This window comes from Mustela putorius, unplaced genomic scaffold (assembly GCF_011764305.1).
Source record: "Mustela putorius furo isolate JIRA1106 unplaced genomic scaffold, ASM1176430v1.1 tig00000813_pilon_pilon_pilon, whole genome shotgun sequence".
NCBI classification, from domain to species: domain Eukaryota; kingdom Metazoa; phylum Chordata; class Mammalia; order Carnivora; family Mustelidae; genus Mustela; species Mustela putorius.
In genome coordinates this window covers 3,457,256-3,529,344 of record NW_025421485.1, presented here as the reverse complement: position 1 = coordinate 3,529,344, position 72,089 = coordinate 3,457,256, and the positions used below count along the sequence as shown (strand labels likewise).

The 72,089-nt window shown below is 41.5% G+C and overlaps 1 long non-coding RNA gene across 1 annotated transcript; it reads left to right on the top strand.

The window, feature by feature from the left end:
- Positions 1 to 53,997: 53,997 nt before the first annotated feature.
- LOC106005180 lies at positions 53,998 to 58,836 on the top strand. Its single transcript, XR_001178364.2, has 3 exons — positions 53,998 to 54,337; positions 54,452 to 54,645; positions 58,068 to 58,836. It is a non-coding gene; the product is annotated as an uncharacterized LOC106005180 (long non-coding RNA).
- Positions 58,837 to 72,089: the final 13,253 nt, after the last annotated feature.

Below are 72,089 nucleotides of genomic sequence, written 5' to 3'. Positions count from 1 at the left end.
GCTTTGTGTGTACCAATGCCGTTATTTAGGAATGGTACTTACAGATGGGCACCAAGAGATGTGCAGATGAATATGCATTGTAATGTGGTTTTCTTTTTTTTATAATTTTTTATTTTTTATTAACATATAATGTATTATTAGCCCCAGGGGTACAATGTTGTTTTCAAAAGTAAACAGCAAATAAGCAGAACCTGAAATAAAATAAGGTGTTGATTAAAATGGGACTGTTTACGGCTCCTGGTGGCTGGTTGAGTTGAGCTTCTGACTCGTGATTTTGGTGCAGTTCATGATCTCAGGGTCATGGGATCCATCCCCGTGACCAGCTCTAAGCTCAGCAGAGAATTTGTTTGAGATCCCTCCCTCTGCAACCCCCTCTCGTGCAACCCCCTCTGCAACTCTCTCTCTCTCTCTTTCTCTTTCTCTGAGGACATAAATCTTTACTCAGAAAACTATAAAGTACTCATGAAAGAAATTGAGGAAGACACAAAGAAATGGAAAAATGTTCCATGCTCCTGGATTGGAAGAATAAATATTGTGAAAATGTCTATGCTACCTAAAGACATAAATCTTTAAAAAAATATATGGCACATCCTGAAATACTATGGAATCTTTTTTTTCTTTTTTTAAAGAACTTCTAACGTGATAATACCAGAAGATCCCCCAAAATGGCAGAATACTGTGCATTATAGGAACATGTATAACTTTCAATGGTGGTAAGCTTTGAGGAGAGGAAATGGTGGGTATGGAAAGGCATTTACTCTTCATTTGGAACTTTCGGTACTAGAAATATAAATTCATATATATACACATATATATGATTTCTGAAATATGTCAATATGTGTCATGATAATACAGCTTAGAGGAGATGTTAGGAGCCATTTTTTTCCTTAACTTCCCCATATTAAAATGCGCATCTACAATGAAAGCAAAAGAGTTGCAAATGTGGGGAAGAAAAGATCTGAAAGGCGTAGTCTGGTTTGTAAACAGACAGTGGCTTCCTGCCTCTTTCCTTGGGTGCATGAGGACCCCCCCCCACCGCCGGGAGCTACATCAAAATATAGATTTCAGGACTTGCTTGTGGAGATTCTGACTGAGTTCAGCTAATGGCAAAAGTTTGATGCCCAGCTCTCTGTGAGAAGCACTAGCCACGTCAAAGGTCGTGGGCTCTGGTGGCTCACCAAGTAAGTCCCAGAGCTGGCATTAAGGTGACTAGGTGCCGGGTGTTAGCACATGGGCTCACCTCATTTGTACCAGCTCGGTGTATTTGAGGACTTTGCGGACTTTGAAGGCACCATGAAATGGGTTTGAACCTGACCCTAAACGGCACTCACTGACTCATGCTGAATAATGCTCAGAAATTCCCTAACCTCTCTGAGCTGTTAGACTTACCTCACGGGGCTAGCAGGAGAGTGGGAACCACTACAGGTTAAACACTGGAGCAGGGGATGCAGGAGTGCTCGCTGTGTGGTGGCTCTGGTTAGGTACAGAGCCAGACACAATGCCGTCTTTCTACTACCATGAATACTGGCATGTGACAGGGAGGTGGTAACATTAGCTGTGCGACTTTCAGACTTACCAAGCAGAAGAACATTGGGGGAAAAAAGGTCATTTCGGAGCAAAACAGGGACTCTTGTGCAGGTCTGTTCTTTTAGGTTGGCTTTTAGAAAGCTCCTGGGCTCATCGTTTAGGGTACATTTAAATTACATTCATCTCAAACATGGTGTGATTTCACCCTGAGTTCCAAAGGAAAACGCGGCCTCCAGCAGGGGGAATTAGTAATCAATCACGGCAAAAGTCTTATTGAACGTGATGTAGCTCACCTCCGGCCCAGATATGAGGTTCCAGGAAGCACTCTGGCACACGTTAGAGATCCTGTTTTTAAATACTCTAAGGGATACGTCATGACACAGAATCGGGGGTGGGAGAGCTCGAAGACCTCTCAGGGGTACCTACTTATTACTTCATTCATGAATTTATGCACCCTGAGAGCATAGCTCCAGCTGCCCATGATTCAGCATCCACCACGAGCCGGGTACCGCCACGCTAGTCACCCCATGTGGACAATCTCCAGTCCTTCAGCCACCAGTCACAGAGGGATCCTCACCCTGGTTTACATGTGAAGAACTGCAATTTAGTGACTCATGTAGCCTGCCTGAGGTGACCTCATGCACAAGGGAGGAGCTGCGCTGGAAGCCAGGAGTGTCGGGATGCAAAACCCATAAGGTCTCGCTAGATCCCCATAAGGGCCCCACGTGCTGGAGCGCTGGGCTCTGTATTGACACCTGCCCAATGGCACTGTGATGTGGTGACCGTTCCTGCTGCTTGAGAAGGATGAATGGCAGCTCTGGAGAGGCTCACCTCTGGCTTTCCCCTGGAGGGCTGTGTGACTTGAGTCAGCCCCTCTGTGGAGCTACTGTGTTTCCAGGGCTTCACCCAGCCGCTCTGCAGTGGAAGCCAAGAGATTATTGGCAGTCTGGGGGGAGGGGGAGGGGCTTGTGGTCTTCCTGGCCCCTTTACGCTCCTGTCTCCTTCCTCTAAGTAAAGCGAAGCATTTCTTTACTGTGTCACATTGCAGCTCCTTCCACAGCACGTTGTATTAGATGAGAGATCCATCCTTTTATTTCCTTTAAACGCTTCCCCTCAAAAAAGCATGCACATCAGGAATTTCTGAATCTGTGATAGAGTTAATAGAGCGTTTTGTGCCCCCTGCCCCCATGACTAGAATGACTCAGCTTCCCGCCCACTGTCCTCAGCTCCTGGTTCCTGGACTACATCTGAACTGACACTGCCCAGATTCCTATACACTCTGCACCAGCGCCATGGAGGTCCCCAGACGTGAGCCTTCAGGGACACCCCGCTTTCCTTGTAGCAATCACTGTCCCAAGGGCGGGCCAGAGAATGCAGAGGCTGAAAGGGGCACCACCTGCTCTCAGGGGCCTTTGGACTCTGAGCCAATGCACCCATGCTTCACGGGAACAGGCAGAGATCTACTGGAGGGCACTCACAGAGCAGAGTGTCCTCATCTGCTTTGCCAAGTTCACTCCCGTGGCTGCTGGAGGTTGGGAGGAGAGTGTCTACTAACTATGCTGAAACGACATTATAACCACATTACCGGTCCCTTCCTCTCCCTGCAAACAAGTGCACAGTGCCTTGCCGCTCTTGGGCACATGGACAAGGTCTTCAGGTACTGCACGGACCATCCACGACATGATAAATCCAGTTGCAAAGCTGGATCCAGGCTCAAGTTCAAGGTAGAAGGGAGATGTCTACAGTGAGCTTTTCCAAGCAGGCGACCATCAGCTCTCAGGAAGGGGTCTCATATTGTATTTGGAAATTGAGGTTCTGGTTGGCATTTCTCTGGTTTTTGTGTGACGTCTTAACCCTCCCGTCAGTAGCTCCCACTGGCTCCCACCACCACCCACCTTTCTCTTTGGGTCCTGTGCCCTCAGGGAGAGGAGAGCAGTCTGTCTCACGTAGGTCTCTGCTGGCCAAACAGCAGGCTCCTGTCTCCAGGTTTAATGAGGAAAGCCCAAGTCAGGAAGGCTGGGGCCAAGGTTTTATGGAGGCTCTGGGCCAAATGGCTTAGCCAGGAATTCAACCAGCTCTGCCCTCTATCCCTTGGGAGCTGCAAAATGCAAACAGCCCTGGTAAAACGGAGAACAATTTCCCAAGCAGGAGACGGGAGCTTTTAACAAGCTCTAGTGTGCCTGCCCTGGTCCTCTGTGGTCCTCCAGGCTGGCTAATTAGATTGCCGGCTGCAAAGAGCCCTTTGATGGCCCGGAGACAGCAAAAGGGTGGAGGCTCAGAGGGCAGCAGCTGGAATGGAGTTGACAGTAATAAGTAAGACATCTGATGGGCTTTCCAGCTTTGGGGAAGGTTTCTCTTCCTCTCTCTTCTCCCTTCCTCTAGGCCATGCCTCAAATCCCACTAATGACACAGTTCTGGATTTTTCAGAAGAGGAAGGAATGGTCAAGTGAAGCATGCAGATTTTGCTGGAGGAAGAAGGGATAGAGTCTTAATTATGGTTTTCATTTATTCATTCATGCATTTTTTTATTGACCTAGTTAGAGTCTGTGCAAATATTTGGGATGTAGAGAGGACTTTGTTTAACATTTAAGAAAGAGAAGAAATTCAAATACATAAAGAATTACCAAAGTCTTGGGAAAGTAACCAAAAGGAAGCTGCTGGTAAAGGCAAGTCGTAATGAGGGCACCAGGGGAGCCACATTGGAAGAGGGGACATTTGACTGGGTTTCATAAAAGAGATCACCATTTTTTTCCCCATTAAAACCCAAACCAAAGTAATAAGGCATGTGAGAATTAGTTAACTGGAGAAGATAGGTTATTTCAGAAAACTGGAATGATACGGGCAAAGGTTAGATGCTGGACACAAGACCGCATATGAGTCATCCCAAATGATGGAGATGTGAACACTGGCCTGACGGTCATCTGAAGCCCACACAAGAACCTGTGTCCCTGTCCTCATTGCTGTCCAGGGAGCACCAGAGGAAGGGCCTCTCTACCCTCAGCTCTGGCAGCCTCTGAAGCCTGGGGCTACTTGGAATGCTTTTCAAAGAGGGGCTCTATGCTAGCCTAAATGATTATGCCCTCAAATCCAACTTTTGAAAAACTCAGCCTCAACATGGCTGTCTTGGGAGACGGGGTCTCTATGGAGGTGCGTCAGGTTGAAGGAGGTCATGAGGGTGGGGTCCTGATCTGCAGGGACTCCTGGTAAGTATCCACACCAGAGAACTGGCTGTCACTCTTTCCTTGCGTGTGCACCAAGGAAGGTCTGCTGGAGGACCTGGCTTGAAAACAGCGGTGTGTAGGCCAGAAAGAGGCTCCTCACCAGAGGGAAATGGAATCTTTATCTTGGACTTCCAGCCTCAAGAATGGCCAGAAAATATATCTTTGTGTGTTTGGATTTGTGTATGTGTGGTGCTTTTTGTTGGTTTGTTTGTTTCTTTGATTTTTTTTTTTTTTTTTTTTTTACATTTCTGTTGTTTAAGTTCCTGGGGCTGTGTTATTTTGTAAAGGCAGCCCAAGAAGACAAATGCACAGTCCCAGGAGCTGCTGAGGCTGTCCTTGGTTGTGTCCTGTGTCGGATCTGCCAGACTCACACTGCTGTACTCTCTTACCCAGAATGCCCTGCCTTTCCTTTAGGACCGTGCAGCCCCACCCCCCACCATGAGTTAGCTGGTGAAAGAGAATTCCTTTCCTTTGAAAAGTCAGGCTTGCTTAGGTAACACAACTTGCCCAGTGGATGAGAGCAGAACACAGTGCAAGCTCTGTGTCTGAGCAGACACTTTCAGAGATGTTGGATGCCTCCTGCATTCCTGCTCTCCATCCGTCCGCCCTGAGAATAGCGTTCTGAACAGAGGGTCTGCTTCTTCAGTCCAGAATCTAGAAGAAAGGAGATGCATGGAACCAAGCCAGAGCCGCTGAGGCTGCTAATATAAATTAGGAAAGAAACCTAAACCCTTGCTGTTGTCGAGGCCGTTTGCTTTTAGAGTTTACGAGAGAGGACACGGGTCCATGGGTGCATCTCATACAATCAGCCCTGAACTGATTGTCAGTCTAATGACACACACTGTACAGCCTCACATGACTTTCCTTGTCTTCTCTGTCAGTCTTCCTCTACACCTCCTTCTTCTCCCCTTTATCACTAGAATGGTTCTTTCGTACCTTTCAATATTCCGCTCAGGCATCCGTTCCTCGGTTTCTCTTCCCAGGACCCTATAGGCTGAGTCACCACTGATGTCCCTAATCTCTTGTGCTTGGCTCCCTCACTGCATTCACCAAAGGAACTGAAATAATCTGTCTCTGCACCTGTCTCCCCAGTTAGACTTTAGACAGCAGGGATCTTATCTAATTTGTTGCTCTCCACAACATTTGGGTAAAGGCTGGCACATAAGAGTAGCTTAAAAAATGAGGCATGTCCATCAATTGCACTATTGGGTATTTACCCTAAAGATACAAACGTAGTGATCCAAAGGGGCACGTGCACCCAAATATTTATAGTCGCAATGTCCACAATAGCCAAACTATGGAAAGAACCTAGATGTCCATCAACAGATGAATGGATCAAGAAGATGTGGTATATATACACAATGGAATACTATGCAGCCATCAAAAGAAATGAAATCTTGCCATTTGCGACAACATGGATGGAACTAGAGCGTATCATGCTTAGCGAAATAAGTCAAGCAGAGAAAGACAACTATCATATGATCTCCCTGATATGAGGAAGTGGTGATGCAACATGGGGGCTTAAGTGGGTAGGAGAAGAATCAATGAAACAAGATGGGATTGGGAGGGAGACAAACCATAAGTGACTCTTAATCTCACAAAACAAACTGAGGGTTGCTGGGGGGAGGGGGTTTGGGAGAAGGGGGTGGGATTATGGACATTGGGGAGGGTATGTGCTTTGGTGAGTGCTGTGAAGTGTGTAAACCTGGTGATTCACAGACCTGTACCCCTGGGGATAAAAATATATGTTTATAAAAAATAAAAAATTAATTAAAAAAATGAGGCATGTCCATGCTATAGACATTTTAGCCCCTAGAATCTCTGCTCTAGTAGATCCAGTCAGTTTAGAGACTTTTTGAGCTCAAGGACTCCGTTCTACAAAGGATAGAGTAAAGCTGGTCACAACCAACATTTTCAGAGTGAGATTAGGGAGCTTGTCCATAAGAATAAAGGAGAAAAACATAATCTCAATGTTACAGCTGTAGTTTAAAGTCATAAACAAGTTTTGATCAACGAGAAGATGAATGCATCCTCAGGTGCCCAGATACTGCCACATCTATGGCTCAACAGGGCTGATCCGGCCGTGCTTTCCATGCGCTCACACCATGGCAAAGAGGAGTAAGGGAGGGGGAGCAGAAGCAACTTGGCAAACATGTGGTTCCTGCAGGGTACAGACCTCTCAGTCTCATTGGGAGTGCCAGCGTGCACACACACACAGATGCACATATGCACATGCATACCGCACACCCACACATACAGATATATGCATCCACACATGTGCACACATGTATACACCACACACGTACATGTGTGTGCACACCTGTCAACAAATTAAAAGATGGGCGTTGACCAGGGGAAGATGAAATAATTTAAAATTACTGTATTAAAACCGGCCGAGGTAGAGAGAGTATCGTGCCCAGTACACAGTATATTCTCAGTAAATATTGTTTTATGTTTGGATCTCATTTTAATTCATCATAATAAGGCCAGCAACATGAGGCTGTTTTAAAATAAATGATAATTGGATAAAATTTATATTTAAAAATAATTGTGTGTTTTTTCTGTACTGATTGCTGTGCTAGATAGTGAGGAAATGGAAGTAGGAAAACATGGTTACTGCCTTCAAGTGCCTCTGAGTCTGGTGAGAGAGACAATTCCTAAAATAAAAAATTCAAACATTTGTTAGAATTGCTGTCACTGATGTTTCTGAAGGAAACAATGGAGGTAACAAGAGGGAGTCATTGATTTTAACTTGATGGGTCAGGGCAGTTTGGGAAGAGATAATAAATGATACAAGCTTAAAAGAGGGGTTAGTACTCAGTGGAGAGCATTTACACACGCACACGCGCACACACACACACACACACTGATTTGTGACATAATATGCATGGACTGCATTTTTAATGAATAAAAGTATCTCTAAATAAAATGAATTTCTCTGGGGATGTGGAGAAACAATACCAGAGAGAATATCTGATATGTAACACTGGATCTAATGTAATTGATTCATTAAAAAGACAATATTCATTGACAGTTTCTGATTTCACACTCCTTATCCAATTAAACTTTCTCCTAAACACGGGTATCCATGGACAAGAGGAGCTTCTGTGTAACCCCACGGAACAATAATTTTCCATATTTCTGCTAGCTTAATGATTCCACACAGGATATATTGTAGCTTAATGGAAAGAAAAATGGACTCGGTATTAGAAATACTTGGGTTTGTATCATCTATATCTATGAAATTGTGTTTCATCCATCAAATACCTGAGACTTGGTTTCCCCTCTGTGAGATGGAAAGAAAGCTAATATAAATATAATATTAAAAATCACAACAAAATTGCCAGTCACGCAATGGGCAGTCAATGAGATAGTGTAACTCCGACTTCCCACATTAATTAAGCTTGCTAGGAGTCAAATAACTTTTACTATTTCTAGAAATCAAATCTAAAAATTATCTGAAAGTTATGAAGATTTACCATTCTTTAAGAACATTCAAAACAATTTTTCTAGGCTTTAACAGTAAATAAATAATAAAGTTTGGAGTACTGTATCTCCTTTGGGGTCTTAAAGCTTGGGGCTTTTAAGCTAGGAAACTTTGGATGAATCTTGATTCTAGAATTTAATAGCTGTGTATTCTTGAGAAAGTCATTTTCCTACTCTAGGGCTACTGGGCCATATACTATAATAGGTAATGATAGATGATCAATAAATTTATGAAAATAAATTAGTGATTAGATACATACAGCAGTTACATCAGTGTTATTATTGTATTTATAATCAGGGTTTTTTCATCTTTTAGTAAAATGAGCCCCAAATGAAAAACCTCGACCTTCATACAACCAGTACTAAACTTTGACCCAGAAGGGTCCTGGTCCAGGGCTCCACACTTTATAGTCTTTTCTCTGGCGTCTAAGCAGAATCATCCCCAAGGGGCAAGAAATCATTCTCCTACCTTCTACCCATTTTCTAAGGGCCTAGGATTCTGCAGTTCTCTGCCCATTTTGCTAAGACTTCCCTTCACAGACTAGCATAAGTCTCCTTCCTGGGTCCATGTGGCCACAGGCTGATGGTGCCACTGGCGGTCAAATTCTGGATGTAAGGGATGGTCAAGACTGCCCGAGCAGAGTGCACACAGGCTAGAGGATTCATGGGCGGGATGAAGCGAAGTGGGCCGGGGCACTGATGGTTCTCCATGGCCTTCTAGGATGAGATTTTATCAAGGCAAGGAGTTGGAAGTTCAAACAAACATTATTTTTTTGAACAAACGTTTTGTTTGGTTTATAACTTTTAAATACATGAGTTAGGATATATGGGTCCTCATTTATAGATATTTTCAAAGCCTAGCCAATATTAGAGGAGTTACTTTTTCCAGGAAAATTTAAATGTCCACTGTGTGCTTTTCAAGCAAGAGGCCCTTAGCACTTACATTTTATGCTCCCCACCCCCCCCCCCACCCACCCCCCCCGCCCAGCCCCCAAGTGGAGAGGGGCGGGGTAGAGGAATGGAGAGTTAAAGGGAAAGTCCATGGAGCTTCAAGAAAATTCTTGGAATAACGAAACAGACAGGTGGAAACGTTCCCCTGATATTTTTAAACTGCTTAAATTTCCCCAAGAATTGCTAAATGTCAATATGGGACAGGTTGCGATGTCCTTTTGAGTTCATCTTTGTAACTCCTTCACTGCATATAGAAAAAGAAGGGATTTAAGAACATTTGCAAGTGAAATAAGTCCTCTCTTGTGCTATGTATCCTCGGAGAAGTGTATTTTTAAAAAAGCCAAAGAATTGTACAAAATACCCCTAATTTGATAGCAGATTTAACTTCCAGGATCCAAACATGACATTGTTGCTCTCCTGCTTTAAATCGTTTCAATGTTTTCTATGTCAAAAAAAAAAAAAAAATATATATATATATATATATATATATATGTATCAAGTCAAAATTATTCTATGTTCATATAAGGCTTCCTAACTTGGTTTAATTCTGATCATTTGTTTTCATACAGAGCTTTCATGGGGCCAGATTCTCCTCCCCTCTAAGTCCTGCTGTGTTCCTCTTACTTTCTTATGTTTGCACTTAGCAATTAGTGTTTCCAGGACTCGGTCCTGACCTAGGGTTTTTGACTCCCAGTAAGGCTGCATATAGAGGACTTGTGAACTTGGAAAAGAATACCTTCTTGTCTATTGTCACTCACATCCATGGATATTTACCATTTTCTCCCCTTGTGAAGTTAGCAACATACCACAGCAATAGTATTATTAATATATTACTGATGGTTTTGTACGAGTGATGGAACTCATGGTTTTGTCACTAGTAGCATCGATTTTTTTTTATATCACCTTTCATCTATGGTAGATAACTTGATATACCTGTCTATCCTAACCACTACTTTGAAAATATGATAATTATTAGGCCACTGCTAGGGTATTATGTTTAATAAGATCTATTAATACATTGACAAAAAGGGAATATATTATAATTTTTTGAATATTTTAGAATTTTATTTTAATAAAACATTTTAAAACCATATAATTGGTTTCCTTTGTAAGTCTAGACATGTGCTTTTATACATTTAAATATCGTATCATATTTTAAAGCTTAAAAGTTATTACTCTACAAAGGACTTTACAGGTTTCACTAGACTATTGAAGAAGTTCATGTCATAAAAGTTTTAAGAAAGCCTGAGGTAGGAGACTTCTTAGCAAACTCCTACTCATCCTTTGAAGGATGTTTGTATCCCATTCAAATGTTAGCCTTTCTCTGACACTTCTCCTGCTTTACTTGGCATATAAAGTCACTCTATTATGATCCACACCATCATGGAGTTACCTCTATAACAGACTTTTACACTGAATTGAATCATCAATTTCCCTATCACTCCAGCTGGATTGGTAGGTTTTTCCTCTTAACATTTTCAGTGACTAACACAGTTCCTCATATGGTGGATGTGCTCAACTTAATATTTGATGACTCCTTGGTAGGAATCTATGGGCAATGTTTGACCAGTTTGCGGGGAGGATGTCTGAATCCATTAACTTCCTGGGATCAGAGGCGAGGACCAGGTGATTTCAATTACAACAGCACATACACAGTATATGCCATATCCAAACTATGGAAAGAGCCTAGATGTCCAACAACTGATGAATGGATAAAGAAGATGTGTTATGTATGTGTATATATGGAATACTATGCAGCCATCAAAACCCCTAAATCTTGCCATTTGCAATGACATGGATGCAACTAGAGGATATCATGCTAAGTGAGGTAAGTCAATCAGAGAAAGTTAGCACATGATCTCACGGATAGGAGGAATTTGAGAAGCAAGACAGAGAATCATAGGGGAAGGGAGGGAACAGTGAAACAAGATGAAACCAGGGAGGGAGACAAGCCATAAAAGACTCTTAATTGGAGGAAACAAACTGAGAGTTGCTGGAATATAGGGGGTGGGAGGGATGAGGTGGTTGGGTAATGGACACTGGGGAGTGTATGTGCTATGGTAAGCATTGTGAATTGTGTAAGACTGATGAATCACAGACCTATTCCCCTGAAACAAATAATACATTATATGTTAATAAAAAATAAATAAATCTGAAAGTGAGATGCCAATGCCCTAGCATGCCTTCTCTCAGTGGACCACCTTTACCTCCTGTCTCCTCCAGAAACTGGCCTTTGGTTCCAGGAACAACCACAGCAACCCTGGGCTGCATTGCTTGCCTTTTTAGCACCACACTCTGGAAGGCTGTTCTTCTCATCTCTGCATGACCGGCTCCTTCTCAACATGGAGATCTCAGGACAAATACCACACAGTCAGCGAGACCACCCCAGGTCACGCTAGCACACTGGCGCTCCACCACTATTTTCCTTGTGCAGAACTGCCTCTGAGTTGTGGTTTGAGCTTTACGATGGCTCCGCACTGGGAGGGTGCTGAAACCTGACCCACGAATTCCTCCAGCGTGCTGGAGGAACCGCACCTCTGTATTAGCCAAAGGTGCTATGGAGTAGACAAGCTTCTCATCACAGAGGGAGTGGTACTTCTTTTTTCGACTTTGCACCCAGAGAGGGCATTCCTTCTGATTCATACCTTTGTATTATCAGATATTTCTAATTTGGTTTGATTATTTATTTGTGGGCTCTTATTTATTTATTTATTTATTAATCAACTACTTCCACCCACTAGCATGTAGATTTCATGAAGATAATGACCTGACTGGGTCTGTGTGGTTCATTTCTGGGATTCCCCAATTGTAGAATATTGCAGAACACATACTGGTGGCTCAGCAGATATTTACTAGATTACTTAATAGGAAACCCATTCTATTCATAATTTAAAACATTAAAACATTACATACTGTGAATTTCTAAGAAATGTCCATCACTTCTTATGTCCCAATGTATATTCTTAGATGGACCTAATCTCTGTTCACTCAAATGTCTGGCATGTCTTGAACAACAATCCTTTATTGTTTAGGTTTGCTCTGACTTTGGTGTTCTTTCTGCCCCCTAGGTATGCTTGAAAACAATCTAATCTCCCTAAATAAACCTTGCATTTTCCAAATAAGCTTCCTAGATTTTGCCCTTAGAAATCTCCCACCCTCTCTCATACTCATGTATGGGAGATTGGGAAATTTCTAACAAAGAAACATAACCTATAATAGGCTCTTGACCAGGGCCAATTACCCTCTCTTACATCAGAGAATCCTAGAGCTAGCACTCTGTTTTGTTTTGTTTTTATTCAGTTATTTATTTTGCGTTTCTTGTTTCTGTCACAGTATTTATTTTTTTAGAGTATTTTGATCATACATCTTTCTTCCCTCCCCAACTGTACAGTCAGTTTATAGAGGAAAGGGTTGTGTGTTTTACATCTTTGTATTATCCACAAGACATGGGTTAGAAAAATACTGGTTAAATTTTTTTTTAAGATTTTATTTATTTATTTATTTAGAGAGAGAAAGTGCGTGAGTCAGTGGAGGGGCAGAGGGAGAGGGGGAGAGCTTCTCAAGCAGACACCCTGCTGAATACTGAGCCAGACGCAGGGCTCCATCCCACAGCCCTGAGATCAGGACCTGAGCTGAAATCAAGAGTCAGACCCTTAACTGACTGAGTCACCCAGGTTCACCGTTGACTTCAAAATAGCCTTCAAAACTCCCTTCACTATGGCTGCTTCAAATTAACAAATTCTATTTCTGTCTCATTTTTAAGTTTAATTTCACAAAAATCAGATGAATCAAACTGTATCAAGCTCCTTTCAAAATTAAATTTCAAAATTAGGTTCTCAAGGCCAGTATTGAAAGGCAGACTGAGAGTGATCATTAGGCCAAATCCCAAATAATAAAGGAAGGATAGGAAGGCTGAGGGGTGGGCATGTCACATTCATAAGCACACCCCGAACACACACATGAACTTTGAGTCCTTTGTTTTTTCCCCGCTAACTTTAGTATGTACTACGCAGGACTGCTTGAGGATATTTTTATCTCAAGGCTATTTCTGCAGATGTCAAAGAAACCTTGCAAGTTTAGCTCAGTGCCCTGGTTGCTGAAGATAAGTTATCAAACAGTTCAAAGGCAGTTAGGTCCCCTAATATGTGCTTTTGCCTGTGGTAAATGTATTTGCCTTCACTGCTCAATCTGAAACCACTTATCAGTGCCACAGCAGCCATAGAGCTGTGGGACAATGGCTGATTAAGGATGGTTTTACAAAAGGTCATGTTCTGTCATACAGCCCTTAACTACTTACAAATACCTTCTCCTGTCCCAAAGAGCTCTTTGTCAGGACTACCTAAAGCTGCATGACTTTAGATGAGCAAAATAGCTCCATATTCTGCTGCACTCACCAAGCCTGAGGATGTTATTTAAAAAAAAAAAAAAAAAAAAAAAAAGATCAAATAGAAACGGTGCTGCCTCTGAGCATGGTGTTTATTTCAAATGTGCAGTTCCACTGACTGTCCTGCTATATTTAAGGAAGGATGTCTAGCAATTATAATAACTTGACTCAAGAATCAAATATTTAGGGCAGCAAAACCAGGTCTATTTCAGGCTTTACAGCTGACGTACATTCTTAGGATATACAGGATAAACACAGTATTTCATTTCAGGTTCCTAAAAAGGGAAATGACCATGGGCATAATGAAAAGGCTTTGTTTCTACACACTGCACCCATTTGCAGCTAGCTGGAGTTTGGGCAGCTGAACCAGGCCATTAATAAAAATCTGACACAGCCTGTGACTGAGGACATTGAAAAGGTGGGCATAGTTGAGTCTTTCACAGAGGCATAAAGACATGTACATCCACAGTTATTAATACATTAGTTGAGTCTGTAATTATTACCGCAATGGCTCTTATCAAAAACAGCAAGAGGTAGGCAAGAAAGCGGTAATTACAGGATGAGCATCAGGAGATGGCTCTTCTTGTTGTTTTCAAAAAGCTTTCCATCAGCATAATGACTGAAGAATAAGGGACCCATTCTGAAGTACATTAACCAGATGATGTGATTACTAAGTCACTTATTTAATTAGCTCTGTTCCCCAAAGATTAGTGCAATCCAGACTCCCACCCTTCTGTCCTGTCTACCCTAGGTGGAAACCATCCTTCCTTACCAACCAACAGCTACTCATGCTCCTATAACCAGCATGGCTGTGTCATTTCTTCAGTGATACTTTCCATAACTTCCTCAAAGGAAAATCTATCTTCCGGTCCATTTGTCCATTTGTCTGTCCATCCATCCATCCATCCATCCATTCACCTATGCATCAACTTAATTTCCTATGTCTTTCCACAGTGGGTTTGAATTGGCTGACAACAAAATGTTAAATACAGTTATTATTATTATTTTTTAATCCAGGGAAGGAAAAATGAAATGAAAGAGAGAGACAGAGAAAGAATGTGAGCACTGAAGTATATCCAATATACGAAATGTATGCTGCATGGTCCTGAGGGGCTTTGGTGTTTTGTTCTTTTGTTGCCAAAACAAGGAAAACATACATACATATCCCTTATAGAAATAATTGTGTCCTTAAGGCAAAAGCCAGCCACTTGCTAAGGGAATGCACACCTACTTTGTTTTCCAAGATCAAAATGCTTCTCACCCTTGGCCTTCATAGATGGGACACATGGGAGGCTGTAGATGTTATCCTGCACAACATCCGCCACTCCCTTAAACACTGGCATGTTTCCTATAGCTGTTGTTTTTAATAACCCTTGTGCAGCCAGGGGCATAACAGCCATATGAAAGCAAGTAAAGGGAAATTAATGAAATGCCAAAATAATGGGGTCCCTTAGCACCTTTGGTTATTGCAGTTGTAGTTTTAGCAACTATTGCAATATTTTACAGCTTCTTGTTTTGCTATCTGTCCTTCCATAAAAGTCAATTCCTTGGGACAAAGAAGAGTCATCTGTTCACTTGTGAATCTGCAGAGATTAGCACGATGCCTAGAACAAGTAATATTTCTGAATGAATTAATTCATATGTTGTAAATGCAGGTTGTTTTTATTTTTACTTTTGTTTTTCAGAAAACACCTTCTCTGAGAATAAAAAGTTGATATCTTGGTTTAAAGTAATCCGCAGAGAAGCACTGAAGAAGCATCCTTGTCTTTGCTGTATATATTCACAGCACATGCTCATTCTAAGAAGGTTGTGGTGGTCAATTTCATGTTACCTTGTCTGAGCCACCCAGTACCCAGATATATAGTCAAACATTATTCTGGATATTTCTGTGAGGGTGTTTAGGAATGAGATTTACATGTAAGTCAGTGGACCTTAAAGCAGATTGCTCTCTGTAATGTGGGTGGGCCATATGCAATCAGGGGAAGGTCTGATAGGATAAAAGGATGACCTGTTTGGAGCTAGAGAGAATTCTCCTGCAGAATGCTTTCAGAATTCATGTTCATGATCTGTGTTCAGACTTGAACTGTAGCCCTTTCCTGTTTCTAGTCTGCTGGACTCTCCCATCAGATACTGAACTCTCCAAACCTCCACAATCTCATAAGCCAAATCCTTTTAAAGTCTCTAGATAGATAGATAGACAGATAAAGATAGTAGTGTCTCCTATTGTTTCTGCTCCTCTGAAGAGCCGTGACCAAATACAGATGCCATCCACTCACTGGCCATGAAATGTAGATGGCTACACTTCAAGTGTCCTTTCTTGCCCTGACACATCCCAAGATTCATACCAGACATCACAAGTATCTGCTACGGACTTCATAGCCTGTGGCTGCCAGAGATTCTTCTTTGGAAATACAGCAGATCCAGGGTGCTTGGGTAGCTCAGTAGGTCGAGTGTCTGACTCTTGGTTTCAGCCCAGGTTACGATCTCAGGGTCTTGAGATTGGGCCTCATTCTGGGCTCTGCACTCAGCGTGGAGTCTTCTTAAGATTCTCTCTCTCTCTCTCTAGGGGCGCCTGGGTGGCTCAGTGGGTTAAAGCCTCTGCCTTCAGCTCAGGTCATGATCCCAGGGTCCTGGGATTGACCCCTGTATTGGGCTTTCTGCTCAGCAGGGAGCCTGCTTGCCTTCCTCCCTCTGCCTGCCTCTCTGCCTACTTGTGGTCTCTGTCAAATAAATAAATAAAAGCTAAAAAAAAAAAAAAAAGAAAAAAGAAAGAAATAAAGATTCTCTCTCTCTCCCTTTGCTCTCTCCTCCAACTCTCTCTGTCTCTCTAATTAAATAAATAGGTATAATCTTAAAAAGAAAAAGAAAAAAGAATAAAAGAAATACAGCAGATTCACTACAAATAGGAGCCCGGATAGGAAGGAATCAAGGCCACGGAGAGTCAGAGCCACGAAGATACTAATAATTCATCCAATCAGGGAAGAGTTGTGTCAAGCCAGATGAGAGAGGGTCTGTAGCTAGGAAAAGAAGGACATGGGAGTGACCTTTAAGGACAGAAACTAGAAACTGGATGGGTATCATATGTCACTTAAAAGAGGATGTTAAAGTGGATAGAGAGTAAAATCTAAGAGCCACATGTCTTTCTTCCCCAAACATTCCAGGCACTCCTTAAGAACCTAGAACACATACAGCGCTCTAGGGGTGTAAATCCCTCATTGATGAGATTGAGGTCTTACCACTTAGCAAAATGGAAGCTTGAGGTAGACATTCAAGGCTGTTTCTAGAAAATAAAGCTGTATTTCTTGTAGATTTTAATTTTTTTGTAGCCTAAGATTTGTACTTGCTGAAAAACTTAATGTTCTAGAGAAAATGGTGATATACCTATTACTATTTAAATTACATACATGAAAATGTTAATTTGGACACATACAGCAAGATAGCATGCTTAAACATATTGGCAAATGAGAAAGATGTAAAGTTGATAGACAATGATGAAGAACAAACCATTAATTTTATACCATAGAGAATAGGATTTTGTTGGTGGTGTTGTTATTGTTTTTTAATTTACTTTAATTTTTTCAGTGTTCCAAGATTCATTGTTTATGCACCATACCCAGTGCTCCATGCATGCAGTACGTGCCCTCCTTAATACCCAACACCAGGTTTACCCTACCTGTTAATCCCCCTCCCCTCCCAAATCCTCAGTCTTTCTCAGGTTCTGCAGTCTCTCATGGTTTGTCTCCCCCTCTGATTTCCCCCAACTCACTTCTGCTCTCCATCTGCCAGTGTCCTCCATGTTACTCCTTAATGCTCCACAAGTAACTGAAACCATAGGATAATTGACTTTCTGTGCTTGACTTATTTCACTTAGCATCATCTCCTCCAGTCCTGTCCATGTTGATGCAAAAGTTGGGTATGCATCCTTTCTGATGGAGGCATCATACTCCATTATATATATGGACCATATCTTCTTCATCCATTCATCTGTTGAAGGGCATCTTGGCTCTTTCCACAGTTTGGAACAGGGTTTGTATCCCAGATTCATGGCTTGCCCAGGGAACTTCAGCCAGGTGCTGAAATTTCCTTAATTTATATGCTCATCTGTAAGATGGGAGAAACTCTTTCGATGGACTTTGGAGGACTTTTGTGAGAGATAAATTTGATTATAAATGTAAGTCACGGAGTCCAGCTGCTCACCCAGTAGGTGGTATGCTTCCTCAATTCTCTCCCACAGCATAAAATATGAATGAGTGATAAGAAAGTCAGGAAGGGAACACGTGAAATGAAAACACTTTTGTTGGGGTGATCAAAGGTGTGATTAATTTTTTTTCCCAAGTTTTCTGTAACGTTGCTTCATTTTATCATCAGAAAACAAAAGTATTAGAAAGTTTCCATCTCTGCTGCAGGCCCTGTCCTCTGCAGTGTGTAAACCCTGAGACGTGTCAGATGCATTTGGCTTTTCTCTAAGTCCTGCTGCCTTAACACAGGGAGGGGAGGGGCCCTGTGGAGCGGGAGCACTTCCTCCTCAGTTAATCTCAGTCAGGCTGACTGATTGCAACACTCCCAAGCCTCGTGCTTTTCTGAGCCTTTGAGTATCTTGCTGAACTGCTGTCCAAGGGCAAATTTTTTTTTCCTGCCAAATAGACCTGCAAGATTGCTAGGCACATACAAGGATAAAGAGAGCTTGGGGTTACCCAATACTTGTTTTGCAAAGTCTGTTTTTAAAAATTGCATCATATCCCATTTGATGATTGTGCAATGCAGGGTGGATACCTACGCTGAAAGCTACACAGTAAGTCTGAGCTCTAGGCACCTTTGCAATTTAGACATCCATTTATACTCAAGTGGAAAATATTCAGCTGTTCTCCATTTAAAAAAAATTAAAAAAGAAGTGTAGATCGCCGATCACAATAGAAGCCAATGTTCCTTGAACGTATGAAATATGGGTAGAATTTCCCATCCTTTTTTTTTCTCAGGTGCTTGGTGTATTATATTCATGTGATGAATACAAATAAGATTAGTCCTTGATCCTTGAGAAACTAAATTCCTTATAACACTTCTAATTTACTCAGGGCTGTCTTTTAGTACAAAGAGCAATAATGATTGAATTATCCAGTCTGGGTTCAAACCCCGATACTGCCACTGCCGGCTAAATGACCCTGGCCAAGTGACTTAACCTCTCTGTGTGATTTCCTTCATCTTTAAGATGGGAGTGATGATAGTTAAGTCCAAAATTAGTGGGGGGTAGCTATAAAGGGCCCAGGACACAGCCTGGCATGCAATGGGGATCAGAACACACTTCCCCATCCTTAAATCGCTCACCATAACCAGTCCCATTCCAGTCACGACTGGACACCATCCAACTCAGGACTGACACTAACACTGGTGGTGGGATTGGCGACACAGGGGAGATTCACATTTGGGCAGTACCCTTCATGCTGCTCCCAGCTGGGGCACAGGTGCACCCTCCTACTGATTCCTATAAGGCAGACAGTGATGCATGCAGAGTCCGAAATCCATGGAGCCAGAGGAGAGTGGGAGGTACTGAGAGAGAGGGAAAAAGAAACACTTCCAAACAGCACCCAGAAATTCTTGTACAAGAGCCAGGCTTACAGCAAATAATGTCCTATGATCAGGGTACATGCTAGAGAATTTGAGTTGTGTCCCTAAAAACAAAACAAATAGCTCACTGTCTATTTGCACAGGTGCTTCTCTACTTGGTTTCTTTAACCTCGGGGTGTCAGTTTACCCTCCATCAGCTTCTGTGTCCTCAATCTCAAAAATAATCCAACATTCCACACTTCCTGATTCTGAGGGAAGGGTTGGGGGCAGAAAGGAATGGAGCAGGGTACAGGAGGTCAAGACTTAATAGCAAAACTGACATGTAGGTTTACTGGGTGAATGTGAGAGACTTTGATGGTGCATAACTAGTAACACACTTAATGCAAGAGAAGTGGCTTTTCAATTAGACAAAGGACACATGGTTTTGTGCAGATTCAACACTGGCACTTTGAATAAAATGGATGCCCTTTTATTGAGATCGAGGAGAGAAACAGACAATCTCAGCCTGAAAGTTTACACAGGAGATGGAAGCCCATCGTTGGCCTCAGGCTCATTCCCTCACCCAGAACATTCTCTATGATACTCTTTGGCTCGAGGAGCACACACACATGTTTTCAAAGAGCACATGCTATTGTAAATGACATGTATTCCCCCAAACATGTGGCATTTATTGTGGCTGGGATAGGCCTGAAGTCTTAGGGGATAATCAAACTGGAACATTTCTGCAGAGTGGATTTGTTATTCTGCAAGGAGTTCAGAGATAGGTACACTTTTTTAAATTATTGTTATTGGTGTTATAAAATAAACAAACTTGAGATGAAACCGCCATTAAAAGGAGCCTGACAGCATCTAGAAACTGAAAATCTTTGGCATCTTTGCAGCAATGACAGCACTTGGAGGACTTTAAACTTAAAGTTAATTTAATATTTGTGTTTCCAGAAAAAATAGAAGAGGGTTGTCATTGTATTTTGAACCTGAGTTGCTAGAGCTCGACAATTTTGACAAAGATAGAATAATTATCTATTCATGTTATTTACTCATGTACTCACTCCAAAATATTGAGTGATACTATTCATTGAGGATACAGCTTATTCACTCATAAATACTAGAGAGAAATTTGTCTATTCCTCTCATAATTAATTTACTTATTCTACCATTTGTTATCATGCTGTGGACTTCTTGACATTCATTTTATACTTTGGTTACAATCCCATATGACTTTATTCGTTTTGTGGAAATGTTCTAGCTTTGGCATGGGCAACTCTTCTACTTGACTCCTTCAACGTACACCATCACTGTGTGTGTGTGTGTGTGTGTGTGTGTGTGCACGCGCGTGGGCATGTGCTGAGCAATTCCGTTCTTTCTGCCATTATAATCATCTATTTCTCCAAGAAGCTTTGGTTATTTTTATTGAAGAATGGTATTAGAATCCAAAACCTGAGCCCTGGGTATGCTTGTTTGGCTGGGGTGTATGCCTTCTGTGCTCTCTCAACTCTCAAAGTAAAAAACAATATATATATATATATATATATATATATACACACACACACACACATACATATATATATATGTATATGTATACATATATATGTGTGTGTGTATGTGTATACTAACCTTCTTCTATAAACATATCAATAAATATTTCTACCTTTAATGGCTAGTAACTGTATTCAGTTGAACATGAATTCACACTGGCATCTCCAACTCTAATCTACTACCTCATGGATCGTATCCTTTCTTATCTACAGCCTCCCACTTCGACAATGAGAAATCTGGCTCCCACCATCCACCATCCATTCACCTACTCTTTCAATTCTGGGGTACATGGTTAGCAGTATCAGAAATGTCAACCTGGACTCCAATGAAAAACAACTTTATCAGCCATAACACAATTGTTATGTACAGTTCCTTTTGCTTTTATTCCTACTCTCTCCCTCCACTCATTTCCAAAGTTAATTAGGGTAGCATCTCCCCCTCCAAACACACATTCTTCAGTGAGGTCATTTCATGCATTTGAAATTCAATTAGATTATTCGGTGACAGTCTGCATTTTATGCTGGAACTAAGGTTGCTAAGTTAATGTCCTATTTTTTTAATTTGCATAAATTAAAGTTCATTCTTAGTACTGTAAATTTCTATGAATTTTGACAGTGTATTGTGTCATCTATTCACCATTATAGTGTCATGTAGAATAGTTTTGCTGACCTGAAATATCCTCTTCCTTCATTTATTCAAATATTCTTCTCTACCCAAACCTCTGAAAGTACTGACCATTTTTTAAAATTATTTATTTTTTAGAGAGAGAGAGAGAGAGTGTGGGGAGTCAACAGAGGGGGGAGAGAATCCTCAAGCAGACTCTCTGCTAAATGTGGAGACTGACATGAGGCTTGATCCAGAATCCTGAGATTATGACCTGAGCCAAAACCAAGAGTCAGTTGCTTAACTGACTGAGCCACCCAGGCATCCCTGAAAGCACTGACTTCTTACAACCTCAGTAGCTTTGCCTTTCCCAGACTCATATGAATTGAACTATACATAGATAGTCCTTTTAGATGTGCTTATTTACATACTGAGGATGATAAACAGCTTTATATATCATATTAACCCTTATTATAGATCTTAGCCCTAATTTTATACTTAAGAAATATTTGAAGGCATATCTCTATTAAGGTATGTACTTTGATGCAACTAAAATACATTCTCTTAAATGTTTCCAAGGCAATCAAAATTTGTAACACAATGTAGACAAATAATTGTCAGGGTTTACTTATAGACATCTATTCCAATCAATAAGGAAACCCCTGAGGAGCAAAGATCAAAAGACACAGTCTTGAATTTTATATAAAGAAATGTAATCTAGGGGTCCTTGGGTGGCTCAGTCAATTAAGTGTTCAACTGTTGATCTCAGCTCAAGTCATGATCTCATGGTGGTAGAGACTGAGCCCTGTCTCTGGCTCCTTGCTTAGTGGAGAGTCTGCTTGAAATTCTCTCCCTCTTTCTCTGCCTCTCCCCTTGCTCATGGTCACTGCCTTTCTGTCTCAAAGTAAATAAATAAAATCTTTAAAAAAATGCAATCTAAAAAATATCTAATTTATTTTTGCCTATCCTGTTAATAAAGATTTATGCTTTAGTTATATAAGTTATACTCAGGGTACCTGGGTGGCTCAGTCAGTTAAAGCACCTGCTTTTGGTTCAGGTCATGATCCCAGAGTCATGGGATTGAGCTCTTCATCGGGATCCCTGCTCAGCAGGGAGTCTACTTCTCCCTCTTCCTTTGTCCCAACCTCCATACCCCACCCCAGCTCTCTTTCAAATAAATAAATACAAAGTCTTCAAAAGAAGCTATACTCCTAAATAAAATGCTGGCCAGAATATTATTTGGTAAAACATATTTTGAAAGATTTGATAACATGTATCAAGAAGTTTAAATATATTCAAAATCTTTGACCCAGTAATCTCAATCTGAGACTTTATTTTTACAAAGTTTCCAAAGTCATGGAAGAGTTAGAAGAATGATACTCACTGCAGCCACATGGCAGCAGGCAAAAAAGTAGATGGGAAGATTATCTGTGACAAATATGCTGCTACGTAATGAGACATTCTTAAGACATTTTTACTTTGAACTAATTTTAGTCTCACAGAAAAGGTGCTGTGGTGACATAGAGAGTTCCCACAGAGTGTCAACCAGTGTCCTCTAATTTTGGTCACCTTAAATGATAGTGCAATCAACAATGCTCGAGTCCAGGAAGTTAACGTTATTAAACTAGAGTTTAATTGAATTTTGCTTCATTTTCCATGAATAAAACTTTTCTGTTCCAGAAGCCTATCCAGAATCTCAGTTTGCATTAAGCTGTCATTTTTCCTTAGTCTGTTCTAATTAGTAAAATTTCCTCAGTCTTTCTTCATGTTTTATAATAAGGGAAAATATTTATAGTCTATGCTGGATGAGGAAAGCAGCACACACACACACACACACACACACACACACACACTCACTCACACACACAGTGATCTCAAGTAGGCAAAGAGAAAAATGACTAGAAAGATATTAGGAAAACAAAATCCAAAATATTAACTGTCCTTAGCTTACCTCTGAGTGAGGGATTAGAGGCAATTATTTTCCTACTACTTTTGTTTCCTCTACTTTTAAAAATGTATTTTCAAAGGTGGTTACCCAATATCTAAAACCAGAGGAGGAAAAAAAACCTACAGAATATAAATTCTCCAGCTTAGAGAATTTAGCTACATTCAAGGGTTTGTTCTTCCACTTAATTTGACCGAATAATATTTCATCATGTTGTAGGTATGAACACTGTTTCCTCCTTGTAGCTCTCATACAGCTCACATTTTGCAGGCTCATTCTTCTTCTTCTTTTTCCCCCCTCACATCTAAATTACCAAATATGGAGGAAGTACCCATATATGACTGGTTCGGAGAGCATAAGTGTCTTCTCATCTGGAGGGTCAGAAATACAAATGTTCCTTGGAGACAATGGACACAGCAGAAATCCACCTGAACTGAATCTTACTGATGGAAGGAGGAGCCGTTATGGAGGAATGGACCTCACCTTTCCAGTCTCAAGGTCCCCTGGGAAATACTGATGAGCACTCCTCCATGGGCCTTGTAGAATAAAGACTGAAGAAAGATATCCACTACAATCACATTCTACTCAATAGTGCTGGGAGCAGGAGGCCAATATTCCTGATGACACATCACAAGGACTTCGTATGATGCTACACTCTTGGCTGACTTCTCATATTGGCTATTTTTGTCACTTCTAGCTTGTCACCAAAGTGAATGAAAGAAAACTCCTGAAAAAGAAGAGCTCCCATTTTTTGTTTTTTCATAGACAGAAAGAATATAGAAGCTCAAGTGAGAGGGGTCCTTTCTCTTCCTAGCTGGGGGTACAGAGGGCAATGGCTATCCCCACAGAGGGCTAGAAAAGCAGTCTCTTGTGCCAGTGGCCATGGAACAAAGGTCAACAGAGGAGGCATGACTGGCTTGGATCTTGGCTTAACCACATGTTATAACATTTCTCATTTACTGAGTACCTACTATGTTTTTTACCTCAACGCTAAATCTTTAACAACCCTACAAAACAGGTAAAACAAGCACATTTTTCCCACTGGGATGAGTCTCTTACAGAGTATGTAACCTTGAACTATGTAATTCCATTTCCTCCTCTGTATGATGAAAATAAGAATCCCTTCCCTCTAAAGCTATCAAGATTAAGTGAACCTCACAGAAAAATCACTGAACACATTTCCCCAAATCTAGTAGGGTTGTTGACACCCAGATCCCAAAAAGATGCTGTTTCTGGGAGACTTTCCCTAAAGTGTGATCTGGTTTAGACTTTTTTAAAATTTAAGCTCAGAAACCCAAGGACCTGCCAGAGACAAAACTCTTCTTGGAATCTTCCTAAAATGCAAACAGTTTAAAGGTCACTGAAAACTTCATCCAGCATATATTTATATTTGTCTCATAAACTCTTGAGGAGAATTTTCCAGGAGACGGTGGCGTCTCAGGAGACTTCTTGCTAAGGCTCCCGTAACTCATTTTCTGTTTTTGTTGGCCTCGGCCTCTTGAAAGGAAAAGGGAACTCAGTGAAAAATGTTAAACAAGGCCAAAAACATAAATATATTTAAAAAGCACTAAATTAAAAGTGTTTAAAACCATTGCTACAGGGGGATTTCTCAGTCACTGATGCCAAGCAGAAGACTAGCTTTGGTACCCATGAATATTCTTCCTCCAGGCTTCCTAGAGCTTCAGGCATCCTGAATAAAGAGAGTTCTGTTTACTTACTGACAATGGTTGGGATGTAAGAAGAGGGTAAATCATGGTTTTTTTGTTTTGTTTTTTTTTTTTCCAAATAATCTAGCAGGTAAGCATTGAGTGTCTCCTGATGTCTGTACTACCTCATCCTTTTGTAGAAAAAATAAAAACATATCCAGGTTGAAACTAAGAGTGGGATGAAGAGTTATCTCTTACCACCTGTTTCTTTGTGTGTAGGGGTGTGTGTGTGTGTGTGTGTGTGTGTGTTTTATTGACAAATAAAAATTGTATACATTCAGGATGTAACAGGTGATATTTTTAAGGTATACAGTATGATGATCTGATATATATATGTATATATTTATGTATGTGTATATATATGAAATTATTACCATAATACTTATTTATTCTTAATAAAAATGTGTATGTATGGGGTGCCTGGGTGGCTCAGTGGGTTAAAGCCTCTGCCTTCAGCTCAGGTCATGATCCCAGGGTCCTGGAATGGAGCCCCACATCGGGCTCTCTGTTCTGCAGGGAGCCTGCTTCCTCCTCTCTCTCTCTCTGCCTGACTCTCTGCCTACTTGTGATCTCTGTCTGTCAGATAAATAAATAAAATCTTTAAAAAAAATGTGTGTGTATAGGATGTGCTACATGATGTTTTGATATACATGTACGTAGTGAAAGCTAATTGTCATCATTGCCTCCTCACATAGTTGCCCTCTTTTTTGTTTATCTGGTTAGAGCACCTCAAATCTGCTCTCTTAAGAAATTTCCAGTATAAAATACAGTCATCGTGCTGTATTTTGCTTTTAAATGCTTAGTGGAAATCAGAGATTAGGGATTAAGTAATTAGTCATTGCTAATAGCAATTGTATAATTAATGTTATTTCTCAGAGCACATCAAAGAGCACTTAACATACCAAGATTAATGATGGAGACTAATGGAATGAATGACCAAATGAACAAAAAAGCTCAAAACTGTTCTTTCAATCACCTGATGCCATTTCCTCAAGATCTGTTGACAGGATGTTGGATTTTCTTGTAGTAGGATAACACACACATTAGGTTTCAATCCCTGCAAGATATCTCATGGTTTATGGGCCATTTATATTTAATGTAATCAACATAACTGCTGGGTTTTAGTCTGCCAACTTGCCATTTACTTTTCATTTGTCCCTCTGCTTTTTCTTCCTCTGTGGTTCCCTTTCTGTCTTCTTTTGGATTAATTGGATATTCTTTGGTGTTACATTTTCTTTTCTTTTTTTTTTTTTTTTAAGATTTTATTTATTAATTTGACAGAGAGAAATCACAAGTAGACGGAGAGGCAGCCAGAGAGAGAGAGAGAGGGAAGCAGGCTTCCCGCTGTGCAGAGAGCCCGATGCGGGACTCGATCCCAGGACCCCGAGATCATGACCTGAGCCGAAGGCAGCGGCTTAACCCACTGAGCCACCCAGGCGCCCCACATTTTATTTTCTTTATTGGCTTTTATTTTATTTTTTTTTAAGATTTTATTTATTTATTTGACAGAGAGAAATTACAAGTACACTGAGAGGCAGGCAGAGAGAGAGAGAAGGAAGCAGGCTTCCTGCTGAGCAGAGAGCCCGAGGCGGGACTCGATCCCAGGACCCTGAGATCATGACCTGAGCCGAAGGCAGCGGCTTAACCCACTGAGCCACCCAGGCGCCCCTCTTTATTGGCTTTTAGACTGTCTTTTTAATTATTCAATCATTTGTTTTGCATTAATTGCGCAGAGTCCAGCAATGGGTATCCTTCAATTTACTCTACATAAAATCCATGTTATATTTTTCTGTTCTCTTCACTTCATACCTTACACTTTCTGCTTCCAACTTCTTGATGAACACTTTGAACTTCCCAAGTGTATAAAATTAAAACAGTATAGTACCATGTACCATGCTCCTTTGTTTGAATATTGTCATATTGTTCATTTTGCAGAGGTTTAGTGCAACGTGCATAAATTTAGTTCTTTGTTTACATTTATTCTCCTTGGGGTTTATTGAAATTATTGAATCTCTGAAGCAATTTTATTTGTTTATCTGTTGGTTTGTTTTCTGTTTTCATCAAATTTATGAAGTTTTCAGTCATGATTTGTTTAAACATGCTTTCTTCCCCAATCTCCCACTTTGTCCTTTTGGAACTTCAATTACGCATATATTAGCTGCTTATATTATCCCATAGATCCTTGAGGATCTTCTAATTTCATTCATTTCCCACTCCCCCCATTCTTCAAATTAGATAATTTATTCTCATCAATTTTCAAATTAGCTGGTCTTTACTTTTGCTCACCAATGCACTGTTAGACATTTAGTTATTTTTTGTTTCAATTATTGTATTTTTTATTTTCAGTACTTCAATATTGTTCATTTTTATACTTTCCATATTTATTTTGAAGTTTCTTATATACTCTTTTATTAAGACCCCTACTTTTCATTCTCTGAACATATTTTTATTTAATTCATTAAATATATTTATAATCACTGCTTGCATATATTAGATTCAACATTTGAGCCATCTTAGATTTGGCTTCTACAGACTCTTCCTCCCCCACTTGTGAGTCCTATTTATTGTTGTTATTGTTGTATGTTTAGTGATTTTTTTTATTGTTAATGGATAGTATGACTAATAGGTTATAAAAACTGTAGATTCTATTATTCTTTCCTGAAATGTTGATTCTTGTTTCAGAAGGAAGCTCAATGACTAGATAATCGTCTTGGACATGTGTATACTTGTTTTTACACTTTGTTAGTAAATATTTGCACAGATCAGGGTATATCCAAACCCATTTAGCTGGGCAGGATTCAATTTCTTAATTCTGTCTTATGCAAACATCCTTTTCAGACTTTGTTTAAGACTTTTTACACAACTAATGAATTGTTGGATACCACATCAAAAACTAATGGTATATTATATGTTGGCTAATTGAACATAGTAAAAAAATAAAATATCTCCAAAATGAAAAAATTAATTAAAAAAGGAGTGCATCTAAAGTAGTTTTAACTCTATGTCATTATCCTTATTTCTTTTTTTAAAAAAGCTTTTATTTATTTATTTGACAGACAAAGATCACATGTAGACAGAGACAAGCAGAGAAAGAGGGGGAAGCAGACTCCCTGCTGAGCCGGGAGCCCAATGCGGGGCTTCATCCTGAGATCATGACCTGAGCTGAAGACAGAGGCTTAACCCACTGAGCCACCCAGGTGCCCCTCATTATCCTTATTCTTAAGACTTTCTGCATTTGACATGATCTCTCCACTCTCAAGGTTGAAACTCCATGAATGCTCTTCCTCCAGCATTGCCTGACTTCGGGTATCTCTGTTCTTCTTTTCATCCTATAGCAGCTAATTTCCATTAATTTCAAATGGTCATGGGGGGCCTTAGTGACTCCTGGGTTTTGGTTCAAGTTATGATCTCAGGGTTCTGGGATCAGCAATGCATTGGCACTGTACTCAGTGGGGTGTCTGCTTGAGGATTCTCTGTCTCCCTCTCCCTCTCACTACTCCTCCCCTCATGCAGTCAATCAATCAATCAATCAATATGAATAAATCTTTTCTTTCTGGAAAAAAAGTTCAAATGGTCTTGTCCCATGTATGTACAATTCAGCCTTTTCATGGATTTATGGAAGATCTCCACAATGAATTCCAGGTCTCATCACTAAATAGCTTCCTCTCTCTCATGTTTCATCTTACACATATCAGCAGATTATGTACTCTTATCTCTGATCTCTGCCTCCCAAACTCAGTGAGATCACTGCCTTGCTCAGACTCCAGTTCTCTGGACAATGTGGCAGAAATTACCTCTATTGAGAAAGATGGGTGATTGTGGCATTCATCTTGTGCAGATATATATATATATATATATATATATATATATATATATATAGTTTTATATGGCCAAAGGGCTTGTTGGTGTAAATTTACTCCATCTTGACTAGGATAAAAAGTCCCATTATAATGCCTTGCACCTGATGTACGTTCAGTAGATAATTGTTCTTTTGTGTATTATTTTTCTATTTCTTCTATAACAAATAACTATAAACAATGGTTTTTAAACAACATAAATTTATAAAGTTCTATAAGTCAGAAGTTCAAGGTAGGTCCCACTGGAGATGTATACCTGAAAGCCTTGGTTCTTCTTTCACATTTTTACATTCCATTACTCCATCATATAAGTTAAAATTTCCAAATATTTCTTAAACCTGCATATCTACTCTGTCCCCAGTACCACTTCCTTTTGCATGTTCTACCATTTCTGATTTGAACATTTTCCATAGACTCTTAATGGTTTTCTTTCTATGGTCTGATGCAGCTCAGTATGTACTCAACACCACAGTCGACCTGAACTTAGTAAAACATAAATGTGACTATGAACCTGCATAGGTTAAAAATCAAAAAGCTCCTAACCCCAATAAGACCATCTAGAATTTTGAATCTGTCTCCCTCCTGAATTTCCTATCCCACCATGCTAACCTCATCACCGTACTAGGATTCCTATAATTTCTGGGGCATATTTCTCACCTTATAAACATCTTATGTACATATATTGAAGGCTGCCTCCTCTATTTGACCTAGAAAACCTCTATCTGCCTAGTAAATCTGAAGTTATCTGAAGACCTTAGATCAAATGTCATCTCCAATATGAGTGCTGGTTTGTCCATCCAAACACATTTCTTCCTGTATATACCTATATTACTTTGGACATCCCTTTGTCATGACAATTATCTTAATTCATTGTCATGAAACTTTTGTGACAATCTTTCTACCCAAGAATGAGATTCTCCGGAGCCGGGGCTTTGTCATGGTCCTATCTACAGTCTCCTTGCCTTTCTCAACAGGTAGAAAATGTTTAGAAAATTAGTTATTGGGTGATTCAATTGATGCATTCATTTGAGTTCTCAATTATATATGTTCTCCATTTGAATAAATAAAATATTTTCCTCAGGCCAAGCCTTTTATTTTCTTTCCAAATGATGTGCCCATTCTCCTCTTCTTCTAGTCTGCCATTTTAAACTCAGATGCCAGCTTTTCCATAAGTTGGGAAGCAAGGGCACATATGGAGAATATTCATTGGTTTCTGAAACTTCTTTGTAAGGCAATATGCAGGAAAATTTTTAATTTTTCAATTATTTATATTTAGTTGGAAGTTAGGGTACCATTTTTAGAATTCACTTTTTAGCCTTTTAAAAATAAGATATATCCTGCATATAAAAGAGTTTATCTTTCATATATGCTCTATTAAAAAAATGATAAAATGAGCACTCATATTCTCCCAACCAGAGATGAAAAATACTGCCATAATTCCTGAAATCCTCTGTTTTTCCTTTCCCAGTTACACCTTTTTTCCTTCTTCTAAGAGTTAAACAATAAACTGATTATTATGTTACTATTCCATTGGTTTATTTTTCTGAATAGTTGTACTATATACTATTCTATTTCTAAAGAATGTATTCATTGGGTTTGCCTATATTTGACCTTCATATAAATGAAAGTTATTGTATACTTTATGCTCCTTGTCTCTGAAATTTTAACTTTATGAGATTCATACATTTTTTCAAAAAAATTTATTTATCTGAGAGAGAGAAAGCAAGAGAGCAATAGCATTGCAGAGGAGCTGAAGGAAAGGGAAAGCAGACTCCCTGATGGTTGTGGAGTCCAACATGGGGCCTGATCCCAGGATCCCAAGATCATGACTTGAGCCAAATCAGAGTTTTAACCAACTGAGCCACCCAGGTGCCCTGAGATTCCTACATTTTAATGTATTTAGTTATACATTTACTTATTTTTACTGATATAAAGTATTTGATCACATAAATATACTCATCTCTATATACTCTGCTTGATAGAAGTCTGTCTCTAAGATTTTCTACTATTATGCAAACTGCGTTTTCTAAATTGATTGTGTTGTATTTTTAATATAAAAATATTGTTGTCATGTTAATAGATTTTTTTTAAATGCTAAAATACTTTGACATTCCTGGCGAACAACCAAGTGGTTTGTTACAATTTAAGTATTTTTTATGCTCTTTTGCGTTCAGTGCCAGTATATTTTGGAATTTCTGCCTCTTGGTTCATGAGTACAATTGCCTTGTGATGTTTCTTTCTTGAACTGTTCTCTGGTTTTGATATTGTGGTAGACAAAGTTTTAAAAATGTCCCTAAGATCCCATATCTTAATCCCTGGAATATGTGAGTATGAGATATCACTGCTCTGATCACGTTATGTTTTATGTGATAGCTGATCTTAATAGGCAAGTGGTCCTAATTTAACTGCATGAATACTTTTAAAAGCAGAGAGTTTTCTCTGGCTGAAGGCAGAAGAGTAAGTCAGTGAAATTGTGAGTACTAAGTAGATTTGTCTCATCATTGCCTGCCTGAAGATGGAAGAGGACAGGTGGAAAGGATTGCAGGTGGCCTCTAGAATCTAAGAGACTCCCAGACCACAACTAGCAAGGAAATTGGGACCTTATTTTACAGCCTACAGAAATTAAGTTCTATCATCAACCTGAGTGATATTCTTCCCAGAGATTCTTGATAATGACTCAGACGAGGCAACACCTTAATTTCAGGCTCGTAGTACCCTGAGTATAGAGCACAGCAGAGCCTGTATATGGAGGAACTTACAGAGCTGTGAGCTCACAAATGGATGCTCTTTTAAGCCATTGAGATTGTGGCAATTTGTCACATAGTAATAGAAAATGAATACAAGTAACAAGGATACAGCAGTCTCATTGAACGTACTGGTGAGTATGAGAAACATTTGGAATTTGTTGTTTCCTGAATGTTTGCTAGAATTTACCAGAATCTGTGCTTTTTAACTGGAGACTATACCTTACTTGTATTTATCAAATTAATTTTATGTTTGGTTTTGTTTCTACTGTCTTAATTTGTGATTTATATCTGTCTTGATTTAACCCCAGTATCTATTTTTCTTTCACTTTTCTTACGTTCTTTTGAAGTGATTGAGGTTTTAAGATTTTCTCTTTATTTTATCTCTTTCCCACTACTAATTTTGAAGTTACATACTGTTTTCCTCCTTTTTGTGGTTATCCTAGAAATTTTAACTCTTATGTGTTAATTTTAGATGTCCAAAATTAATCAATATCCACTATTCCAGAAACACAAAGCTTTTAGATGATGAGACGGAAATAGTATTCCGCAAACATTCCAATGCTCACCCCTATTATTTCTAAGCCTCCCTCGAAGGTATGTTGGGGCCAAGTGACTACTTCAGGACAACAGACAATAACCAGAAGAGATGTGTGTTACGTCAGGAGTTAAATAGCTAAAGGCTATTATCCCTCATTCATTTCTTTCTTCTTCTGACCTGGGACCTTGACTTGGAAGCCACATGAAGTTTTTTAAGATCACTGCAGAACACACAGCTGGTGTGAGTTTTGTGCAGACTAACCAGTCCCAAGCCATTATGAATCTTAACATGCAGTTTAAGAAGTATGCAGAGATATTATTATATTCCACCCAGAGCTGAAGAGGGACCAGGTAACTATCCTTAAGCTTCTCTTTACGGGAGGTTTCTTTTTTTGTTTTTCTTTTTTTTTTTTTTTTAATATTTCACCTGTTGAGGGTGTTAGGTTTGGGGGGTCCTGTTTGTGCCGAGGCTCAGTCTTTGTTCTCTTGTCTTCATGCACTTGGAGTGTGTAGCTATTGAACCTTAAACACCAGCCCACTAGGGGTCAGGAAATGCTGCCAGGGTAAATACCAGCTCTAAAGATTGCCAAGTGTTCTGGTTTTGAGTTTCTCTTCATCTTTGGACTTTGAAGATTTCTCTTTTTCCTTGTCAGCCCAGCTTCCTATTTGAGAAACTGATTTTTAACAGGATTTATACTGAGTTTTATGGATTTTATACTGAAAGGAGTTTTCTAGAGATATAGACTTTCCTATAGTTCAATATGAAGTAGACATCATAATTTATTATCAAGAAGCTCTATTCTCTTTTTTTCTGACTAATTACAGGCAACAGAAGATGATTAGTGTCTTTTAAAATGTATTTTAAAAGCAAGAGAAGTAGCATGAATGATTACTTATTGAATTAGGAGTAGTGAAGTTTTGATGTTGGGTGTTGAATTTTTTTTCTTTCTCCTGATGTTGGGCGAAACATGTTTACAAAAACATATGTCTACAGAAACGTGTGTGTGTGTGTGTGTGTGTGTGTGTGTGTGTATTTACAGTGATGCCCATTTATCAAAAAATTAACTTTCACTGCAAAAACCATTGAAGGCTATTTGCTATGTTCATGACATTGGTTTGAAAAGTAACAAATTACTTGCAGTTTTCCACTGTTTTTTAGCGCCATGTGCCTGCACATTTATTCCTCTGTTTATTACCTATCTTTTTGTTCTTATCTTCTTCAGTATGCAATGAATATCTAGTGTGTACCATTTGTGACTGACACCTTGCACTATCAGGAGTAACTGCTGAATATGCAGGGGGTCATTGGGTCATCAGAATAAAACTAATCATGTATAGCATGTGTTAGGCATGATAGCTGAGATTTTCAAATATTTCCTTTAATTATTCTTGAAACAAAATCCATGAGGGAGGGATAGTTACGATTGCTTTTAATATGAGGATACTGGGACTTGGAGGGGTTAACCAACATGCCCAGTGCCACAAGGTTAGTGAGTTTTATTGATGGGACTTGAGGTTAAGTGTCTTGAAACCAGTGCCTGTGACTCTCAACTATAGGGCAGCTCCTTGCAGTCACACCCAAGAGACTGGAGGGTATGCATTCTACTGTGACCTGTGCAAATATCCCCACCAGAATCTGGGACTTAACAGCAGAGAATAAAACCTTGGTAGCACACCATTGGGAACTATTTTTTACAGAGAATTAGAAAATAAAGTTCCCTTTTCTTGAACCTCTTGGCTTCCCAAACTTCACTGTCAGTAGCCATTCCTTGGCTACCAGCGTCCCCTGCGTGGCTCAGTCGATTAAGCATCGGACTTTGGTCAAGTCATGATCTCAGGGTCCTGGGATTGAGCCCTGTGAGGGGCTCCATGCTCAGCAGGGACTCGTCTTCTCCCTCTCCCTCTGCTCCTCCCCCCACTTGTATTCCTCTCTCTCTCAAATAAATAATTAACATCTTCAAGAAAAACCGAACAAACATTCCTTGGCTCCTAAATGGGAGCAAAAGCAGATGAGGGTAATATGATTGAGGATCCCTTTGTAGACTGCATCCTTTGTGACTGACTCTAACAAGTGCACTGGGGCTAGGCACGACAATGGTGCTATACCTGGGCAGATCACTCAGACGAAAATCTGGCCCTTGCAGGGGGCTGTGGTATCCTGGGAAGGTCATCCTGACTTTCTATATCCTCTCCATGAAACAAGGTGCCATTCCTTCCAAATGGAAATGTGACAGCATTAAAGGAAAACTGTGTGCAAGACTTAGGAGGGTGCCAGGCACACAGTAGGCCTATTAACTTGTTATTTTCATTATCAGTTTATGATTCTTGTTTTTAACAAACCCTTAGTGGAAAAATGGGGCAGTATTCATATTTAAAATCAATAGAAGGTAAAAGAGATTATTATTCATTCAGCATTCATGTTATCCTGTGTCATCAAAAACCTACTACATATAAGTATGAAATTACATGAGCTGTAACCCTGGCTTTTAAGTAAAGAAAACATGAGATAAAGGAGCCTGACTGGATATTTACTCTGAAAATGAGGGGAAAGATCCAAATGCAATGTCACTTTACTCTGGAGGGAAAATTGAGCGGCCTTGTAGGCTGATTAGATATGAAATTTCAAGGAGCAGAGAGTCAGGCTGACTTGGCATTTCTGAGCCAGGCCAACCTGGAAAACAGGGAGCCATTAACCTTGCAAGTGAGGAGATATAAGAGAAATAGTGATTTTTTTTCTTTCTCCTTGAAGAAGCTGATGAATTTGGCTTTAGACATGTAGACAGTGAAAAATCTAGGCATGTCCAACATAAATTTCCACTGCAAAATTTAATTCGATTTGAATAATAAATATAAGTACTTTATATTTCCCTAAGAAGAGACAAAAATAGATTGATTAATCATCCACTCTGAATGTCCAACAGTGAAAGAATGACAAAATTATGGCATTATTATTCACTAGAATTACGACATACAAAATAAAGTTAGCAAAGGTGTTGTAATAACCTATGAAATTGTGAGGTAGAAGAATGAGTATAAAGAACATAGTGGAAGATGGTATATAGAATGTTATTTTTTGTGAAAGTACAGTATGGAGGGAAAAACAAAAAACAACTGGGAAAACCTAAGGCCACAGTTGTTGCTTATGAGTTGTTGGACCATGGATGATTTTTATCTTACCCCTTCATAATTTTTGTTCCACATTTTCTATAATAAAAATTAATTAGTTTCCTTTTTTAAAAGATTCATTTATTTATTTTTAAATATTTATTGGTGAGAGAGGGAGAGAGTACAAGCAGGGGGAGCAGCAGGCAGAGGGAGAAGCAGGCTCCCCACTGAGCAGGGATCCCAACAGGGGATTCGATCCCGGGACCCAAGATCATGACCTGAGCCAAACCCAAGAGTTGCATGAGCCTGCAGGTGCCCCCATTATTATTTTTTTTTAATAAGTCAAAAGGGGTGAGGATAGTCATAATGCTGTATGGGAAGAGTTTAAAATCATCCAGTGATTTTATCAGCAAGAACACATGTGTAGCATTTATGGACAGAGATGACTGTTCACTTCTGGAAAATCGATTAATATGTGGGGTTCTGAGCACTACGGTATTTAACCAGAGTGTACTAAAGGGTTTAACAAAATCTCCATAATGAAATTAACAAAAGGTTAGTTTGTTTTATGTTGACACACCATTTGGCACATGACTCACCGTTCGGCAGAAGGGGAAGAGGCTGTTTCCTTGCATGGGAGGCAGTGAACACAGCAATAAGAGAAAAAGAACTACAAATTTATACTTCCATACTTGCTCACTGTGTGAGCTTAGTAAATTTCTCAGCTTTGCGGTGCCATTTTCCTTAATGCTAAAATGTGGACAAGGATACTGAGAGAAACATGGTGAGGGCTGAACTAAAACACAAGTTGAGAACATCTGGTGTAGTGCTTGGTGCTGGTCTCCCCAAACGACAGCCACGCTTGTGTTTCTGTACATATAATTAACGATCTGCAACTACCTAATCTCTGTGTCTTTTCCTATATACAGTACAGAGTGTGTCAATTCAGCGTGGGCAGTGATCACATCAGCTTTACTCGATACTGTATTCCCGCCACATGGGAAAACACCTGACCCAGGAGGCTCTGAATAATACTTACTAAATAAATGGATGATAACAAAGGGCACAAGGTAGAATTGGGAATGGGGTAGTGTTTAGTTCAGGGCCAGGTGTGAACCAGTCTTTGCAGGGACATTGGGGAGGGAAGCTCTTTGTGGCTGCAGACGTGCACAAATTAGCATGTGCCTTTGGTCGTCACCACCTGCAACCTTCCCGAAAACATGATGGGGTCACGGCAGAGATGAAGCTGACATGAGATAAAGCAATGTGAACACAGAGGCAGAAACAAGGTCCTTGGTGGCCCTGTGGAGTCCCTGGGTCAGGCTTCTCCAGAAGCCATTCGTGATCTCTATGTTTTTAGGTCCCATGGTCATTTTTAATGGCTAGTTGGGTTTTCTGTTATTTCCAGCCAAATGCACTCTAGATGATATTCTAGATTTGTCTACATTATTCTAGATTTGTTGATTTGTCATTTTCCTCGCCTTTAAAATGGGAAGAATGATAATCATTATACCACAGATGATATGTCCACTGTATCCAACCACTTCATGTGGATTGTTGTTTTAAAAACCACCCTCAAATCTCAGTCATGTGTCAGAAGAATTCTGTTCTTGTGCTTTTAAGTCTGCTGGTTATTATCAGCTTAGGGGATCTAAGGTGGGCTTGGTGGGGGGCAGGGCAGCCATGGAGTGCATGGATAGCAGACAGGTATTTTGTGCAGTCCTGACTAGAGAGACAACTTAAGTCACCTTACATCAGAGTGTCAGCACCACTCTGGCAGTCCAAGCACACACGACCCCACCAAAGAAATATTGCTCTGCCTGGGAAAGCATCCCTTCTTTGGGGGCTGTACTTGGTTGGACAGCTTGCTTCCGAGTACAGTTGTCTGGGTTTGCAGCTAAGGTTCAGGATAGAAGCCTGCTGTAGTTGGTTGATTCTGGGACGCAGGCTAAAGAAACAGTGGTTACCTGAGGTCTGTTCTCCTGGATCATTATCCTCATTATAATCAAAGCCTACCACACAAGCCAGACCACACAGGCACATTTATGACCTCTGAAATCCAATGGGTCAACCCAAATCCCCTGGAAAATTATACTCTGCCCAAAGTAAGAGAGGTATGGGACTGATTAGATGCTGGAAAACGATCTAAACTATTGACTCAATCAGTCATTAATCCATATAACTGTATAACTAGCATTTATTGAGTGTTAATTATGTGCTAGGCACTATGGTGGGGCTCGGCGTACAATGATGGACCAGGTACAGTCCGGGTCAGCAAGTTCAGTCTTGTGTCTCCAGGAAAGGAGACACACAATTATAACGCAGTGAATCAGATGCTAATAATAACTTACTGAGTACATAGCATAGGTCAGAATTTATTCTAAACACTGTGCATGCTTAATTCATTTAATCTGCTCAATAGTTTTATGGGACAAGGAAGGGTTAATTAATTTATCCAAGCCCACACTGCTAGTTAGTGACACACGACTCAGTGTCAGATAATTTACCTCTAGAATCTTCAGTGACAATTACCATAGTATGTGTATAATAGCACCAGTAAAATCTTAGATGGGAAAGTGAACGGTCAATTATAAAAAACAAAAAACAAAAACAAACACTATATAAAAACCAATTGTTATTATCTTTCAAATATTTCTTCAGATAGATCCCTAGAATGGCAGGGCTGATAAGCTTGGGCTGCAGTGGTAAAGGACCAGCCACCACTAATCACATGGAGGTGAGGGACAGAGTGGCCAGGGAGGACATCCAAACGGAGAGGACCAAGGTGTGTTGGGGAAACCTGAGAAGTCCCAAGTTCATTGTCATTTCGTATCTGCCATCAGTCAGGTTAAAAGAGGCTTAACGATTTCCTCCGACCTCTAGATACTTGGACAAGCCACCGCCAATGGAAGAGGTAGAACGTTCCCACTATCAATGAGACTTGATGTTCCAGTGACCCCGAAGTCCTATGAGGGACAGCTGGTTCAGTCCCTTTTCTGAATCTCTCATGTCCCACATGGAGATACACAGAGCAAATGGGAAGAAGGAATAGGTGGTGAGGGAGAGGAAGCCGGCTGTGAATGATGACCTGAGGTTTGGAACCGTAATCCTAAATCAGTTCACAAAAAAAGCACGCCATCAGCGTGTCTTAACATGAAGTCAGAGATACCTTAAAAAAAAAAGTCTATAAATACCTTTCAATTTTATGTAAAGCTTTCCATGTGTACAGGTGTAATTTGTGGAGAAACTCGGGCTTTACGTCTAACATTTTTAAAAGGTCCTCACAACCCCAATTATTTGAGGCACATTGGACCAGATGTAGAAGATTCAGAAATAAAACCTTAATCTGCAGAACCTGTTTCCTCTCAGGGCTAACCAAAGTAAGAATCTGAAAAGCAGATAGACTTCAGCCCGCGTCCTACCCCTAAGATAGCCCTGTTACTCGTTAACTGTGTGACTTCAACCCATCACCTGACCTTTCTTTTTTTTTTTCTTCCTGTACTAACACCTACTTGAGGGTCAGCATCAAAGTAAAGTAATATAAACAAGTATCTAGTACATACTAGGCAATCCAATATCACAGCTCATTATTTTTAATATTATTATTACTGATATGCTGGGGGCTGCCCAGGGAACGGAGTGAGTTTTTCGGCGACAATATTTAGAGAAAAAACAGCGTCTGGCGGGAGGCGTCTGTCTCCGTGTGTTCTGGCAGTGTTGTTCTTGGCTGTTCCCGGCTGGTGTCTGTCTTTACCTTGAACTGCCCTAAGATTAGAATTTCTTGTAAACAGTGACTTGATTCATCCGCATCCCTTCACAATGCTGGGCTGCTTCCCCCAGGAACAGGGAGTCACCCCTCCCGAGGCTGTTCAGAGGACTGGAACTAACCTCTGTGACGTGACTGCTCTTCTTGAAGGCACTGCCTCCCGGCCCGGAAGGAGGAGCGCAGGGAGGCTCCCAGATCCAGGATGCGCGGCCTACCACACGCACCTGCTCCCCCAGAGCCCAGGCCCGGCCGGACACGCAGACGCGCTCCACCGCTCCACCAGGCGGGGTGCTCAGAAGGAGGCTGTGGGAGAAAGCAGCAGAGATGCTCCCCAGGAAAAGTGTTAGCCAGCAAGCCAGCAAACGAGCTCCATATTCAAAGCAGTCTCGTCTGACTCATCCCAGGATGAAGGCAGATTCTTCTGCTCGGAACTCCGTTCCCAGAGCAAACAGGGTCTCCTTCCCAAAAAGCCTTACCCACACCCCAGGCAGCGGGAAAGCCCCTTCCTCTGCAGACTGACATGAGGGCACACCTGTCCCAGGCACCTTCCTTCGTGGCTCATTCAGATGTCTCTGTTCCCTTGGGCAGCCCAGTCCTGTGCCCTCCTGGACGCCTTACGCTCAGAGCCCAGCATCAGTCTGACTCGGAAGAAGGGCCCCGAAAATGGTGATAGGACAGACAGAGGCAGAGAAAAAGGAAAGACGGGAGAGAAGGAGGGAAAGCGGGGGGACAGCGACAAAAAGAGGGGGAGGGGCCATACATGCTGGCTCTGGAGTGAGTAAGTCACGATGCTCTTTCCACGCCCACAGCTGACTTCCCAGAAGCCTCCGACAAACTTGAACTGCTGTGCGATTTAGCTTCCCTATCGGTGAAAGGAGCGTGATGCTTGTCTTGCCGGATTGTTTTGGGGATCAGATAGGATCAACACATGGAAGTGAGAACATATGGGATTGACGTAATTACGAAAACAGTTTTCACTTAAGAACTAATGCGTCTCGCCCTTCAAAATTTTCTTGTTCGTTAGGCTTTAACCCTGAAGGGTGGATTGTGGCCGAATGTCTCCAGACATGTCTCCACTGATTTGCGTTGAGCATCTGTCGGCTGATCCCCCCCACCCCGGGTGTCCCCTCATCAGGCCACGCCGTCATTGCCCTTGCTCAGGTCCCCCTGTCTCTCTGGTGGGACTGATGTGGGTCCCCTCTGGGCTCTGGAACTCCGGCCTCTGTCCCCTCCTGGCCATACCCCGCGGAGCTTCCCGAGTGTTCTTCCTAGAACCCAGGTGTTCCCCCTCGTGCTTAAAAACACCCCCGAGCTCTCCAGTGTCGTCAGGATCACACACAAGCCCCTGGACACAACCTGTCCTTCTGGACCTGGTTTCCGAGGTGTGTGACTCTTCCAGCTTTCTTTCCTGTCTTTTTTTTTTTTTTCGCCAGTCCCGGGCCCCTGGAATCCCCGCTCTGCTTCTAGTCTCCCTGCCTTCTTTGGCTTGAGCTGTGGCTTTCTGGGGCCCCTTCTCCCTGCCCCCTTTGCTCATCATCCACCAGGGAATCTCCCACCCTCACCCCCAAGCGTTCTTTCTCTTAGAAATCTTCTGGTTTCCTCCTAGACAGAACTCGTGGCTCGGTGCCTGCGATCCTGTTCCCCTTCTGTGTCACATTGTACAAATGACTGTCTTAGCTGGACCTCCTTGCCTTGCAGTTACTCCCCGAGGTGTCTGCTCTCCAGGAGCCCATGCAGCCCTCAAGGATAAGACCCAGGGCTTTCTCTCAGATGAGTTGCCAGTTATGGGCTAAATGAGTAGATGAAGAAATGAATGTACCTTGAATGCATCCGTCCTTTCTAAAGACAATTGGGGGTGTCTGCTCCCTTGAGAGGGTCCTTGGCTGACATGGGAATCGGGACCTGGCACCCCATCTATTTCCCTCGCCCGGCTCCGCACCTTCCCTTGGGGTGCAGTCTTGCTGTTCCAGTCCCGAGTAGAAGCTCTCTGTCCACACTTCCCTGTCCCATTAAATCAGCCTCCTCCTGCCCCTCAGGGCTGGACTACAAGCTGTCGGAAAGCTGGGCCATGTCCTCCTCCCTCAATGCACCCCACCCCGGCGTCCAGTTGGCACTTGGAGCCACGCCTCCATCCTCCCTGAGATCTTCCTCAGGGTCTGCAGGACACAGCAGAGCAGGCTCCCGGGAGCCCCGAGTCGGAAAAGGTGCACTTGGCCTGTAGAGATAGTGTCGGCTTGCCCCTCCTCACCGCATGCCATAAAGCAATTCCATAAATATTCAGACACCTCAGGCTTCTCCTGCCCACCTCCCTGCTCCCAGCAGGTGACCTGTCAGCGGCACTCTCAATTTTTCTGCCTTTCTATTCTTTTTCATTTTTTTCTTCCTCTTCTACATGTGGCCGCTGCAACAAATTAAACTTTCATAGTCCCATTTCCTTCTTTCCCACTGCAGAACCTGGACATATTTCCTCAAGGAAATACTTTCAAAATCATAATTGAAACACAGTCATTTATAATCGAAGCGGGAGGAAGAGAGTAATAGATTTAGCTCTCATTTCTGGTGGCAGACATGTTCATTACATTTTCTATTTCCTCTCATTAGCATGGAGCATGTCTCCAACAGGCCAGGCGGGCCTGCTCTCTCTCCCCGCTGTGGAGCCCCGCCCGCTCTCACAGGGCGAGCCCAAGGCAAACTTGACAATGCAAAACTGACCAAGTGGCTCTTGGAATTTGAAACCCATCCGTGTCCCACCCCCCTCATAGGTCCAGTTTCTGCGGTGGGAATCCAAGGTCTAACTGCCTCACTCTCTTACCTTCGGGGCTGGAAGCACTGAGTCACTGCAGTGCCCTGTATGCACTTGGCCTAAATTGCTCCCAGCTTTCCTATAGGCAGCTGCCTTTTCCAAGGACACCTCTCCCCTTGAGCATGTCAGGAAGGCCACCACCCGTCTCCCTTCTCCTCCTCCCTGTGCATTCTCTCTGCTGACAAGGCCAGCACTTCTTCTCCTTCTGGCATCGCTGGTCTCTCCTGCTTGGCCTCTGCCTTCAAAGGCAGCGATGGTGGCTTTCTCCTCTATGCTCCTGGGGTCACTGGGCTTAGCCCTGTCATTATGCTTCTGACACCACATTATAATTATTTTCATTTTCCGTGCCCTAGTTCCTGCCTGCCCCACCCACCAGGACACAGACAAACACTGTAAATCACCAGCGACTTGGGGGCAGGGGTTAACTTATCTCTGAATTATCAGCATGGAACCCAGTGTCAGGTTCAGAGTAAATGTAAATTAGAATTTTCAAAAAATGCACATGAAATTAAAAAAAAAAACATTCTTTTTTTAATAAACAAAAAGTGCGATAAAGATGCTATTATGAAGGCATCAGTAAGCCTAACTGGTATATTTCAAATGGAAGAGGAGAAGGAATTGATATTTCCATAAGTTTCTCAACTGATTAGAGTGGGAATTACGACTCCGACCCCACATAAGAGAGATTTGTGTAGGGCCCGACCTCTTGAACGGAGCCCCTCTCGAGGAGCAGGAGGTGGAGAAGGGTCTTTCCTGATCGTCTCCATCCTCCCCGTGCCACATGCCAGAACAGGGGCCCCTTTATCCCTGAAGCGGAGGATCACAGAGCCAGGCTGGAGTCCGAGACGGAAGGGAAGACGGGAGAAGGTGCTCCTCCACGCCTACTCACCAAAATAGTCTTCTGTATTTTGATCCAAGTGGCAAATTCTAATAAAAGCTGACCACACACACACACACACACACACACATCCCCCATGAAATCTTAAAAAAAAAAAAAAAAGACAGGGTGATAAAACACATAAACAACACCAGGCTGCCCCCTTTTTTATTTTACTATTTTGTTCATCAATGGTTTTTTTGATTTTTTAAAAAATACTGCCTTTAGGGGCACCCGGTGTGTGTGTGTGTGTGTGGGCGAGGGCGGTGGCCCAGTCTGTTAAGCTTCTGACTCTTGATTTTGGTTCAGGTCCTGATCTCAGGGTCGTGAGATGGGGCCTCACATCATACTGCCTTCAGATATTTATCTTGACTTCTGAGATTTGGGCATGTCCTTAAATTTTATATCCAGGAGGAGTGTGTTCCCAGCCTCACCTAACCCACCCCTGCCCGTCAGCAACATCTAATAACCTCAGCCCGGTTTCCCCTTCCTCCTCTGAGTTACTTTTCCTTAAGGAGCACCCGTCCGATCCAGTGAGGGGAGGTAAGCTTGTTGACTGTTAACTATTTTTTTGGCAAAATAGAATAAGCAGGTGCAACAGAAAAACATAGGAAGTACATACGTGAGTGGAAGAGGGCGAAACTCAGCATCACTGGAGCTTTCAGAGAAGACGAGAAGCAGAATGGGGCATTGGCCTTGGGCCTTGAGAGAGAAATCTCCTAAGAAGTCAAGGAGAAGGACAGACCTTCCAGACGGAAGGAGTAGCATGAGGCAAGTTCAGAAATATCCCCGGGATAACCCGCAGGATACCCCACAGCCTGGGAAGGCCACGGAGTGTGGTGTGTGCCTGGAGGACAGCGGTGCTGGGCTTGATTGACAGGCCCCCAGGCTGGCTGCCTCTGTGACAAGGAGGGTTCCAGGTTTTACGAATAGTTGGGAGCGATCTCTTCCAAGCGGGCCCCCCTCAGGAAAAGTGGGGGCTCCTTGCTGCGCTCACACACTGCTCCCAAGGCCAGACTCCCTCTGCGGGTCCAAATGCTACCCTCGTCGGGGGCTGCCTCCCAGACCTCGGAGAAGAGGAGAAGCTGCTCTGGGTGTTGCTCACAGGAAGATGGGACCTTGGGGAGCTGGTTAAGGCACCGAGTCCTGAGCGGTAAGGGGAAGAGAGCTTCCAGCCCCAGCAAGGCAGGATTCCAGCCCCATGGGGGAGCTGGCTCAGCTCTTTGAGTCTCTGTGCTCCCCCTCCCATGTGATCCCCCCTTCCACCCGCCTAATGAATAACAGGACCACAGCAATCGGGTAACGTGGAGGGGGGTCTCTGTTCTCCTCCCTGATGCCTGCAGAACATTCTTCCCTGAAGAGTTTGGCTGACAAGCTACTGCATTCCACTCAGGCTTCCTTTCTCTATCACACCCCAGGTGGCTCTCAGAAAACACATTCCACATCTCTCTCCTCCTGTGTAAGTGGGGCTTTGGTTCTCACTGAAGGCTCCAAGTTTGGCCTGCTCACCTCCCCCTGTGGGGACTGTGCACCTCAGGCTGTCCAGGGTGGGTGGGGGCAAACTTGCCTGAGCTCTCTCTGGGTTGGGCACAAAATTGTGTACACTTGCTTCTCAACTGCATCTTATTTAAATCATATTGGATACTGAGCAGTAGAGAGTTTTATTCCTTTTTTTTTTTTTTTTTTTTCCCAAATAAGGAAGCAGAGGTTTACAGAGGAAGTAATTTGCCTAACATCTTCTGGTTAGAAGCACTTCTCTGCCTCCTGAGCCAACACCTTTTCTTTTTTAAGGCACTATTTTATTCTTGAGGTGTGAGGCCTTTCCTGGAAAGAAACTGACTCAGAGAAGAAAGAGAGAAAACCATCTGAAGAGATGAGTATTTAAGAGTAATTTTGTCTGTTTATCCATTGTTTCATTCAAATCATGCCTAAAGAGTGTCGAGAGATGCTCCTCGACTAGGTTGCAGCCCCAGACTCCAGCTTGCCATGGAACAACCTCTTCTGTGCCTTGTTCTTAAGGGAGAGCTGTCTGGGGAGCCTTCCCTGACTCTGCCTTCAACTAAGGCAAAGTAAATAGCTTCCTCCTCTTGGTTCCTCAAACAGGTGGTACACCTTTTATACTACAGTTCTTAATGTTAAGCCAACTATGTGTTGTCAACTAAAAATGAGAGAAAGAGAGACAATTTTATGTGTCAACTTGACTGGGACATGGAGAATCAAGATAATGGGTTAAATGTTATTCTGGATATGTGTGTGAAAATATTTCTGGAAGAGGTTAACCTTTAAATCAATGGACTGAGTAAAGTGGATGTTCCTCCCTAGTGTAGGTGGACATCATCCAATCAGCTGAAGGGCTAAAGAGAACAAAAAGAGGGCATACGAAGGATGCTCTCTCTTTTCCTGACTGTCTTAGAGCTGGGACATAGGTTCTTCTTCTGCCTTCAGACATGGATTCAGACCGGAGGCACCCCATCAGCTCTCCTGTGCCTCCAGCCTGTTGACCTTAGATCTTGGGATTTGTCAACTTCCATAAGTGTGTGAGCCAATTTCTTATAATAAATCTCTCTTTATATTATAAGGAATTGGCTTATATGATTTTATGTTTTATTAGCTCAATTTCTCTGGAGAACTCTGACTGAATACAGAGAAAAGGAGAGAGGGAGAGAGAGAGATCCTCTCACCTTCCAATAAAAGTGGAGGTGTCTGGGGTTATAATCTGAGATATAGAACATCTCTGTGGTCACACAGGGCAAAGTTGGTCAAAACACAACGAAACCTATATTATTTCTACATTATCCTGGAAGATCTAAGACATTTCTCCGAGAACATAAAATGATGAATTGGGGTAAATGAGAAATCACTTCTGCTCTATGAGGTAGGCCGACGAGGGCAGGTGATTGTACACAGAGCAGCATTCCAAAATAAGTCCAATGTCCAGGCATGTTGCTTATTAGACCTTCAAACACCTTCACATTCTTACTCCCCTTTAATCCCTAACTGATCCTCCAAGAGAACTGAAAGGAAGATAGACCAGAGGTTGTCTCCTGCATTAACTTCACAGATATTGGCTGAGTCCTGATATAGTCTAACCTCTCTAGCTAGAACCAAGGAGACAGAAGTAAATGATCACTGCCCTCATGGAGCTTATATTCCAACAGGGAAGAGATTCTGAGCAGAGAATTACAACTCTGATAGATTCTACAAAAGCAAAAAAGTTGGTATAGAAGATTAGGAGAAAAAGATCTAATAGTCATGGTCATGGATGGCATCACCGAGGAAACCTCAGAGCAGATGCAGGGGCTCTCAGGATCTAAGGACTCTTGCTCCTGGCCCCTTCTGATAGGGACTGAACAAACAGAGCAATCACCAACTGGAGAAGTCAAGCTGCAGCCAGGCAAGCATTTGATATTTCAAAACAAAGCCTTGGTAAAACCTGGATCAGAACTTGTGACTTATGCTTACGGTTCAATTTGGACTTTGGTTTCTGAATCTAAAATTTTAGCTCTGTATACTCAGGTGTTCCTGATGTCTGGAAAGAAAGAAGGGGAAAGAGAAGGAGCCCCGATTTCAATGAATGAGATTGGAGAATGGAAGGTAGGAGTGTGCACATCTTCAGAGGTTCCAGAATGCCACGTGGGAAGACAGGGCTCACTAGTAAAACATGGCCTCATAAATTCAAATTCCCACTCTCAGATCAATAAAGCCTCTCCCTTTGGGGAAATGGGGGTAGCAGGTTATCTTAAATCACACCCTCCAAGAGGAAGAAGGGGGAAATCGTTTCCAGAGTTCACATTACTAATGAGGACAAGTAGAGTATTAATGAGTTCTCCCTGTGTCCCACATCCCCCTGACATCCCTCCCCAACTCAAGTGAATGGGAGGATATGTACGCACATGTGAGCATGGTACAGCTACAGTGGACCTTGGGAGCTGGGTCAAGAAATCTGGATACAAACCACTGGAGGTTACTCAAGACTATAGTTATAGTACTAGTTTAGTATTTTGAAGTCATTACTCTGATTGCAATAAAAGCTATTCACAGAGGAGCAAGAAGCAAAACTAGGATTCTGTTCCAAAAACTAGGGAGGGAATGACAGTGGCTTGGCTGGGATAATGGTGGCGATGTGGGAACTGGGGACATGTCCAAGAGAGGTCTTCAAGGGGTGATTGGATGGGGTGGGCTGAGCCAGGCAGAGGGGTCCTGGGACTCTCCCAAGCTCCTCGCTTGCTCAGCTGAGTAGATCCTACTGGAACAATGGTTGGGGAGTGGGTTTGGATAGCAGGAAACTATGAGATCAGCTGGGGATATACAGATTTGAACTAACTCTGGGTCACCCAAATGAAGTTGCTTTAACATTGTTGGATATGTACATAGGGATTTCAGGAGAGAAGGAGGACAGCCTGGACAGAGCACAGGACTCAGGAGCTCAAGGCCCTCTGCTGCCTGCCCTCCTCTGGTCCCCTCATCACTTTGAGCATCCATTCGCCCATTTATAAGATAACCTCATAGAGTTGCAATAATGATCTAACAAAGTAATTGGTATAAAAATGCCTTCTTCCCTATAAAAATATTTTTTGTTGACTTGCTGCTGAAGGTCAAACAGCATGAGTCAGCTTGGTCTCCATACCACCGACTCACAGGGAGTGTCTCTGGTATCATCTGTTTATGGTACATCAAATCTGAGGCAGTGGAGGATCTCACTAAAGGAGATCGGCTCAGGCTCCATGACCAACCTCACCATGTAATTTCTATGTATGCAGAAAGCTTGAGACTTTTGCTCAGATATCTAAAAGGATGTGAAGGTCAAGGGATAGGAGAAGTCCTTGTGTGTCTGACACCTCATGATGACGGGAATGCGTGCTCCTCTGGAAGCATGGGTTTTTTCTGCCCAACCTTGGAACTATAGGAAGGCGTATTCCCACAGCTCTAGGGACACTCTAGAGACTCCAATTTCCTTCTGATGTTCAGGTGAGGAAACAGAATCATCCCAGCCAGAGAGGATGAAAGGAATAGAAGCTTGGGTTCCCCGGTCCTAGACGCGGGCCCCTGCACATCCATACTGCCCCTTGGCTCTGCCCCAGCTGTGCCTTCTTCCTCAGGGCACCAGCCAGCGTTGTGGATGAGTCATCAATTGGCAGCTCTCTTGTTTTTTGGTCTGGAGCCACTTTAAGCGTGATAAACAAGGTTATTTAAAAAAACAAAAATAGTAACAGCTCCATGTCCGAATAAAAATGTCTCATGTTCCGTCAAGACCAATTGGAATACCTTTTTGTCTCAGCAGGGAGAAAAGGTACTTCATGTCAGAAATAATATGTTAAAATTAGTGAAAATGGGTAATTTCAACAATCATTGTCTAAAGCTGAAGAGGATGCCAATATTTATTGATGCAGCTTTCTTCCCTGGTAGTGTTTTTGTATTACTGATGTCCCTTTGGAAGTAACCCGGCATTTTGAGTTTGTGAAAAGAAAAAGAAAAAAAAAGAGAAAGAAAGAGAGATGGATAATTTGAGATGAAAAGATGGTTTTGGTCATGTGTCAGGCAAAAAGGAATATAAAATGCATGAAACTCTTCCTCCTTTGTTCTCTGGTTGGGTTGCTGGTGCGGGTTTGAGGTCTCTGCTGTTTTGCAGGAAAGGGTGGGAGCTCCCTCCACCCTTCCCCTTCCTGCCCCTCCACGGGTTGAACAAGCAAGAGAAGGTCAGGACGACTCATACCGAAAGCTCAGGGAGCCCAGGCTCTGGCAGATCAAGGTCACCTGGCACGGCTCTTGCTTCTCGAAGCTTAGGTAGAACCAACTATTCAAAAAAGTCAATAAAATAAACAAGACCAAGACTCGGAGCCGTGTCAGCTTGGCAGGAGTGCACATCTCAGTCATCCCTAATACACATGAACTAGAGGAATTGTATGGTATTTGAATTATATCTCAATAAAGCTGTTATAAAAAAAAGATCACACCCTCCCCCTGAGCACACATAGACAACTGTTAGACCATATGCAGGATTCAGTATCAATGAATCTCAAAAGTACCTTGGATTTGCACAGCTCCTTACAGTTTCTACAGAGTGTTCATAAACTTAAGTTGAAGCTTCCTCATGGAGGCATTAAGCAGGAAAATAAGGATAAAGAAACAGAAGTCCTGTCCCTACAAGAGAACTGATTTTCCTAAGGCTACACAGCCAGCAAATGTCAGATGCAAGAGCTTGAGGTTTTGACCCCAGGGTTCATCATACCACTGCATTAATATGGTCTGAATGAAGGTGGAATTATGAGCTTTACCAACACTTGGATTTTTTTTTTTTAAGATTTTTATTTATTTATTTGACAGAGATCACAAGTAGGCAGAGAGGCAGGCAGAGAGAGAGGAAGCAGGCTCCCTGGTGAGCAGAGAGCCCCATGCTGGGCTTGATCCTAGGAGCCTGAGATCATAACCTGAGCTGAAGGCAGAGGCTTAACCCACTGAGCCACCCGGGGCACCCCACCAACATTTGGATTTTTTTCAGGGTTACCATGAGCTCTGATGGTGAAGAGTTAGTACTACAGAAGAGAAAAGTGATCTCCTGGAGGGAAATTCTAAATAGATAGTTTCTATTATAGTCTAGAAATATGCAGCACCATTGAAAAAATTCTGGAGTGTCTATTATGTATCAAGTGTATGTATAATAACTGTATCAGGTCTCATTTAGTCCCTGTGCAAAATTAGGGGCTTTCTGGGAGTCCTGTACAAGATCCACATTTGCTGAATTCTGATTTCTTAGAGAAGCAAAATCTAGAACAGTGACTTAGAACAGGACTACAGACCATTCAAGGTTGCTCTCTGAGAGAAGTGCTATCTGAGCCTCGGTGACTGGGTAGACTCAGGAGCTGGGAGGAAACACCGCTGATTAGAGACTAACGCATACAGAACTGTGAACTCATAAACTCAAGGCACATGTTAGCAGATGTTAAGTAGGTGTAAGAATACTCTGGAAGGGGGCAAATGGGACATGAAGTTGAAATCAGAAAATTTGGAATTGAAAACCAAATCCAAGAATTGGCCAAGAGTAGGGAGCTTTAAAATGAAAGAAGGAGATGAACTATGAGAGCCTGTGGACTCAGGAACCGAGGGCTTCCCTTGGGGGGAGGTGGGTGAGCCTGGTAGTGGGTATTAAGGGGGGCAAGTATTGCTTGGAGCACTGGGTGTGGTGCATAAACAATGAATCCTGGAACACTGAAAAAATAAAATAAAATAATAAAATAAAATAGAATAAAAGAAGCAGAGCCCGAGGCTGAGGAAGTAACTGGCCGGGTCCGAGCCTCACATCGAGACCACACCAGAGCTGCCCCAGGCCCTGGCTCAGCTCTCCACCTGCCACGGCCACTGGGAACTTCACGTCTGAATCTGAGAGCACAGCCCAGAAACCTTCCCTGATTCAACCTGTCTGCTTCCACACCTAACATGCCTCCCCTGGCTTTTACTTCCCACATGAAACATCTGACTTGAGGTTCACCAACAAGAGCTCCAAAACCACAGGTTCAAGTCAGTGGGACCCAGGACTGTCCAAAGAATCACCCAAAAATCCAGAGAAAAGGAAACAGATGCCTGGGGTTTGAAGGCTTTCACACATGCACTCTTGATGATGGTTTCGTAGAAGGATGCAACACAGTGAGCATGGCAGGCTTCGACTGCTTTTCCGTTAGACAACCAGCCCCCCACATCCCCAGAGGGGAATGTAGGAGCCTGCTATTAAATCTCGAGGGCTATTCTGGAAAGACAATGGTTGCTGCTTCTGTTATCAGTGATGTGTCTTTACCATCCCCTGAGCTAATTATTTTACAAAGGTGGAAGGGATTTAGCACTGAATTCTCTGCCTTCAGCCCTCTGATGGGGGAAACTCAGTGAAGTACTGGAGGACACCCCCAGCTGGGCATCCCTCAGCACTGTCTTCTCATCCTGAGCTGAATGGAATGCATCTCCCCTAACCAGCCCCAGCGGTGGGATCCCCACCTGGAGGAGATGAATGGTCACCCATTCCATGACATGATTCAGAAAGACAGAAGTTGGAATCCACATGTCAGTCAAAGAAAAGACTTTGTGATTGGAAATACCAGGTTGGAATCCTGGTTCTAACAATTCATCACCTGGGAAGATATAACAATTTTTCTCATCTTGAAAATTAAAGCAGTAATACATTTTTATGACTTTGTTTTGAAGACTCAATGAGAAAAGCACTTAGCACAGTGCCTGGTAGGTAGTAAGTACTTGATAAATGCTAGTTATGTTATTCGAGCTCAGATTTCTGTGTTCTTGAATCCCATCCTGGGGCTCAGGGTGTGAGTGACATACAGTAAATACACAAGAACTAAAAAAAAATACACAAGTACTGTTTGATCCCCAAAGAAATGAATTTGACATATCCTACTGATGTCCCATAAACTTGATTTTATATAATTTATTAAAAAAAGAACACTGATGATAGATATTACTCCTATTACATGCAAGAGTAAATTGAGGCCATTTTGAGAACTCAGAAATGTAGTTTTCTGAATAATACATTTGGTGGCTTGAAACATGAAGATAAATATATGAATGTTTGCTAGTAATGCTAACAGAAGTTAACTTAGTATATTAGAAAAAAAGGTGGCGTTCGCCCTATATTCAGAATCCATGGAGATTCAGGAAAGTTGCCAGGATATTCCTTACCAGCATGTGCCAGAGAGAGTGTATTGTGCCTTGCCAGACATAATGATAGTACTTGACAGAGCAACCCCTGTGAGTACGCAAAACAACTTGGAAGTGGGAGCTGGTGCTCCCATTTTACAGAGAGGGGAACTGAGGCTCAGAGTCAGTGTAATGTTTCCATGTTACATGGCTTGTGAGTTTTAGAGTCAAATTCTAAACCTGGGTCTGGGTGACTCCAATGTCTTTATTCCTTCCCACAACACCACACTGCCTCCCACGGGTTTCCTGAAATAGAATGAGAAAACCGTGTGACTCATAATCCTCCGCGTCCCACAGTCATCTCAAAAATCTCAGGATTGAAAAAGACTTTGAAGGACAACAGATCAGGAGATCCTCCTGATGTTGGAATCTCCTCTGTATTTGTCTCCCAAATATTCTGTACTGTCTTCAAACATGTCCAGGAATAGAGAGCTGGGTCCTTGCTGGGGATGGTCAACAAGATAGCAGAGGCTTTGCAGGCCCCTGATTCAACCCCTCATTATGTTGATAATGACCCTGAGATCCCAAGAAAGGGTATGTTACCCAGGATCACACACCAGGAAGCATATGCCCAGATGATGGAGGATAGTTTCAAGGCATCTTCACCAGATCCCAAGGCTGTACTGAATGGATTTGAGAGATGATACTATCAAAACAAAGAATATTCAGCCCAAAAACTTCACTAAAATAGAAAGAAGTGTTTCCAACACAGCAGGAATAAGATCTACACTTTCCAGATTGGTCTCTCACAGTGGAAGATAATTGCTCTGAAATAATTGCCTTTCCTCTGCCCAAATTCTATGACAAAAAGTCAATAATAAGGTAAGTCAGCATTTATAAAGAATGTTGCATCTGACAAAACTTTATCCTGATTTTCATACTAATACTATGAAGAAGGCAGTACAGAAATTAGGGTCTTCATTTGTCATACAAGGGACTGGAAACTAAGTTTGTGTGTGTGTGTGTGTGTGCGTGTGTGTGTGTTTTGTCAGTATTGCACGCACATTGGTACTAGAAGAAAACCTTCCTTTTTAAAAGATATTTTACAATTTATTTATTAGTCAGAATGAGAGAGAGAGAGAGAGAGAGAGAGAATACAAGCACTGGGACCAGCAGGTAGAGTGAGAAGCAGGCTCTCTGCTGAACAAGGATCCCGATGCAGGACTTGATTCCAAGACCCTGGGATCATGACCTGACTGAGGTCATGACTGACCGAGCCACCCAAGTGTCCCTAGACGACAACTTTCATATGTGAAGGTACTTAGAGATGGGATCTTTGTCATTTATTTCACAGTCCAGTGTGGGTCTGCCCACATCTATAGGTTTCTTCTCCAGGCATCCAGAGATCCAAGATCCACAAAAGATCTAGAAATACATAAAAACAGAATGTGTGCTAGGAAAAATAATCCCACACTGCCTAGTAGAGCAACTAGAAAGATTGGTGGTTAAAAAATGGGTTTGGCAAGCATGCCAATAAATGTGGGCACAACGAGTAATGGTAACACAGGCAGAAGGAAAACAGTTGTGCCTGGGGAAGATTTCAAGGTGGAAGCAATTTTTAAGGCATTTGTTGGAGGTAATTTTGATCCCCAATGAGCACATATAGACAGAAGAACAATTTTGTACTCATCACAAGGACCAGATACAAATGACAACTTTATCTTGGATGATGCTTTAGGAATATGATAGTGGAAAATGATAGGAGATAAGTCTGAAATCCTAATGTGTACCCAGACAGCAAAAATTTGAATGGCACATAAATAATTTCAAATTCCTGCCTTATGGCATTACAGGAGGAACGGCTGAGCTAAAATTCAAACACTGGTTTTCCAAACTTGCTTCCGGATCATTGTACCCATCTGCTCCTGCTTCCCTCTTGACTTAAAAAATAAGTGAAAATAAGTATCTTGGGAAATTAACTGAGAACATTAACTGATCCACCCATAGTTTGTTTTTTTTTTTCTTTTACACTCCCTCTTCCTCTCCCATTTTCACTAAGTCATTTCAGAGTCCTTATTTAATGTCAAGTCCTGAGCCTAGAAATTTAGAGATTTGTATGAGCTCAGTGCCTTCAAGGAGTTTTCATAATCTACTGGGGGGTAGGGAAACAAACAATGAGTGGAAGCCCAGCACATGCACTAGGATATTCCTCAAAAATGCTGGGGGACACCTTGAAGTGGTGCCTCCATTAGAGCTCACCAGGCTGAAGGACATGATGATATGATGCCTGTGCAATTTAACTCCGAAGGAGCCTTGCTTTATTGAATTCCCGGCAGGGACTTCTTATTTTGAAGAGGTTCAAATTATACTGCCCTATGAGAGAACATGTTTGCAGGTTACATGAATCCAAGACCTTTTAATAATGTGAGTTAATGGAGTGGTAAATTTGTAACATTCTAATATGGCAGTAAAAGGTGACTTGTTTGGGCAGAGGTCTTCATATTGTACTAATTTAAAGAAAGTCTATTTCTTAAAAAAAAAAAAAAAAAAAAAAAAAAAAGTCTGCTTCTGACTATTGGCCAAGTAGATGTAGAAGAATAATCTGGTGGAAAGACTCAGGGCTTTCTGCAGGAAGAACACTCTTCAGAAGCCACAAAAGCATCCTCCCACATTGACTGTGACTTCTGGTCCACAGCCAAGTCTCAGGAGCAATGACACTAAGCTTTTCTGTCTCCAGTGTGCACCAACCATGTCCTTGCGGTTAGCAGATGCATTGGTTTTGCAACAAAAGGCTAAACAAGCCTGAAAGGAAACCATGAGTCTGACCTTGGAAGATTTCATGTTCTCAAGCTCACTGAGTCATCAGTGAATTTATGAGCCAGGTGAGGAATTTCCAGAGACCAGATGTCATGTAATATTTCCCCAAAACATGACTTTGGAAGAAAGGGAGAAGAAAAGGGGTTGAATACCACCAGTCTTCAGATCTGGGAACATTCTCTCAAACTCCCACCATGCCTAAGATCTGTTGGCTAGAAAGTTCGGGACTGAAGTCCAGGCCCCAGTGTACTTCATGGTGCTGTTTTACAGGTGAGTTAAAATAGATTGGCTTAAAAAGGGGAAATGTCTCTTACAGAAATGATATCATTCCTTTTAAAAATTCCTCTCTTCATGATTTTTTAATGACTTCATGTTTTGGCCTAGATCAGCGCTTTCCAAAAGAACTCTGCACAGTGATGAAAATGTTCTATATTTGCACTATCCAGTGTGTCAACTACCAGTCACATGTGCAGATGGAACACTTGAATTGTGGCCTCTGTGACTCTGGAACTGAATGTCTAGTTGTAAAATAAACTTGTAGCTGGTGACTCCCATACTGGACAGAGTGCGTCAAACCTGTAAGTGAATGTCTCTTTGTTAATATCAACCATAAGACCTGGTATCAAAATTCAGCAGAGAAGTAGGACTTTTATTTAATGTTGGGGGAAAAGTAAAGTCTCTGGATGGGGAATCTGGCTCTTCTCTGCGCACAGCTTGGTTTCCCATCACTTTAGAATGTAGTTCATCAGCTTAAGGGTCAGGAAATCCTAGCTAAGTTAAGGATCTAAATTCACTCAACCTCACTTTAGCCTGGGCAGGCAGGCTGATGTACTAGACACTCGTTACGAGAGCCAAGAGGAAGTATGCGTTCAACAAATCCCTAGGCCCTACAGGAAAAGGCTGAACAAGGAGGAAACTAAGTATCCACCTTTGAATTAAAGAGATATTCACAAAATAAACTATCTGTAGGCACGGATTACAGTCTGATGCCCGAGAACTTAATGCACTTCCTGTCTACTGTTTTGATGTGTCTTATCAGAGAAGCATGTCACATTGCTAGCTTTGTATTTGGGAGATCCATGACATTTGTGAATGAGAAGCTGACTTTTCCACACATATTACAAAGAACTCTCTGACTAGAGGTGATAACAGTTCCCAACGTTTATCTCTGCATTGACTCGACTCTACAGGGAGGAACCCTGTAATTCAGAATTTAAGCTACTTGTCCAAATCACACGTGTTGTCCAAATTGAATACGATGTGTTAGAATGTTCGGCCACATGGATCTGGGCACGCAGAAGTGCTTTGTGATGGGCACAGTGGGATGGCGTAACCCCCACTGCCTTCACATGAGAGACCTTTAAGTCCCAGCTCCATGATTACGTGATGTGGGCAGTCTTCATTCAACTACCTTCTACTCACCCTTAGCTCTTTCTTGGATACTGAAAATAATATTAAAATCCAAACAATAGCAGCTAGCATGAGTGCATTAAGTAATGTGGTTTTACTTACTAATTTTCACTCAGTGTCCAGAACTATCCTATATCATCCCCACCTTCTCCCCCTAAAGCATTATCATCCCCTTTTTAAGGATGAAGATGGTTAAGACTGCACAGAGTATAACAACTTGACCCAGATTCAGATTAGTGCAGCCCTTCAACCTATCTATGAGGAGAGAGGTTTCTTTGGTTTTAACTACCCAGAGAGATCATTGCTGTTCACCAAATGCGTCAGAACCGAGTCCTCCTGGGGTCTTGTCTACACAGCAGCATCAGGACCACACCTGCCTCTGGGATGTTTTCACAGACCCTTTCCTGGAGAGAACCACAGCTGCCTGACACTTGAGTATTCCAGCTTACTTCCAACAAGAGACGTTTGCTTTTGTTTCTTTTGAGATCCCCACATTAGCCAAGGCTTCTTTTCCATTTCTTCTTGGTTGCTTGGTTTTGTTTATGGAATTATTTTTTACAGAGACTGAAATTTTTTGTTTATATTTATGTAAGTAATCTCTACACCCAATGTGGGGCTCAAAGTCATGACCTTAAGGTCAAGAGTCACATGCACTTCTGACTAAATCCCAGTACTGAGAGCTCCTAAATGGAGAATAAGGAGATTATAGCAGGACCTTTAGCACTGCCTCTGAATGTTTGAGAAGAAATATGGTAGACTCTGGTTTCAATGGGGCTGATTTCACATACCAGTTCTGATAGGAAGTAACTGTGTGACTGGAGGCAGGTCATAGCATCTCTGCGACTCTTCCCTTGGCTGTTTACTGGAACTGATGTGTACTGTATGGATTACAGAAAACTATCAGAGCACTTAGAAGATTGCTTTGCCCAGAGTAAGTTCATATTACTTTATCAACTCTGGAAATGTATATAATGGATTCTAGATTTTTTAAGAATAGTCCAAATAACAAATATTTGCCTCATTATTAAATTTTGTGTCCCTAATTTTGATTCAGAATGTGTGGTTACTTCCTAAATTAAAAAAAAAAAATCAGTAAATATTAGCCACTTCATTCTTGAGGGTTTAATTCCCATAACCCCACCCCAGCCAGTGTTTCTCTCTAAGCTCAGAAATCACAACTGCTAATGATTAGTTTCTCAATAGGCTCTATTCTTTGGCTATCATGGAGTTGGCTTTCTAGAGTGTCTCTGTGTATGCATTCACAAATGTCTTCAATAGAAATAACACAAATACAGCCTTCAGAGTCAGACCTCTGACAATGAACAGCATCTTCCTGTCATCTGTTAATTATAAAACAAAACCACAGGCTATCATATTGCTAGAGGTTCCCTGATGTTATGTGGTCCAACACTTCAATTTATAGAGGGGAAAATGAAGCTAGATAGGGCATATTCTTAACCAAGAAGGTAAAATGTTGGGTTAGCAAGAACTAGACCTGGAATCCAGTTCTTCAAGTCTTGAATATCAAAATGCCAGCCCCATACCCCCAAAGGCTCCTCATATCTTCTAATATGTACCTATGCCTAGATCTGGTAAGGGTGTTTCTGTTCCGGGGCTCTGATCACCCTGGATCCACAGCTCTGAGGAGAGATCTTTTTTTTTTTTTCCTTTTAATTTAAAATTGATTCACCAACTTATAGTACATAATTAGTTTTTGATACAGCGTTCATTCATTAGTTGCATGTAGCGCCCAGTGCTCATCACATCGTGCTTCCCCCTTGCTACCCATGACTCTGAATTTGGCTTCAGGGTTCATGGGCCAAATCCCAGGAACAAATATTTGCACAGATGGTCCCATGAAGATAGTTACACAAGTTCCTACAGAGAAGTCCTGATTCTGCCACTAGTACTGCCACCGGCTTTAGCAGCTGGAGCTTTCCCAGGTGCAACCAGGAGGAACACCATATATTCTGAGACAACACGGCATTCACCAGACCACTGGGTGTGAGCCTGTCCTTAAACCACATGGTGAGGCCATAAGATTGGTTGGCATTTCTGTTTCATTCATGGCAACATCTGCCTGTGGTTGGTTCATCCTGCCTACAAGTTTTCTTTAACCTCAGCTGCTACATACGGTGATTCACAAAAGCTTTTGTCTCTTCCTCCTGAATATTCCACATAATCTATTTCCTTTCTTGTGCCCTGGAAACCACCAAACTGTTCAGGCCACCACTGTCTCCAACCTGGGCTACCTTAGATTATGTCCCTAAATTGTTATAAAGTTCTCATCCTTGAGTGCCTCACCACCACAGCACTCATCATACTTGCTTAATCAGAGGCCCCTGTCCTCACTATGCTGTGATATCAGAGAGTATAGGGCTTCTATTGGACCCCAGGCACCAGTCACCAGACTTGAAACAGTATGTCTTTCAGGGCAAGGATTGCACATTGTCACCATTGTGCCTGTCGTCCTGCCCCACCTCAGAGCCTAGCACAGAGTCTGAGTACTGGTACATGCTCTTCTGAATGAAATGAATGAAACGTTACCTCTTGTTGTTTTAACCATTGGAATATGGCATCCTATTCACAGATGTCCAGGATTATGTGTGTGATCCAGATCCACAAAAAACAAATCTCTATCCAAAGCAACTGCATTTGGCACCACTTGTTTTCAACAAGTAGAACCTGGATGGAGGATATACAGCTAATCCTCAGAGTCAGCGGGGGGTGCTGACCTGCATCCCTGGGAAGGGAAGGGGACACCGAGACAACACCAATACTGAAAAGAAGAAAACTAGAAATAAGACTTAAAATCTGAACTCAATCAGATCCACGCAGGTGGAGAGGTATGAAATGCCTCTCTTTCTTCTCAAGAGGCGTGTGATGGAAGAAATTTGTCATCAGACTGGAGCTCTCCAGAGCCCTTCGTGTGAAGACATGGTCCCCAAAACTGACTTGAGGTTTAACTGAATCTAGAAACTGTTCAAGCACCACGGCATGGGACATTCATCAGGGGTGCGTAAATGGGCTTTAATTGATCATAAGACAGAACATTGGATTTGTTCTCTGGAAGATGTACTCTTAACAGATGAGGATACAGTATGTGTGTGTGTATGTGTGTGCGTGTGGGTGTTTCTTTTCTTTCCTCCTTCATGTTCCTACCAGTCAAACTTTGTCAGCAAGAACTCTCCCAGTCAAGAGATACAGCCCAGCCTCACACTACCTATAGAGGGGTGCATGGTGTCTCCTCTTTCTGGGATTGGTTTAAATGAACTGCTATGTTCCAGGGATAGCTGTTTGAAAAAAAAAAAAAAAAACCTGACAGTTAAGGTTAGCTCCCAACAGCTATCTTTGCTGAGTGAGATAACATCAGAACATGGTAGAGGTGCTGAGAGAAAGTATGAGAATCAGCTTACAACAGACGCCAAAAGTGAAACCTCCCTTCAGAGGCAGGGATATCTGGTTGAGTACCTACTATGTGCAGACACCATAAACTGATTGAATCCTGTTAGCAATCCTACTGTGATTTTTTTTTTTTTAAGATTTTATTTATTTATTTGACAGAGGGAGATCACAAGTAGGCAGAGAGGCAGGCAGAGAGTGAGAAGGTGAAGCAGGCTCCCCGCTGAGCAGAGAGCCCGATGCCGGGCTCCATCCCAGGACCCTGGGATCATGACTGGAGCAGTAGGCAGAGACTAACCCACTGAGCCCCCCAGGCGCCCCCCTGCTGTGATTTTTTTACAGACTGATGATTGGAGGATCAGAGAAAGCAAGTGACTGGCCTCAGGTCAAACATGCAGTACTCATGTTGGGGCCAGATTCGTCTGTCTCGGAACCTCTCTGTTTCACTTCAGCAACATACTAGGTGCTCCCTGACCCTGGCGGACCTCACTCTTCTATGACACGCTGACTTCAAGGAAATTGCTGAGAAGTCTCTGATGAGCTGAGACCCCGTGCATGATAGGGCACCTGGGCCAAGCTTAACCCCCTGCTGGGAGGAAACTTTCCTTCCCAAGAAATAACTGTAAGTGAGCGTGACCGACTTGCAACAGACCTATAAACAAACGCTCAAACATACGCATTAAATCACTTGCCTGGAGTCGTACAATCAGGATTGAACTCAAATGTAGCTGAGAAAAAAAAATGCATGCTCTTTCCACCACTCTTCATCGCTTTACTTTAAGAGACATAGAAAAATGTTCTTCTGAGCTTATATATTTTATATCCATAGGCCTGTGTGTGTGCGTGTGCGTGTGCATGTGTGTCTATGAATGTGTGTCCATGTGTCTGCGTAACTGTGCATATGACTGTGTGTGTGTTTTCCATCCTACTATTTTTCTCTCTCAAGCTAAGGATTCATAACTCAGGTGGTTTGGGATCTAATACTGTGAAGATATTGTGGACACTATATATTCAGTTTCTTCTCTCCATTGATGGCCGCCACAGCCAAGGGAGCCCTTAATGAGGCCCTCCACAAACCCTTGGAGTTCCCTGATCTCACCCGCCATTCATCGCTGTGGTTTGAGACCACAGTATCAGGAGAGAAATTAGTTCATATCTCAAAGGCGGTAACTCTTTTGAATAAAGAATGCAAATTGTAACAGTGAGTATGGCCTTACTGTGATGACATTTCCTTCCATCGTGTAGGTTTTGATGACACCGCCGACAGGTGCCTGCAGGTACTGTCAGGGACGACCTGCAAACCATTTCAAGACCAAGATCTCTCAGGGAAAGTTTCAACTTGACTTTCTCTCCCATCTCCTCTATTCTTCCATCGTGCTCCTTATGCCCTCCTTCCCTGCCCCAATCCTAGCAAAAATCTTCCCTGCCAGTGATACCAGAATCCTCTTCTTTAAGGATTTGTGATCAGACATGCTCACTATGTAAATATGTTCAGTGGTTTCTAAGGGATCCTACATGAATTCCATGTGCCATGGACTTGAGACTATTAATGAGCTGGTTGGTGCCTTGCTCTGTGCTAACCTCCTCACTGCCCTGTCCTTGCTCTGCAGACTGGTAAGGTGTAACCTCAACTCTTTGTCACTTACTGAGGACATTTCTCAAGGTGATCACCTTTCCCCTGTGATAACGTCTTGAATCCTGAAGGCTTATCTTCAGTGTAGGCTGGACATCACCTTCTTATCTTTGAACTCTTCACAGTACATAGTTAGATGACCATTTGCAAGGCACTTATCATTTTCATGCTATTAAAAGTATTTATTTACAGTCTTGCTTCTTTGTAAATTGCTTTTTATTTGGTTTATATAAACTGTCTGTACTTTCATCAGGCCAAGTGTAGGGACTTATGTAGAATAAAGGCTATATAAATTTTGTACAAAAATATTTTTAAGCTTTTCAAATGATTGCATATTCTGTTCTTAGCTTAATACCAAAGAATTGGTATTTCAAATAATCCAATGAACATTTACCTATTTTCTGGTGATTCATCTATGGCATATACCTTTTTACACAGAAAATTTATATTTTATATTTATTGAAAAAGTTCCTTTAGACATGGGAGATATTGTTTTTAATCTTATACCACTTATGCAAACATGAAAAATGAAATATAAGTAAAGTTAATTGGTTAAGGGATACTAAAATTCCTTCCTACTCAGAATCACTTGTCTGAAACAATTTTCAACTACTTACCGATGTCTGTTTTTTTGTTTTTTGTTTTTTTTTCCTCACACAATATCATCCTCTGTGTCAACAAGAACTTTCCACTTTTGTTTCAAGGCTTATATCCAAGCCACTTACATCAATTCTGCAACTTCTAATCCTGGCAGATATTTGATGTTACCAAAAAGTGTCAGAAAAAACTTTTCAGACAACAACTAGGATCTATGTTCATTTCTTCAACAGTCTTTAAATGGTTTTTGGCTGAAATATCAAAAAGTTCCATTGTCTCGTCATGCTACCAGAATATTAGCCAACTTTTGCCAGAGTGGCTATAACAATATAGGTCTGGGCAACTACAATTGTAATGTTTCTAAATTTTATTGGTGTCAAGACGGATGGACGGATATAGATCCAAAAGCTCATCCCAGAATTAATAGGAAACAGACATTGCAAAACATTGTTTCAAAGTCTAGTCATTAGGTGCCTTCCAGTAAAACAAAACAATAGTTTGAATTCATATTTTGCTTTTAAAGAATTGATGAGGAGGAAGACTAGAGAGACCATGGCTACATTAAAGTTATGGCACAATGTGATAAGGGTCCAAAGACACTGATGGAGAATTGGTTTGTCTTTAGTTGTTATTTATAAGGTCAGAGCTAAACCAGACGACAAGCTGCAAGAGAGAGATCCAAAGGGTCAGGAAAGCCTCTGAGATCACTGGGGAGTATCAGACATTGTCCAGTGATTTCAAGAAAAGTACCAAAAGTAGCCCCTTAATAGGTGTTTAACCAAATCTACACAGCATCTTAAAATATATTTCAATTTTTTTTTTTTACCAAAAATGTCCTAGGTTGCTTCTAAGTAAGCTGAAAATATTTTCAAACACACACACACAAAGGTCACACTTTAATGACTCGATATTTCTTTGTCTTCCAGAATCTGTAAATATCATATCCCCTCATACTTGATATTGAAATTGAAAGTGATTATGAATTTGATTTAACACTTTGGAGAAGCAAGTTGTTTGTTAAAAAATATTTTCACCATTCAAGATATGTTTTTTTCTTTAAAGAACGTTAACACATGCAAAACACGGATTACCTCAGATAGGAAATCTTAACACTATTCTCTTTGTCCCATTAACCTCCTTTATGTAACAGTATTTCGTCAAAAAAGGATGTCCCAAAACAAGGAATCCTCAGTTTGTGACTTGGTAATTTTCTGATAAGATGCATATCTCTAACTATTTGAGGGTGCTTGTTTGTAATTGTGTGGCATACACACACACACACACACACACACACACACATATATATTTGAATGTTTTATTTATTGATTTGAGAGAGAGAGAGAAAGAGCGAGGGTAGGGGCAGAGGGAAAGAAGAATCTCAAGCCCGCTCCATGCCCCGCACTGAGCTAGATGCAGGGCTCCATCTCACTACTCTGAGATCATGACTTGAGCCGAAATCAAGTTGGTTGCTCAACCAACTAAGCCACCCGGGCCCCCCGTGAACTACTTTTTTTTTTTTTTAAGATTTTATTTATTTATTTGACAGAGAGAAATCACAAGTAGATGGAGAGGCAGGCAGAGAGAGAGAGAGGGAAGCAGGCTCCCCGCTCAGCAGAGAGCCCGATGCGGGACTCGATTCCAGGACCCTGAGATCATGACCTGAGCCGAAGGCAGCGGCCTAACCCACTGAGCCACCCAGGCGCCCCCCGTGAACTACTTTTTAAATAGTCTGTAACTCCACTATAACTTTTTAATTTACCACATTCTCATTATTTTTTATTTCTCAGGGAATTTCAGAATTATATCTGAATTTTAAATGATTAAGATGGCTAGTCCTTCCTAGATATCTTCCAGAGATCTCCATCACGTTGGTCAAGTGCTATGAGAGGCAAGGACACTGGAAGTCAGACAAAGGACTAGTTTTCAAGAATTGTATATTTTAAACAGAGCTCTATGGAAGCACCCCATGTTTCCCAGCTAGCAGGCTACCCAAATCTCTCTCTGAAACCCCTCCAACCTGGACAATACGCTTTTCAGTAGAACAACTCTTGCATGAAGCTATCAGATGGCTCAGCCCCTCAGAGCTACACAGAAATTTGTCTCTTCTCACAGCTGAGCCCCAAAAAAGTGAAGACACCACCCAAAACTCACATGTTAGCATAACAAATACTAAAACTTCCTCAATTATACTCAATTAGAGAACACTGGAGAGGAGATTGAATCGATATGCTGGACAAAATATACATACCACTAGCCCTTTTGTCTCAGACCCCTAAGAAGGACAGAAAAAATAAATAAATAAATAAATACAATCATAGCTCTACTAGAAATCAAAGAAGAGTGTCATGAACTAAAGAAAGGTCCTTGACATACAGATATAAATATCTACGGTCAGATCTATGAAAAAGATAGATGAAGAAATAAGAATAAACTAATATCTTAGGAAAATAAGTAAAAGACACCAAACTCAAGGTAAAGTCACACCCCAAAAATGAAAATTCATGTAGAAATAAAAGAGAATTATAAAAAATAATAGTTTCAAATAAACAGGAGAAAAAAATTAGTCTCTTAAGAAAAAGATTCATTTGGGGTGCCTGGCTAGCTCCGTTGAAGAGCACACAACTCCCAATCTTGGGGGGTCAGAATTTCAAGACCCACATCAGATGTGGAGATCGCTTAAATATATACAACTTAAAAAAAAATTCATTTGTGAACATGGACATTAAAAGCATGATCCTGAAACAAAAATTGTTAGGTCTTCATAGCAGACTGCAGACTCCTTAGAGGAAAATTAGCACCCTGGGGATTTGAACCATGAAGTTTCTCCAGCATGCAACCCAAAGGGACTAAAAGATGAGAGTTAGTATAGAGATATAAAGGATGCACCCAGAAAGCCCAGCATCCTTGTAATAGACATCCCAAACATATCAAACATCCTGGAAGGAACAATCAAAGCAAGAGGGAAGGAATTTTCCCAGGGACACCAGAATTAAAGAAACAAGGAAAAATGCTAAATAAGATGAAAAGGTACTGTTATGCTTGCAATGGTCTCCACCTGGTGTGGCTTCAGAAGTACAGGAGCTAGGGAGAAAATCCAGGCTATCAACAAATGATGGCAGCTTTCACAGAAGGGTCCTCACTGCCATCCAGGTGGAGGAAGCGATGGATGCTGATCTTTCCCATTCTGAGAAGATTAAAGACACATTTAGAATTTTATTCCCAATAAATCCATTCAGCATACCCATGTAAGGGCATAGTAAAGATGCTCTCTATCCACAGCCAAGGCTTCAGACCATGTAGCACAAACAGGCTATTTCTGGAAGTTTCATTCACATTTGGACTCTAGGAAAATACGAATTCAATCCAAGAAGGGATACCTGGATACGAGCAAGAGCACGGAGACCGGGAAAGCAGAGTTAACAGTTACAGGCAGCTGACCTAAGAGAGGGAGCAAAGGCTGAGAAACATGTAAAGACACGGAAGCTCTGCAGCGATCCTACAAACAAAAGGTAAGGAAAGGTGAGACCATCCTGTACAAATTTGGCGCAGTGAGAGTAAAATCAAAATGCATCCCAGTTACAGCATAAATAGATTTGTGGACACACATGTGTTTAAACAGACACTCACAAGTCTGCAGGAGGAGGGGAGGGGCTGGTGCCAGCTGTGGCGGGAGCTGTGGGGGTGGGGGGACCCCCCATAACCTGCTGGTAGAAAATCTGCGTGTTCACGTGTGGGAAGTGCACATTATGAAGCCTGAGCTGAAGGACACACAGAAACAGGTGTGGGTACGTGAACGTCATACTCAATCAAGGAACAGAGGACGCAACAAGCGGTATTTGAAACAATGCCGCCTCCACATATCGAGACACAAGCCCACGTAAACAGAAGGATGCCAATCCAACTGTGAGAATAACAGTAGCCGGCGGAAGAGCAGGACTATGGGGAGTGGGGACACAAGGGAGAAATTACCTAAAATAAGATAAAACTCCTGTACCGACCATGGAAGGATGATTACCATGATTGGATTAACTCAAACCTCACTGTTGACATAAAATAAATGCTAAGGAGAGCACATGTTTAAATGCAGAGATCAAGGAAGACGCTATGGCAGAAGTTTGAGAGTAAAGATCTTTCCACGTATACAATACCACCTGTTGAAAACCTACAAGCTACAGAGAAAGCAGTGTGTTGGGGGAATGTAATAACCTCGAAGAAATAAACTAATAAAACCAAAAAAGCAGAGAGACTGAACCACTGAAAAGCTATATTACCAAAAAAAGCCAGAAAAATAATGAGATTTAAACTAAATCATGCACAGGAAAGGAGAAACTAAATATTGAAATAGAAAATCATGCTTAATAGCTGAGAGATAATGAGAGGATTCATCATGGCAAAAATTGGTTCTCTGAGGGGATCAAGAGGAGAAAAGTTTGTGAGGGGTTTCATTAAATAAATGAAAGATGAGGCACAAATAAACAGTGTCTATTATATTGCCACAGATATAAACAATAGTAAATAAATGATAAATACATTTTTTCAAATGATTTTGACACACAGTGTTCCAGAAGCCAATTAACCAATCAAAACTTATACAAAAAGTGAAACAAAGTTTTTGAAACCTGCTAAATAAATTAAAGAAAACAAAATAAGGATATTTCTAAATATCGAAGGCCTCAGAATCTGTAGTGATCACAAACTATTTCACACAGTTTTATACGAATTTTGACTCTAGCAAAACACAAATCAAATCTAAGGCATATATATATATATATATATATATATAACCATTATATATATTATAACCATTATATATATATATATATAATGGTTATAAAACTCACAGTTGGAATCTGTATGTGTAAATCATCACACCCATTTGGTTATAATCCTGACAGAATAACCAGAGAAAAACTGCATAACAGAGGAAAATTAACGGCAAATCTCATGCCTCTTTCCTTGGCTTGCTGATCAATGGGGAAGGTCTCTCTGTCCTTGGTCTTCCCTCTTTGTGAGTCTGTGTCCTAATATCATCCTATAAAGACACCAGTCAGTGGAATGGGGCCCATTCATGTGATCTTATTTTACCTTAACCGTCTCTTTAAAGTCTTATCACCAGATACAGGTCATTCTGAGATACTGGGTTTAGGACGACAACATTTGAATTTGTGGGATGACACAATTCAGCCCACACCAGCAGATGATTGATACAGTATCAGTGAGAGTCAAAATGGAATGCAGAAGGAAAAACAAAACAAAACAAAACAAAAAAAACCTCTTTAAAAGCTAATGGGCATTTACATATAGCCTCCTTTCTCAGTTTATTTCCAGAAAAATTAGCCTAAAAGAGGTGGGGAGAGGCAGTGTCAGAGCTGTGAGCATCGAAGGTCTAAAAGGGATGCACGTGAGAGTCAAAAACAGGGGCCTGGTGGAGAGGCCGAGGTTGAGAAGAACACATGCCTAAGCACATGTGGATGGCTCTGGTCAGCTCTTGGCCAGAGGAAGTATTCATCGGAATGAGGACACTGAGTTCATTAGGACACTAAAAACTCAGGTTGGGACCAAAATCCAGCTTTCCATTTTTTGCAGCTCTACATCCTTGGTCTGCACGGCCAGGCTTTATAGCTCTCCCTATGAGTCAGCCATCTTTCCCCTGAAATGGAGTATTTCTAGAAGAACCATTTGATGCCACTTTTCCGGATCACTAGTAACACACTTTGGGTCTAGGAGATGAATGTTGGGCACCCATGTCTTGACAAGAACCTCCCTCTATATTTCTACTGTGCATTCGCAGACATAACTTGGAAAATGTCAGAGATCAGACATTAACTGAATCCACTGAATCACTATCTAATCTAGCTTGTTTAGGAAACAACAACAATGACGACAACAACAAAAAGTGAAAATATGGATTTGTTCATGAAACACTTACTGATTGTTTTCTGGAAGGCAGGAACCATACTGGATTTGGGAATACATAGATGAAAAAGTGGACTGAACTCCCAATGCCCACAGTCCTGTCCTTACCTCTTACTGTCAGAGTGATTTGTGTGTTTCTGCATGAGTCCTAGAATGAGCTTGTCAATTTCTAGAAAAACCCTGACTTGATTTTTATCAGGATTGTGCAGTGGATACAGCTTAACTTGGTTGAATATACTTTGTAATATTGAGTCTTCCAGTAGACGAACATGGTATATCGCTCCATTCAATTAAATCTTCCTTACTTTCTCTCAGCAATATTTTGCCATTTTCAGCATACAAGGATTGCACACCTTTTACCACACTTATTCCTAAGATTTTATATTCTTGATGGTATTATGAATACTTCAAAGATTTAGAGGAGTTCAAAAATAAAACTTTGTTTTATTATAGGTGATTTACTGAGGAATTACAGTCTTAAATGCATAGATAACACAGGCAAAATTATTCCAAATAAAGATACACAGTTTTCTATCATGATTATGAGGTGTTCTTATTTTAGTTTTGTTTTTCAAGTAATTTTCTTGAAGTTGCACCATCTGAACATTTATAAATTCTCTACAGGACCTACTAAGCAAGTGACACAGAATAGGTACTCTCTGGACTTGCTGAATTAACATTATTGAAACAGAAAAACCTTCCTCCATGTCCATTCCAAAATATTTGCCATATTAAAATGCTATAAGTAGACAAGTTCCAATTTCTTCAGTTTCTCATTTGTAGAAAGGGGATGGTTAACAACAGGGTATGGTTTTTATGAAGTGTAAGTGGGAAGTGTATGTGTGAGTTGTATATAGCACTTAATTTTTTATAAAGATTTTATTTTTTTATTTATTTAGAGAGAGAGTGAGGAGAGGAGGAGAGGGAGAGAGAGAATCTCAAGCAGACTCCGAGGGGCTCCATCTCATGACCTCATGACCCTGTGATCATGACCTGAGCCAAAATCAAGAGTCCGGCTCTCACCTGACTGAGCCACCCAGGTGCCCCTATATATAGCACTTTCAATGATGAGATATGGAGAATTGTATTTTTCTTCTTAGATGATACTGAATTATCTTCTAATGACATCGCTGTGGATTGGGTGTGCGTGTGTGTGGATAAACATCCAATGCCCGGGATAGGTTAGTTGTCTATACAGAAGAACTTGGACAAAGACTAACAGGAATAAGGAACTCCTGTTCTTGCTTTTGTCATGTGAAGTTTAACATGACAGCAAATTTATTGACAGGCCTTTCTTGGCATAAAGTATAGCTCTAACTCTAAACTTGGCCCTTTTCCATCAATTCAGTAGAGTTGTCTTAAGCAAAAAAAAAACCAAAAAACCAAAAACAAAAAACAGGTCAGTAGTTCATTACACCACAGGAGTTTGGAGCAGAAAAGGAACATAGAAAACATCTGATCTCACACATGTGCTGCAGATTTCACCCACAGTTTCCTTGTCAGGATTACCACGGATCTCTGGATCTCTGGTTGTTCTTGTGATAAGGAATGTATCGGTCAGATCATTTCATCTTGGGTTACCAAGTCATCATCCCCGTGAGCTAAAATCTTCCTGTTGGAATTGCCTGCCTATGGAGGCTCGCCCAGAGTGAGTCAACCAGTTTACTCTCTTGACAGCTTCCACTTGAAAACAGAATTAGGGTCTCCACTGAGTTTTCTGTCTTCAACTAAATATTTTTTTTTTCTCTCAAGGTTGTTATCTCATTAGAGGTGGTTTTCTGGCCTGACCAGACTTAATATACGAGTCACTCTTCTCTGGACAAAGTCCTATTTGTCAGTCTTCCTTTTACACTTTGGAGCTCAGGGCTGAGTGGCATGTACTTGGTGTATGTCATGGAGCAAACGGATGCAGGAAGCTGCCGAGTTCACCTCCAGCAGCTCTGTTCCAGGGTCTCAGTGTGTCGGTATGTCGAAATCTGTCCTGGAGTCAGGTCAAGAAGGCCAAGATCAGCACCAATGGGGTAAAGTACAATGGTGTTCTTGCAGCTGACACCCCTGTCAGAAGCAGACGTTTCTCGCAGCCTCTCTCCCTCCCTCGGTGTCTCCTCCTGCCCCGCGTCCTTCCGTACTTCTCCTCCTGCCCCTCCTGACCTCCCTTTCCTGCTCCTCTTCATCTTCGTCTTCATCTTCTCTTTCTCTTTCAAACCTCTTTGTCTTAAGTTCTATTCTGTATATAATTGACTTTGCTGGAAGCTGGCCCCCTGAATAATAGAATCCATTAAATATTAATTCCAAATAATATATTATACATATACTTGGAAAGAGCTTTCCTAAAAGCAGCCTTACCATTAAACTTTCTTGGTTCCAGCCATAATCACTGAAGATATGTTGGAACCCCTGAACCATTGTATATCTAGTGTAGGTTAGGCTTTGAATGTAATGCCATATCTAATCATGACCAAAAAAACACAACATTTTATAACTGAGTCAAGATGGGTCCCTTCAGTCCGCGGATAAACTTTTATAAAGAAATCGCTCTCGAACGTTCATCCATTGTAAGTCTGGGACGTGTCTGTCACTGTGTCTTCGGGTCGAAGGAGAAAGTTGGCTTTATTCTCAGTTCCTAATGAAAATAAGATATTTTGAAAACTAAAACAAGAGGTTTTAATTTATAGAAGGTGTAGTTTCTTCCTCCAGGTGGACACCTGCAATACTTTCCCTCCAGGGAAATGCTCAGCTTATTTTTGAGAAGATGAAGAGAGTTGACTGTTTCCTGTGCTCCTTAACTGCATGAGTATTTCCAGCCTGATATGTCATGAGGCCACGTGCGGACTGTGGCGTCACCTCTGATGACACACGAAGGGAGTCTGAGGAGGACAAACATCCCTGCCAGGAATTAAATGGCTGCACAAGGAAAGCATCTTTGCTTTTGCAAAACTATCTTCCTTCATCACACAGGACCTGTTTTAGGAAAGACTTCCAAAAGCTTCGAATACATCAACAACACCTAAACAAAGTCCCCCTGATCCTTGAGCTTGCTTCACCCTCAAGATGACCATGTTCACAGCCAAGTCCTTGCTTTGACAGTGAGGGGGGTCTGAAAGATGATGAACAAACCAAATCTGACTGCACTTTCTAACAGGAAAAAAATCTGCCTTGGAACTTACTCTGAAGATTTCCTGGTCTCCCTGAAATGAGGAAAGAATCCACCCCACAGGCTCGAGCAACAAGCTTGGCTCAGCTTCCCACAAAACCAACGGCTGCTTGCCTTAGAGGCTTTCCTTTCATTGGAATAGCTTAGGGATATGTCATCATTGACTCATATCTCATAAACATGATTTACAAAAAAAGACTTGGTGTCAGCTGGGTTTTATTAAACTGTAAATTTTTTAAAAACCTGCATCAAGAATGTCCAACAGCTCAACACCCGCAAATTCACTGGCTCTCCTCTTCCTGCATTTTTGGTGGCTGATAGCCCTGAAAGCTTCATCTCATCGACTCCCATCTACTGCTATCTGCACGGAAGGGAAATCTCCACATTCACAGAATTCCTCAGCACAGATAGTTGTGTAAATGTGTGTGTGCACGCACACCACCAGCACGAGCAAAAAATGAGGGTTTATATAGTGATTCCAAGGAAAATCAACTGCTTCATTCATACACGACAAATGAGAAAGTCATGCCATGTCAAGTTAGAAATACACATTTTTCAGAGCCAGACTTATTACTTGAAAAAAGAAAAGTGGTTCGGTTGAACTTGTCAGGGAGAAGCAGTGAAACACGAAAGAAAATAGGATGCCTGGTCAGTACAATAATTAAATTAAAGGGCATTTTTCTGACTCCGGCAAGAGTCATCTGCCTGCAAATATTATAAAAAGTCTGTTCTCATTGGTTCTTTGAGTTCATGGAAATCTTCAAGTCATTTTATTGGATTGTCTTAAATTTTAAATGATTATTATATAGTGTTCCTGGGAAGGTGGAGAGGCACTAAAAACTCTAAAGACCTTTTCTCTTTCCTTTATATAATAATGCTTATGAAATCATTCAGAAGAAGAAAAAATGGTGCAGGATCCTCAGCAGAACCCAAAATAAGGGACTAAAATTATGCACTTTAGATTCTGAAAAGCGTTTGCTTGGCCCTCACACCGATAGGTTGTAGTTGAACAACAATGATAATAAATGACGTAGAATTTATGAAGAGACTCAGTTAACTTACTGTGTTGATGGTGCATTTTGTTAGAATAACACTACATGTCACAAACAAGTGGAAAAAATGTATAAGCAGCAATGTGATGGAAATCTATTTTTTTTGCTCACATAAATCCCAAAATTTATGTTCCTCATTAACGGCGCAGACTTTCTGGGACCTGCTGTGTTCCCATGCGGTGGCTCTGCTATCTTCAGTACGTGCTTTCCAAAACAATGACCAGCTCCATCTGTGTGAAGCTGGGAAAAAAGGAGCAGCACAGGAAAGCATATGTAGGTAGTGGCCTTCCATGGACCGGAATGGAAACCGTCCTCTCCACCTCTGCGTGCAGCGCGCTGGCCAGAATTCAGCCACGGGGCTTCACCTACTTCAAGAAAGGTTGGAAATGTCTCCTTTTCAGTGAAAAAAAAAAAAAAAAGAAAGAAAGAAAGAAAGAAAGAAATGGGTTTGGTACATAGCTAGCCTGGTTCTGCTGCCCCAAAGGAAAGAAAATACCCTCAATTTCCCATCTGTCTTCTTCCAGTCAGAAGGCATGGCAAGTGCCGCAGGTCACAAGTACTCAGTGTGCAGCTGGCATTTAGGATAGATTTTTAGCAGTGACCCCAGGAATCAGACTATCAGACCCTCGCTAGGGGTCCCTTTTCCAGGGAGTTAGTATCAAAAGTGGGACTTTCAACTAGTCAACATGGACGAGGGTTTGGATATAAGGAATAATAATGACTGGCCTTTAGCTAAAATGGCTTTGGAAGTCAACTTTATCTGAGTCATCACATCACGGAATGTCTTTCCATGATTTTTTTTTTAAACTTTAAAATATTTGTGTATTCAATCATGCAGAAATCAAAGAAAATCTTTGT